The 72,089-nt window shown below is 39.3% G+C and overlaps 1 long non-coding RNA gene and 1 pseudogene across 2 annotated transcripts; one reads left to right on the top strand and one right to left on the bottom strand.

Annotated features, from left to right (window-relative positions):
• Positions 1–21,227: 21,227 nt before the first annotated feature.
• On the bottom strand, positions 21,228–48,684 carry LOC115506388. 2 transcript variants are annotated; one of them, XR_003966351.1, is made up of 3 exons: positions 48,635–48,684; positions 30,592–30,677; positions 21,228–24,560 (listed from the first exon to the last, which is right to left on the bottom strand). It is a non-coding gene; the product is annotated as an uncharacterized LOC115506388 (long non-coding RNA). The 2 variants fall into 2 exon arrangements; XR_003966350.1 differs by lacking the exon at positions 48,635–48,684 and adding an exon at positions 40,668–40,753.
• Positions 48,685–58,596: 9,912 nt separating this feature from the next.
• LOC115506052 lies at positions 58,597–65,132 on the top strand (annotated as a pseudogene).
• The last annotated feature ends 6,957 nt before the right edge of the window (positions 65,133–72,089 follow it).

Raw genomic sequence — 72,089 nt, 5'->3', positions numbered from 1 at the left:
CATTTACCAAAATAGAGGAAAAGGCTATTTTTATTCAGGACTTGGGTCTACCCCAGAATACAGCATGAAAGTTTTCTTAAATCTATTATTTATCTTTATTTGATTCAATGTTTGAATCTTAGTTTGATCTTTTATTAAAAGAAAGACTTAGGGAATTTCCTACTTTTATTTTTAAAATTTTACACACTGGTATTCTTTAAGTCTTCTCTTTTCTACTCTGTTTCTCTTAAATATTTTACCAACTGAGGAGTTAAAAATTAACTGGTTAGTTAGTATAGATCTTCAGTTCAGAAAAACAAGTAGCTAGCAAAGTCCTGAATTCTATAGGAAACTTCGCCTATGCTTTTGAGGTTTAGGAAACACCTTAATTATAGCTATTAACTCCAGAAAAGGTTTTAATTCAGCTTCTATAGATCTACATTCATTTTGTCAATCAATTTCACAATGTGAGTATTCTTTCCTTAGGAAACCCTGAAGAAAATATATCTCAAATAGAACATTAGGTAGAGCTGATAGAAAAAGAGAGGGATGCAAGGATGCAAGAAGGTTTCAAAGTGTTTGAGAAAAACTATACTGGAGTCAGGATTTTGTTCAGAAGGTTTACTGTGTCTATTGAAAAGCTAACTCTTGACTACTTAGTGTTCAGAAATCCTCTTAAACATTAATTTACTGATTTTTGACATTGCTATTTGAAGTCACTTCTTTTACATTAAAAAATTAAGTGCAACAGTTGGGTTTATAATACCCCTGTATGTGGAAAGTAGAAGTTCTTCTAGGAGAAGTTTGAAACTTTAGCATAAATAGATCCAACTAGCATAAATAGGACCAACTAGAAAGAGGAGCCATGATAGCTGGTCAACAATATGTGCTTATTCATGATAATTCAGGTCCACAGACCAAGCAGAGGTGAGGAAGGGGCTATAGGATTAATAAAGGATTACAAATTAAAGAAAATTACCATCTTTCAAAAATTCACAAGACAAGGACTACATGCATTACAGGTTTGTAGAAGAGCTGCATAGCTTGGACACTCTTTTCTGCAAATGTGTTGCCAGTTTAGTGAACCTCTAAACACAGGATCTACTTGGATTGGATTGGAGATTTATCAGACAGATGTCTCAATCCACTCTCTTACACATATGAAAACAAGACATTGCACAAAAAAAAAAAACCCTTGAGGGGCCCCTGGGTGGCTCAGTAGGTTAAGCATCTGACTTCAGCTCAGGTTATGATCTCACGGCTGGTGAGTTCGAGCCCTGCTGTCCGGCTCTGTGCTGACAGCTCAGAGCCTGTAGCCTGCTTTCGATTCTGTGTCTCCTTCTCTCTTTCTGCCCCTCCCCCAGCTCACACTCTGTCTCTCTCAAAAATAAATAAACATTAAAAAAATTAAAAGAAAAAAAAAACAAACCCTTTGAAAGAAACTTTGCATATGTGTATATATATATATATATATATATATGTAAAAGCAAAGAAGCAACAGAAGAACAGGGAAATGGAAAATAGATTTTTGAAACGGTATAACTCCACAATAAAAAGTCTAGTTACCTTGTTCCCAATGGTGCTCTTCAAATCAAAGAATTACTGAATAAAGAAAAAACTGAGACCCAATTACCTAACACAAAGAACTAAGTCTAATGGCCATATCCAAAGATCTATCTGGCTACAAGTCCTAGGATAACACAACTAATTCATCAGGAAGAGCTCAGTGAAACTAGTCAGATCATTGATGGATTCACATCCCTGGCAGCAGCTATGAAGGATGAGTGGAGTTTGGGCACAAGGGCCCCAGTAAGGTTTGCATAGAATGCTGCCATGCAGGGCTCTTCAAAATTATGTCAGTGCACTTTCTGAATTGTTAAAGAATGAGACCATCATTTAACTCCTAAAATAAACAAAGCTGAATTTATTGCTTACTGTAGTAAGGAAGAACAATGTTGGTCTGCACATTCTCTCTGAGCAGAATGCTAATCTTACTTGGGCTTTGGAGAAGCACAGAATTTAGGGACTGGTGGACTTTCAGAGGCATAAGTGGGTTGGAATTATCAGTAGAAGTGTGGTTACTCATGTATGGCAGTGGTTGACTGATTAGCACTCAGTGGTTTGTTTTGTAGGCTAAGACTATCTCTAACTAAATCACAGAAGCAAGAGATTGATACTGAATTGACTTGCAAAAGCATGTTCACTGAATTGAGTTATCACTGATTAATTGAATAGACTTAAAATACATTCCCATGGCTACTTATTAGCATGGCCACAGAGCAATCAGCTTTTTTTTCTAAGTTTTGGGGAACTTTTAAATCCTTGTTTTGAGGGAAGATTATACTGAGCATGATTCCTGGCTCTGTCATGTAACTTGCTCTGTATTTTGGAAGGTGACTAGATCACTCTAAACCCCCAAGAAAAATGAAATAATGAATTCTACCTTGTGTGATTAGAAAGCAGCATATTAAAGCACCTTATATTTAGTTCATATTCAAGAAATAATGAATTTTATTTTGTAATCTAAAATAGACAAAAATAAAAACATGTAATACTAGACAGAGCTTATTATGTGCTAGTCACTTTTTCCAAGGTTTTTACATATTTTACTCATTTGAACTATAAGCCACTCTTTGGTATAGGTACTATTATATCATTTTCCATATGAGAAAATAGAGACACAGTGACAGTAAGTAAAATGCTTTGTCACACAGTTAGTAGGTGGTGGCTGTGAGATTCAAACCTAGGCAATCTGGCTGCAGAAATTTTTGTGCACAACCACTAACCAAACTTTCAATGTAATGCACAATGAAGAAACATATGATAAATATATAGATTTTTATTAAAAAAATATACATACATATAGGGGTGCCTAGGTGGCTCAGTAGGTTAAGCGTCTGACTTCAGGTCATAATCTCACGGTTTGTGAGTTCAAGCCCCACATTAAGCTCTGTGCTGACAGCTCAGAGCCTGGAGCCTGCTTCAGATTCTGTGTCTCATTCTCTCTCTGCCCCTCCCCCACTTGTTCTCTTTCTTTCTCTGTCTCTCAAATATAAGTAAATGTAAATATATATAATATGATAATATAGGTAAATTTGGCTATTGTTGAAAGCGCTGCTATAAACAGTGGGGTGCATGTGCCCCTATGAATCAGTACTCCTGTATCCTTTGGATAAATTCCTGATAGAATTGTTGAGTCATGGGGTAGTTCTATTTTTAATTTTTTGAAGAATCTCCACACTGTGTTCCAGAGTGGCTGCACCAGTTTGCATTCCCACCAGCAGTGCAAGAGGCTTCCCACTTCTCTACATCGTCGCCAACATCTGTTGTTTCCTGAGTTATTAATTGGAGCCATTCTGACTGGTGTGAGGTGATATCTCAATGTGGTTCTGATTTCTATTTCCCTGATGATGAGTATCTTTTCATGTGTCTGTTGGCCATCTGGATGTCTTCTTTGGAAAAGTGTCCATTCATATCTTCTGCCCATTTTTTCACTGTATTATTTGTTTTTCAGGTGTTGAGTTTGGTAAGTTCTTTATAGATTTTGGATACTAACCTTTTATCTGATATGTCATTTGCAAATATCTTCTCCCATTCCATCAGTTGCCTTTTAGTTTTGTTGATTGTTTCCTTTGCAGTGCAGACGCTTTTTATCTTGATGAGGTCCCAATAGTTCTCTTGCCTCTGGAGACATATCTAGCAAGAAGCTGCTGTGGCTGAGGATAAAGAGGTTGTTGACTGTTTTCTTCTCTAGGGTTTTGTTGGTTTCCTGTCTCACATTTAGGTCTTTCATCCACTTTGAGTTTATTTTTGTGTATAGTGTAAGAAAGTGGCTTAGTTTCATTCTTCTGCATGTTGCTATCCAGGTCTCCCAGCACCATTTGCTAAAGAGACTGTCTTTTTTCCATTGGATACTATTTCCTGCTTTGTCAAAGATTACTTGGCCATGCATTTGTGGGTATAGTTCTGAGTTCTCTATTCTATTCCGATGGTCTAGGTGTCTGTTTTTGTGCCAATACCATATTGTCTTGATGGTTACAGTTTTGCAGTACATGCTAAAGTCCAGGATTGTGATGCCTCCGGATCACAATGCTATGAAACTTGAAATCAACCACAAGGAAAAATTTGGAAAGCCTCCAAATGCATGGAGGTTAAAGAATACCCTACTAAAGAATGAATGAGTCAACAAGGCAATTAAAAAAGAAATTTAAAAATATATGGAAGCAAATTAAAATGAAAACATGACTGTCCAAACCCTTTGGGATGCAGCAAAGGCAGTCCTAAGAGGAAAATACATTGCAATCCAGGCCTATTTCAAGAAACAAGAAAAACCCCAAATACAAAACCTAACCTTACACCTAGAAGAACTAGAAGCAGAGCAACAAAGAAACCCCAAAGCCAGTAGAAGAAGAGAAATAATTAAGGTTAGAGCAGAAATAAATAATATAAAGTAAAAAAAAAAGTAGAACAGATCAATGAATCTGAGAGCTGATTTTTTGAAAGATAATACCCCTAGCCAGACTTCTCAAAAAGAAGAGAGAACCCAAATAGATAAAATCACAAATGAAAGAGGAGAGATCACAACCATGGAAAACTTTTAAAAGTAGTGAAAAGCCACTGGGTTATTATCTAGGGCAAGACCGATTTTAGGGAATAGTCTTAACACTTAGGGTCATGTTTCCATGGGGCCACTTGCTAATAAGCAGAATAATATAATAAGTAATATATAATTATTTCAGCACTTATGAATTTACATCTGCTAGTATTTCAGTATCATTTCAATAACATAAAAAAGTGATGAAATGCCACTTATTGTATCATTTCGTTATTTAAGTGGGAAAATACTATAATTTGTCTCAGATGCAGTGTTGGTATAGCCTGAAAGCAAATACATTGGAAGCAGGTGGTCTTTATTTGTTAGCCACATAGGAAGAGAAAACATTTTATTAAGTGTAATGTACATTCCAGTCTCATGAGCAAGAAAAGAGTTCTACAAATGTATATATTTAGAGCTTAGGATACAATTTCTGATTTTAAGAACAAATTTTGTGAGAAAGTTTAAAGAAATTATTTGAAATTAAATTGCAACTTTTTATTGTATAGCTCTGAGTAAATATAGTTATGAATCCAAATAAATAAAATAAGCCCAATTTTACAGTGAAAAGCTATTAATGGGTAGCTTTTTGTCTGTATCAATTTAAACTTTTTTCCCAGCATTCAATTTAAATCTAAAAAATCCCCTATATCCTTTTGATGGACATGCCAAAAGGACATGATGAGCTCCTACCACTGAAGTATAAAACAAACCTAGCTACCTTTAAAAGTAAGAGATCAGATTATCTGAAGTCAGTGACAGTCATGAACTTAATCATAATTCTTAAATGAAGTAGTTCACTGTCCAGAAAATTGTTTCTATAGAAAAAAATGTAAGTAGAAAACTAAAGCATGTGATTAAGGAAAAGGAAAAAATAAATAAAAATATCCTCCTTTTCCCCAACTACTTGGGTTTTTTTTTCTTCTTCTTCTCCTGAATTGTTAACAAGATGGAATGTTCAACTCTGTCACTTTAATAAAGTAGAAGGTCGAGTCATTCCACAATTTTATTTAACCTACCAGAGATCAAATAATCCCATTTCCAAAATTTTCCAGTGAAAATTACAATAACTTCTCTTGGCTCTTGTGCCTTTTGAAAAAAGTGAAGTAAATAATGATATAAGATTTTTAAAGAGCTAGCATGTGGAAGAGCTCTTAGAGCAGATTTATCCTGTAAGCCATGCACACCCACCATGGGAGCATCCAGAGACATACTTTCATCATGACTGAGAAAGGGGGGGGGACCTTTCTCAGAGGGGGGAACCCAAGAATTCTTGAAGAGGTCCATGGTCACTCTCTTCTGTAGGACAGAAATTACAGTGGGGCCTTCTACTCTAAATGAGAACCCTAAATGCAGTGGAGATAATTGAGGTCCCAGGATGTCAGGGGCCATGTCGTGGCCCTTAATTATGACAGACAAGGTTGGCAGAATAGTCTGACTTGCAGAGACTTACAGTGTTGACTAGTTGATCAAGGTGTTCCCTAAAAAATATCGAGTTGACAGCCTACTAATTTCTAACTTGATCTATATAAACAGAAGAGTTCTGGGTTTAATGCACAAAAGTCTAACTTGAATCACCAAAACAGAGTCATGGCCCCTCAGTCAATTCTCAGACTTAAAACAGTTTACAAACCCAGTTTCAGAGCCAACAAAGTAGAAAAATGTTGCAGTTCCAGAGCAAGGTTCTCCAGGAGGCTGCATATGCTCTAAATCTGTATCCAATACATAGTGCTCTACCTCCCATAGCCAGGATTCATCGGTCTAGGAATCAAGGGGTGGAAATGGGAGTTTCCTCCTATCCATCCCATTGATCCACTAGCAAAATTTGTGCTTCGTGTCACTACAACTTCAGACTCTGGTTATCTAGAGGCCTTATTTCCCCAGGGAAGAGTGCTTCCCCTGGGAGATGCAACAATGATTCTACTAAACTGGGAACTGAGACTGCCGCCTGGCTACTTTGGGCTATTCATGCCTTTGAATGAATGGGTCAAGAAGGAGGTTACTGTACTGGTTTGAATGACAATCCTCCTTACCAAGGAGACATTGGGTTGCTACTACACAACAGAGGTAGGGAAGAGTATGTCTAAGAATATAGGAGATCCCTTAGGGTGTGGAAAACTACACCTTAGGGTGGAAAATGACAACAATTCAGGCAGAACTAATAATGACTCAGAGGATACAAGAATGAAGGTCTGAGTCACCTCACCAGGCAAAAAACCATGGCCAGCTGAGGTATTTCCTAAGGGCAAAGGGAATGGGTGATAGAAGGTAGTTGTAAATTCCAGCTACAACTGTATGTTCAGTTGCAGACATAAGAACTATAATAGTTATAAATATCTCTTCCTTACTTATTATAAATATATTTGTGCATATATATGTATATATACTAAATATTTTTGTTTTCTTCCCTCTCTTATACCCTTATCATCTAACATAAGCTGTATTAATAACAGTTAACTTTATATCACAGTGTTTAAGTTACGGGATATCAAAGAAGAGTAAAATACTTTACATCCTCTTCAGAGTAAAGGGTAACCACATTTTTGGTTTGACAGGTGATAGTTATATTATTTTAGGCAGAAGTATGACTTTTTATTGTCTTTATTTGTAGATTAAGTATGGCTTAAAGAGATGTGAATGGACAGCATGTTGACAAGGGATAAAATGCTTTAAATATCAACTTGGCTCGGTTACACTCCTCAAGTTATCCAATCAAATACCAATATGGGTGTTGCTATGAAAGTATTTTATAGATGCAACTAAAGTCCATAATCAGGGGCACCTGGGTGGCTCGGTCGTTTAAGGGTCTGACTTCGGCTCAGGTCATGATCTCACAGTTCATGAGTTTGAGCCCCGCATTGGGCTCTGTGCTGACAGCTCAGAGCCTGGAGCCTGCTTCAGATTCTGTGTCTCCCTCTCTCTCTGCCCCTCTCCTGCTCACACTCTGTGTGTCTGTCTCTCTCACACAAATAAACATTAAAAAAAATTTTTTTAAGTCCATAATCAGTTGACTTTAATAAGGAAAGCTACCCTAGAGAATCTGTATAGGCCTGACTCACTCAATTGAAAGGTCTTAAGAGCAGAGTTGAGGCTTCCCTGAAGAAGAAGAAATTCTGCCTGTAACAGCAACTATAGCCCATGCCTAAGGATTCCATCCTGCCTTTCTGACAGCCTGCTGTCTGGATTTTAGACTTGTTTAGCCAGACCCCACATTATGTGAGCCAACATTTCACAATAAATCTCTTAATGTACATCTCCTACAGGTCTGTTTCTCTGGTTAAACTCTGACTGATACACCTATTGTATTCTCAGTATCAAAGCACTAAGCCTAAGGCCCAACATGTATTAAGGGCAACCTCAAAAGCTACTTTATTTAAATAGCTTTATTTTATATTTAAGTAAAATAGTTTAACAAAAGTCCCTTCAATTATTTTTTCTTTGTAACCCACTACCTAGGTACAGTGCTTGGTGAATTAATGACTATTTAATAAATGTTTACCAAAAAACACAAATAAATGAGGGAATTAATTAATAAATTATGATTACAGCTGCAGGGATTTATAAACAGTACATCACGGCAGAGAATTTTTACGAATCACCGCATTTTGTAGATTTGAAACAATTAAACAGATGCTAGCATTTAGTTAACTGCAATTTCACTTTGTTTCTCTGAAAACGATGCTCTTAAGAACTATAATGAAATGACTTGGGGATAAGGATAATTTACTCCTTAATAAACATCTCTGTGAAAGGGTAGGCTATTACTTTTTTGACTATTACACAACCTCCCTACGACTCTTGACTCACAGGGCAGGAAAGCTCCTGGGAGGTCTTCAGTCCAGCCATTTGCTTCCCAAATGCCTCCCTGATTTCACTCTAATAAATGAGAGAAATCTTGGGGAGAACACACTGCTAAAAATTAGCACAGCCTTTCGGTGGCACATATTTTAATGGTGGTGAAGGATATATGATACAGAATCATTGTTTTACAATAAGAACAAGACAAGCAAAAATAGAAAGATGTAAGGAGAAGAGAAAGGAACATAAGAGGTGCTTTGAACTTTTAAAAGTAGGCTGGGGGGTGTTGATGATGGTACTGTCGATGATTATGTGTCTAAGATAATGAAAAAAAAGGAAATAAACGGGGAAAGGAGAAACCAAAGAAGGTAGAAGTTCTAGCAACTTCTTTCTCAGAAAAAAATGCTATCATTAGAATAGCCTTAATGCTATGACCAATATCAAGAGAGAAAATAGATTCATGCAGTACATTTGGGTGGGTAAACAATCAGGGTAGACGTTACTGAATTACATCTACTCGAATCAGGTTTGAGAAATGATAGAAAAACACTTAAAAGATTATCTTGAACTCTGAGGATTGTGAAATCTCCTTCTAAGGGTTACAGACTTGGAGGTTTCTATTTTCAAAGCAACTATAAAATGGTCCCAGTATTCCCATTTGGGTGGGAGAATGGTTGTTCTGGATATCCGCAGTCTAAGTTCTCATTTTTCCATCAAAAAGACCTGGCAGAATGGGGAATTTTTTTAACAGCTACAAATTCTTTTACATTTCTATCATTAAGAGATGGGTGTCTATCACTCTTTCCCTTGAACCTAAGCAGCGATGTGACTGCTTCGATCAATGGAATACCACAAACTGATGTTATGTGATGTTTGAGGTTAGATTGTAAATAACCACACAGTTCCCACCTGACTCCTTTGGGGTGCTTACTCCCCCTCAGGATGTTTCTGCCCAGAACTGGGCTGCTATGCCATGCTTTAAAGAAGCCCAAGCCACATGAAGGGGCCATGTGTAGGTACTCTGGTCAACCATCGCAGCTGAACCCTGCCTGTGAGTGACCCTAGACCAGACTCAAACATGAGATTGAACATTCCTCCAGGTGATTCCTGCCTCCAGCCATTCCTGTCCTCAGAACTGAGGTCTCAGACTTTGTGATTCTATGGAGCAGAAATAAGCCATCCCCTGACCAACAGAATCAGGGAGTGTAGTAAAATGGCTGTTTCATATCAGTAAGTTGAAGGGTAGTTTGCTACCCAACATAGGTAACTGAAATCCAGAAAAACCTCTACTCATTTTGCAGGTGCAAACTTTCTTCTGGGATGGTAACTCTCCCAGTTTGGGGATACTTTACCTTTTTTGAAAAGATAATACTATTGCCTTAGTACATATTTCCAACCTTAAAAAGATTTAGAAGAAAATAGTTGATGAAATTAAACCAACATATATATGACAATTCTGTTTTAAATTCAGCATTAATACATTCAAAATTGTTAAACATTCTGCACACTGAAATTCTGACAGATTTACCTTTCACTTCTATTTTAAAGTAGGTAATTGAATAATTGGTTTAAAATATGTAATCTTGAAGTAAAAGGTACATAGTTTAAATGTTTCAGGAAATTTAAGTAACTAAGTTATAAATTAGACTCTGTTTATGGGAGTTTAATCTCAAACTTTAGTTCATTGTTCACTGAATTTTTTTTTTTTAGAGAGAGAAAGTGTGAGCCAGGGAGAGAGGCAGAGGGAAAGAGAGAGAGTCCCAAGCAGGCTCCATAGTCAGCGCAGACCCTGACATGGGGCTTGATTCCATGAACCTGGGATATGGCCTTAGCTGAAATCAAGAGTTGGACCCTCACCTGACTGAGCCACCCAGGTGTCCCTTTTCAATTTTTTGTCTTAATTTATGTAATACAAAAATAATGACTTTTAAGGTGATAGGAAAACATACAACAGGAAGTTGCCTTACAATCCACTACAAGTAGGTCAATGTGATTGCCTCACTTTAAGACTGGGACAGAAAGGCAATGCAGAAAGAAGCTCAAGTTAGAACCCAAAACGTCTCAGCTGGGCTCGGTTTGTGTGGTCAACATAAATAGAGTGACCATATAAATTTGTCATGTAAAGTAGGACAGAATGACAAGGGAATTACTAAAATTTGAACAAGAATAAAAACACAATCTGGGACTTCCTGGCAAACAAGGACTTATATCAGAATCATTCACCTGCAGCCTTCATGAGTGGCACCTCATCTGGGAGAACCACGAAGCTTATGAACTATAAACTTCAGGTCCCTCCATTGCTTGGGTCCTTGTTGTCCATTGAATTTTAATCAGATAAAAAGTATGGGTGACTGCTCTCTGTTTATTATGAAAATCCAAATGTTAAGTTAATAAACACTGAATAGTAATTCAGAGCCTGAGTTGAGCATCAGACTCTTGATTTCAGCTCAAGTCATGATCTCATGGTCTAGGAATCAAGCCTCCACGTCAGGCTCCGTGCTAAGCATGGAGCCCGCTTAAGATTCTCTCTTCCTCTGCCCTGCTGCCCTCACTTGCACACAATCTCTATCCAATAAAAAAATACTATAAGATATAATCATTCTAGATAAAATAAATAATTCTAAATAATCTTTATGTGCACAAAAATATATCCTTCTCATGGACATTAAAAATTGATATGAGGAAAGAGCATAAAAAAGTAGAAAAAGAAATAGAATAAAGGACAGAAGCCTAACAATTTTATCTGTAAGACAAACACTTGAGTCAGAGCATCAGGGAAAGACCAGTTTTATGCCACATAGAAGAGGCCATTTGCAGCTTTGGAGAAACACCCTGAATGGCTCACACAGATTTCTTCCAGAAACATGATGACCCCATTCTAATACTGAACAAACATATCTATTAGTAATTCCACACTGTATAAAACCAAAATATTTTAGGCTGCAGTGTAGAGTAATTTCCTCTTATTTATTTATGAGTACAAACTAAAAACATCTGGTTATCAGCCTTTTCTCAATATAAAAACATTTGAGCCATTATTTATTCATTTGTTCATGTAAACTGCAAACTCCGTACCCAAGACAAATATAATATTGGACACATATGTTCTAGTGTTAACATAAATAAGGACAGAGTAATAACAGTTTCTAAAAGAGAGGTTCTGAGAATAGTTCTAACCAGAATTCTTAGGAAAAGTGTTCCAAATGCAGATACATTTCTTGAGAAATGGAGACCAAAATGCGAAGCACAATGGATTAAACAAATCTTTCGTGTGTATTTTACGAATATGATCTCACCCCCTAGACTCTTTCAGTAGAGTTCTTACTTCCTCACCCCATAATCATTTTTATATTTTTCTGGATGAAAAAAATTCATTTTAAGTTGGGGACCCCCGAACTGAATGCTATGGAGCAATCACCAGAGTTTGGAACTTTCACATAAAAATTAAATTAGGAAAACCCTCTGGGAGTAAAGGAAGAAACAGAACAAAGTGACATGCAGACAAACTGCGTTGTCCTTTTTTATTGCTTTTAATTTTATTTAAATCCACGTTAGTTAACATACAGTGTAATAATGGTTTCAGGAGTAGAATCTAGTGATTTCCCACTTCCACATAGCACCCAGTGCTCATCCCAACAATGCCCTCCTTACTGCCCATTGCCCATTTAGCCCATCCCCCCACCTCCCTCCCTTCCAGCAACCCTCAGTTTGTTCTCTGTATTTAAGAGTCTCTTATGGTTTGCCTCCCTCTCTGTTTTTATCTTAGTTTTCCTTCCCTTCCCCTATTCTGAAATTAGAACGAGTTACAAAACAAAATGTTCAATGAGGGGGTAAAAATTGGAACCATAGAAATCTTAAGGTGATACCAAAATTGTAAACACAATTTTAAGATACTATTACTCTTTTTTAAAAAAATTGATGCTGGAAGGTAAAACAGGGAAAAGTCCCCAAATGCCCAGAGATGAAGAGACAACATGTTAACAACTTTTTCTAAGCTCACTATAGGCACACGCAGCATGGAGGTGGATGTTACCTAGATGTGTACTTCCCTTCGCGGCTGCTTACTCACCCTCCCACTCTCAAGGCCATTACAGTGCAGACCTTGGTCCTGTCACTACAGTCCACAGAAATGTTATCTCAGGAAACATTTAATTTTTATTTCTCTGGGGGCACCTGGGTGGCACAGTCAGTTGAGCAAACGACTTTGGCTCAGGTCGTGATCTCACGGTTTAAGAGTTCGAGCCCCCACGTCCAGCTCTTTGCTGACAGCTCAGAGCCTAGAGCCTGCTTCAGATTCTGTCTCCCTCTCTCTCTGGCCCTCCCCTCTCGCACTCTGTCTCTCATCCTCAAAAATAAATAAACATTAAAAAATTTTTAATTGTTATTTCTCTGGACTAAAAGAAGATTTGGCAGTGTATAAGAAGAGATTACATCACACCCCATCCAGCACATGACCTCAGTCAAAGCCCAAATTCCCATGACATTTTTCCATATAGATGTCTTCCAGTCCGGCTATTTTCCAGCCTTCCTTACACTGTGCCCAGTTTTACTGTCACTCGTTTTCTTGCGTATCTATCCCTCACAACTCAGTTGTGAAGGCAATGCAGCCCTGTGTTTGTATCTACCTCCAATTACTATTAGAAAGTGAGCTCCATAATGGAGGACTTGAATATGTTTTGTTTTTGCTGCATCACCAGCACCTAGGAAAATACAAGGCATATAATAGACACTCAACAAGTGATTGTTGAATGAATGCATTATTGAGAAAGTGAATCAATGCCCATGTGCCCCCACACAACTAATTGTGCTTTTTAAATCAGCTACTTGGTCACCCCCCCTCAAACACACACACACACACACACACACACACACAGAGATCCAGAAAGCAGTAAGATTAAAAACACATTTCTCTCTGGTTCACCTGGCCTGAGAAAAGTATTCACAATCCCTTCTAATCTATTTTGCTGGTTCCTTCCCTCTTGAAGAGAAGACACACCGATTTTCTTCCAGGATTTATATTGACACTGGCAATACCCAAGTCCACTGTATTGCTGGGCTATAGGGATAGTTTCTTATTTTTTCTGTGGAAAACTTTTCTCAGACAGCCAAGTTAGCAGAATTCTCTAATAAAGTTGGTAGTAGGAGGGATGGGAGGTTCTCTCCAAGAAATTTGTAACTGGCAATGATTAGATGTGATAGCACATTATTAGGATTTAACGGTGACCCCCTCCCAAAAGGATGGACTTCCCAGACTGCCTTCTCCTATAGAGTTTCTTCTAGGCAGGAGCACCATCTATAGAGTGCTTGACAGCTTGCTCCAGCCCCTCTCCTCAAGAGGAGACAGAGGATTTGCATGCCTCTTTACTTTTCTCATAGTATGAAAATACCTCTCTGTTTTTTCAAAGCTAATTTTTGGAGGGCCAGGATTAGACTCTCCTCATGGCTAATGTCTATCACAAATGTCCATTTCTTCACAATGGTAACAACAAAATCTACAGGCATTTCTGTTCCACAGAGTCCTTGGAAAGATAACGTTGCTTTGTTAGATTTTACCTGAATCTTGCCTAAATATAACAAGTTAGATTCCAGAAGATGCACTCTCGCAGTAACTTCAAATCATATGTAAAGGTCTTTTCTCCTTTCTATGAGCAGAAGTGCTCCATCAAAGAACATAAGGTAAAAGCTTCAATATATTTTGCAAATTAACTTCTAAATAATTGCATCTGTTTTAAATCCCACCTACATTATATGAGTAAACATTTTTTCCACACCTTTACCTTTGAAAAAAAATAAAAATGGAAAAGACAAAGGTAACAATAACCATCATGTTTGAATAACATGTCAATTTTTCTTTGTTTTCAAAAGTGTCTGTACTGTTATGTTATTTCAGTAAAATTTGAAATAAATATAGGTATGTGTTTCACTTCAAGAGAACATGCTCCTAAGACACTGAGGTTACCTTCAGAAGAACAGATGGATTAATTCAGAGGAGAGAATAATGATGGTGGTGATGGAGGAGTGAGTTATGAGAAATGATTAAAGATAAAGATTATGTCTGGTGTTGCTAAGTAATGGCTGAGGGGGGACCAATAATTGACTACAAAAATCTGACAGGAGAAATACTGAACAGGCAGTAAGAATTATTTAATCAGGTTTAGGACAGGATAGCTAGAAGTGTAAGGAAGGAAAGAAAATTTTACCCTGAATAGGAGAGAAAACTTTCTGACAGTAAAAATTATTATTTAAGAAAAATGTTGCAAGAAAAGTGATGAAAACGCATCCCTAGGGATATTTAAAATAAGGTTGGATGGAAACCAAGAGAGTGTATATGACAGAGAACCACAGGGCTATGACTCGGGGCTAGTTTCCTTCTCTGATTTTATAGCAGCTTTGGGGAAAAAAATAGGTTAGTCAGTCATGGTGGAGGATTAAAACGTGGCTGAGGCACGTTTACACAGTTCTGTGTAACACTGTGATTACACAGTTCCGGGGTGTCCTGCTTCCATACTAGGCACTAAACTAAGCTGAGCCAATGTCTTTGTCTGGAACGTGACCTGCTGTGTGTGACTGGGAACTCTTACCAGTGCATGGCTACCACATATGTGGTGGGGGCAGGGTGTCAGCAGATTACCCGAGCCAAAATTTGGATGCCAGCAACCAGCTCCTGGATCACAGAATACTACCACTCATAGGGAACTGATCTAACCACTTCCTTTGAAAATAATGAAGAGCTGTACTTACTGGGTATGTGCTATGTAACAAGCACTGTGTTAGATGTTTTACCAATATAATCTCATTGGATTCTCCCAACCACTTTGGAGCATAGCTATTGACATCCACACTTAAAAGGTGAGGATGTCTCAAGGTCATGTGGCTAGTAAGAGCTGAAATGAGGATTTCAACCTAGATATATGTATTTCTCCAAGCCTGCGCTACTCAATAGACAAGGCTGCTGTCTCAATAGACAAAGAAGACAATGGCTCACACAAGACTGGACAGTCCAATTTAGAATTTAGAGCCCAGTCTAGAACTTACAATTCTTGCTCTTGGTCACTGTCCTTTACCAAAATTAGTTCTCATCTCTATCTTCTTCGGTCCCCACTCCACCCTCGTATCCTCTTCTTGTGATAAGGAGCAGAGGAAGAAAGAAAACTATATTTCTGATGTTATAAACTGGGGATTGGTGGAAAGAATGTTCATATGTAAATTTAGCCTTTTGATTCTTTAAGTTATTTTATATGCTTCCAAAATTCATTGTGTTATTCAAGTGGTTAATTTGATATTCTATATTTTTAAATTGTCTGAATCAGAAAAGTAATATAGTCCTTTCATAATAAAGTAAGATTCATGGGATGTATAGGTCAGATATGTACTTTTCAGTCTAATCATCTAAAATAAGTTGAGGGGTGCCTGGGCGGCTCAGTCAGTTAAGCATCCGACTTTGGCTCAGGTCATGATCTCACAATTCATGCGTTCAAGCCCCGTGTCGGTCTCTGTGCTGACAGTTCAAAGCCTGGAGCCTGCTTCAGATTCTGTGTCCCCTTCTTTCTCTGCCCCTCCCCTGCTCGTGCCCTGTCTCTCTCTCTGTCTCACAAAAATAAATAAAATGGTACTCGGCAATCAAAAAGAATGAAATCTTGCCATTTGCAACTACCAGTTCCAGTGGATGGAACTGGGGGGTATTATGCTAAGTGAAATTAGTCAGTCAGAGAAAGACAAAAATCATATGACTTCACTCATATGAGGACTTTAAGAGACAAAACAGATGAACATTAGGGAAGGGAAACAAAAATAATATAAAAACAGGGAGGGGGACAAAACAGAAGAGACTTTTAAATATGGAGAAGAAACTGAGGGTTACCGGAGGGGTTGTGGGAGGGGGATGGGCTAAATAGGTAAGGGGCACTAAGGAATCTACTCCTGAAATCATTGCTGCACTATATGCTAACTAATTTGAATGTAAATTTAAAAAAGTAAAAATAAAATGTTAAAAAAATTTTTTTAAATAATAAAATAAGTTGAATAATTAAAATAGGAATAATATGTATCAGTAAGATGCTTCATTCTTATATTTCCTTACTTATATCTATAATATTGCTTAATTATTGTTTGTAAGACAAAGGAAATCTATTAAGGACATAAAATGTGTGACATACTATATAAGCTATGAATTTATTAAGGCCATTATCTACTTTGTTTTAATATTTATCTTAATGCATTGCATTCTTTCTGGTGCATGTTCCTCATTCTAATAAAGTTAACCAGGAACAACCAGGAGCTAACCGCATAGCAGTAAGATTGAAGATTTGTACACCTAGAAACATCTGGGCTAGACTTAACTCACTAGAGATGACTCATCATGTATTATTCAAACTTTTCTTCTTTGTACCATCCTCCTGTATACGAAGTTAACTATGTCTGAAAAAGGAAAGCCAAATGCCTTACAGACTTCGGACATCCATTCCTCCAATCCTAAGAAACATTTTGAATAAAGTAAAATCTTATGAAACAAGTTAGTTGCTAATAGTGCTTAATGTGTTGAAAGAGGAAATGGAGTGACACTGGGGAGAATGGAGGTTGGAGAAAACAGTGTTTTTAATCCTCTTTATGCTGCTCTATTGCTTGGTTCACCCCTGGAGACAGACGGAAATGGCCATCTGGATGATGTGCTCACAAAAGGATGCTCTGCTGGAGAAAACGCCTTTTATTGCACAAAGGGGTATTTCTTCTCCGCCACACTGTGGCTGAGGTACGAATGACTCAACAGTCCCCACCTGCACTGGCCACTGGAAGAAACTGTAGAAACAGTGAAACCTTATTCAGAGGAGCTGAATATGCTATAGACCTAAATATTTTAAGTAGGGGCATGCTATTGTTGTTGTGGCTTTTCTGGCAGCCTTTACAAATTTTAGTTGTGCACCTTGAGTTGTCACATCTAGCCACAACCGACATAAGAAAAGTCTTCGGAGGCCAGGATGCCTGCAGTCCCTTGCCTAAGGCTCTGCGTCTGTAGGCAGAGAAAGCCTAACTGAGAAATCCCTTCTAAAAGTTGAGTCTGACCTATTGAATCTAGACCCACTGGCTTCTTCTCCTGTGTTTGTGTGTCTTCACACTTTTCTCGTTATTTGCAAAACAGACAAGAAGGCTACCTTTCCTTTGACAAGATAAAAATAAAAAGTAAATAATTTCCTCAGGAAACCCACAAATTTCCTTATTCTGTTACTCAACAGTCCGATGTAAAACCCAGTCATCAACTGAAAATACAAAACCAACTGTTCATATTCTTAAGCCCAACATTGGAGTTTTACTTTTATAAAATTTTAATAATTGATTCTATATCTAAGGTTTCTATAAATACCTCCCTATATCTCCTGACCACATAGCATATCTTCAGATAATGAAGTCTCCAAAGAATTATAGAAATTATAGCCTTCCAATAAAATACTTATTGACTATCATTTTGTTCCAACATAGCAATCAGAATAAATAAAATTTAAGTTGTATCTTGAAACTGTCTAGTCATCTGCAAAATAGAGTCTGGATCAGTAATTTTAATTTTTTTTTTGCAATTATAGTCAAATTTAAGAAGCATAAAACAAAAAACAAATGTGAGATAATGTAAAATAGCCAAAATACAGATCTCACTTTGTTCATCGAATTCAGCCCTTAATAACTGTTCCTGCATATTGTTCAGAGTTTCAAACCCTTTGTGTGCTTGACAGCTTCTTACTAGTGATGGATCATTTCAAAGTTGAATTGTCAGAATAATATGTAATGTAAAATCGTGCCCAACTACCACCCACACGCAAATCCATTATTCCAATAGTCTTGTGGGATAGTAATCCCTTACGTTAAATAATTTTCCAATCCTTTCATGGTAAAAATAATAGATAAGTAGGAAATGAATCCAAACCTGCATTCTGGATGTCTGATTCTTTATTAGCTTATAAGATGATAAATGTTGCAGTGTAGCTAACACTTCTTATATCATAGAACTGGCAATACTACTATTAACTGGGAAGGAAACCTAGAGCCCCAGAGAAGTTACTTGGCCAGAGAATTGGCTAGGAACGGTTCTGAAGGTGTACTTTCTTCATTTTTTGTGTGTGTGGTGAGTTTTTTAAAAAAAACAAATGCTGTTTAAACCAAATGCTGTTCTTAGGACTCAAAAAGATCATAGAACAACAACTTACTTCGTTTTAAGTATGTTTTCTCCTTTTCCCCAAAACCTGTTAATTAATTTGAACTAGTTTGAGTTTTTCTATTGTTCCCTGTTGCTAGCCAGGAAACGGGAGAGAACAGAGCAGGAGCCCTAGAAAACGGATAGCAAAGGTCTCCCTCCAGATTCTAGGTGTTCAGGGATGGATTACATTCACCATGTATGTAGTAGAAAACAGAGTGATTATGCTTTAAATGTTTCAAAGTGTTGCTTCTAAGTTTTTGAAGGAAAGAAAGAAAGAAAAGGATAGAAAAAAAGAAAACATTGACATAAGCACATCTTATTGATTCCAGTTTTAATCTTGGTAAAAACAAGCTGATTTGGTCACATACAGAGGTGAGCCAGTTAGACCACTTCCACGCTGGCCCAGATCTTGGCCGTGGGGGGAAGTGGAAGGAGGGGTCAAGGTGGATCCAGTGATGCAAATGAACCTTCCCTTGGGAATAGCTATTTGTGAATGCAAGTGATGTGTGCCTTATTTCGTGAAACAATGAATTCCCTCTAAATATTGTCTGTAGGAAAGTGCCAAACTGAAAATTTCCGATATTTCTGATATGGCTCAGTTTTCTTTAGCCAATGTTGACGCTCTGCAAAACGCATGAAAAACGACAACCAGATCAACAGAAATGATCACTGTGACATGCTGGCTCCACGGGAGTAATCTTTTCTACAGAAAGCTTTGTACCCATCTATGTGTTAGACGATGTTGTCCTAAAGCTTAGGCCAGTATGGTTACATTGACCACTCTTCAACAAATAACCCTGTTAACATATACTTGCCCCCTCTCTATTCACACATCACTAATTTGCCTGCTGTATCTTTTATTCAGGTCTTCTAAAGTAATTAATTATACATGTATAATGTGTTAAACATGTGATGTGAAAATATACACACAACAACTGCACACTTTAATAGCTAAGCCTGCATTTAGACTTTACTAGGTGCAGGCAGGTACTGTGCTAAGCACTTTACACGTGTTATTTTATTTGAATGCTCACTAATCCCATGTGATTGACAGATTAAAATTATCCCAAATTTATATATAAATAAGCTGAAGCTTAAGCAGGCTAAGTAAATTACAGAAGATCACATGGCCTGTAAGTAGCAAAGTCAGGAAAAGGTAGCGGGAGAAGCCAGGTACACAGGAATGCAAAGTTCATGGAAAGGGTACTCGGATGTTCATAAAGTGATGGAGGGGGGCAGGGGAGGGGCACCTGGGTGGCTTAGTTAAGCGTCTGACTTCGGCTCAGGTCATGATCTCGAGGTTCGTGAGTTCGAGCCCCACATCTGACTCTGGGCTGACAGCTCAGAGCCTGGAGCCTGCTTCAGACTCTGTGTCTCCCTTTCTGTTCCTCCCCTGCTCGCAGTCTGTCTCTCAAAAATAAAGATTTAAAAATTTTTTAAAAATAGTTTATAAAGTGATGGGAAGACAGAGGAGGTTTCTAAGCAAAAGAATGGCATGATCTGATCCGTGTGTGTGTGTGTGTGTGTGTGTGTATGGTAAAATATACATAATACAAAATACAGTTTTAATCTTTAAAAACAATTCAGTGGTATTAAGAACATTCATATTATTGTGCAACCATCACCCGCCATCCATCTCCAGAATTTTTCTTCTTCCCAAACTGAAACCCTGTACCCATTAAACACTAACTTCCCATTTCTCCTCCCCCCCATCCCCGTCTCTGGTTACTACATTTCTACTTTCTGTCTTGATTTTTGACAACTCTAGATACTTCATATGGGATCATACAATTTGTACTTTTGCATCTGGCCGATTTTATTCAGCATAATGTTTTCTAGGTCCATCCATGTTGTATCATGGATCAGAATTTCATTCCTTTATGACTAAAAAATATTCTACTGTATGGATACAATACATTTTGTTTATCTAATGGATTAAATAACATCTATTATCAAAATTAATTTAATTTTCTTTTTACTTTTTAAAAATATGGCTCTTAGAAAAGGAACGATTACTTACGTGACTCACATTTGTAGATGACATCCTACGTCTCTTGGACATTGCTGCTTTAGAGTCTTCATACACTTATGGAGAAGCATGGAAAAAATGACCTTAATAATTTTTTTTTTAATTTTTTTTCAACGTTTTTTATTTATTTTTGGGACAGAGAGAGACAGAGCATGAACGGGGGAGGGGCAGAGAGAGAGGGAGACACAGAATCTGAAACAGGCTCCAGGCTCCGAGCCATCAGCCCAGAGCCCGACGCGGGGCTCGAACTCCCGGACCGCGAGATCGTGACCTGGCTGAAGTCGGACGCTTAACCGACTGCGCCACCCAGGCGCCCCGACCTTAATAATTTTTTAAGTGTCACGGGGAAGAATGGAAAGTGGGCTGTTTCTGATTATAAGAACCCCCAAGAACAGAACTATGCCCTACACCAGCACAAAATGCCCCAGAAATAGCATTTCTGTATGGAGGATAAATGGTTTTATGGCCAAAGAAAGCATTTGTTATAGTGAATTGTTCACCAAAGAGAATTCATTGAAATCAAATCAACAGCTCATTCGTTATGGAGGGTGGAGGAATCTAATGGGAAACAGGAACCATTCGCTCACTGCTAGCCTGAGGAAGATTAAAATGAGTGTCAAGCAATCAGTAGAACGAAACATGAATGTGTTCTGTAAAACGTTTATTAACCTTTCTAAGCACGACATCATACTATAACAGAAATATTTTGCTGAGAGCTTTTTTTTTTTTAAGTCACAAACTGGTATAAAAAATCATGAAAGCTGAACCAAAACACACCAGCAGCTTGAGAAACATTTGAGGTACAGGGTGGCATCCTCATTCACCATCATTCTTGTTCAGAGAAGCATGGACAGAAAAATGCAGACATTGGCGGTTTGATTTGAAATCTGACCAAAAGATGTAGTAGCCTCCAAATACCCAATTTAGAGCTGGTGTGAGCTCATATGATGACATCCTACACACACAAAACCACATTCCATTTCTTTGTTCCCAAATCAGTAGAGCTATGTCTGAGCTGTTTTAGTGGTAGCAAGCCATCTACTCCCTCTTTTGAAAGAAGACAGCATTGTCCTCTTGAGAAGTCCAAACGGCTTGGTGCACGGAGAACTTGGGAAATGAACATTCATTTATTACTGTTACCCCAAGGCCATTTCAGGCCAATGGCATGCTTTCAAAATCTGAGTTTTTAATAGATTGCTTATCTTCTTGTGTGCACCTTTTAAAATTTCTGTGTAGCCTCTCCTTTCAGCATTGTGTCAATCTTTCAAAACATTAAAATAAAAAGCATTCTCCATGATTAAAAATTATTCAGTCCATGTTGCAGCTACTGTCCATATTCTGACCACAAGCCATCCTCCTTGTGAGTTTCAGAGCCTGTGGGATCTGAAGATCTGCATATCTTCTTACCTGCCGCACCCACGGGCCGAGAGAGCAAGGGTATATGTGCAGCATTATAAAGGAAAAGCTCTGCTTTCAGACTCACATTTGCAAATTACCACAAGAAACTTTCTCTAAGCAATTTATTATTTAGGAATGATAGGACATAAAAGAGAGTAATGATATATGGTTACACAATTTGCATACGATCAGGTGACACTGCATGCCAGAGAGAACTTGAACGTAATTATCTGAATTTAGGCTGAGCTCTGATTACTAAATTTCCTGCTGGTTGCCTCGCAACATTCGTGTTCCAGTGTAGGCTACTTCAGCCTTCTGGCCCCTGCTGAATTTCCCCATATGATTATGGGGCCTTTCCTTAAGGAAAGGATTAGACCCATTTGCCTTTCTGAAGCATAACTCCATGTGAGCAGCTGGAGTCTGGGGGGAAGAAACTGCTACCGATAGACAGAAATGACCCATCCTGCCACCCCTCCTTGTGGCCGTGTTGATGAACATGTCTATTACAGACCCTGTCATTCCAGAGAGCCAAAGGCCAGGATGGAGAATACACACAGCGTCTCCAGGGACAGGACAGCATGCTCCCACCAGCCCACACGTCTGGGTCCTGTGTTCCACAAGAGCTATTATTGATGAGAATGCAAACGGGCTCAGCAGAGAGCCAGCCCGAGGGGAGAATGCCCATAAAAGTGCTGTGTGATACCTACTTTTCTTTATGAAGTTTTATTTCTCAGCTCCTGACACAGCCTATACCTAGTAGGTGTTCAGCACTCCATAGATATTTCCTCCTGAATAAATTTAGTCCCTGGCTCCCAGGAGACCACATGGAACTGTGACACATAACAAGTCAGCTACACTTACATGTTCTGTGAAAAGACAGTCCTTATATGAAGTTCTTGCTATTTCTGTTACTCAAAATATGAGCCCCTTTTCATAGTTTCTCTCGCTTTGTGTACACCGATTAGAGCTGAAGTCCTTCAGTTGTTTATAAATCTCTACAGCAGGACATTAGCATTCAGAAGCAACTATGAGGGAAAAGAAAGCCATTATGAGAATCCAGGACCCAATAGTAAGATATTTCTCAGCTGTCAAGCAAATAATTTACAACATGGAGTATGGGGACAGGGGCAGGAGCAGGATTTGGATTTTAAATAAAGCAAGTATGCAAACTAGAAGATTATGGTCTCGAGTAGGAAAATCAATGGGATGTTGGAATTGTGAGATCTCCTCACAGGCTTAATAATATAAAACACCAGGATCAGAGAACAGATACAGGGTTCTGGGGAAACCACAAGGTTGGGAAAGTCGACTTTTGCTTGAAATGTACATTTCCTGGAGCTTGGGAGGAAGAACAACAGTGGAACTCTGCCAAGGGAGGAGGAGGGAGAGGGAGGGGGAGAGTCCTTTCATTAAGATCCATCATCTTTGACCTGAAATCAGTGCCCTTACCTCTCAAAAAGACAGTACAGTATTTTTCTCCCACTACAGGTAACTTTTACTCATCCCCTTCTAGTTTTATGAGCAGTTGGACCTTTCAAAAATGTTTCAGCTGTGGAAGGAAGGGGGTCAAAAACGGAAATTTGTCTGAACTCGTTGACCTCTACAAATTCTATACAATTTGTTTAGGACAAAATGTTACACCTGTATTTCACTGATCTTATGTCCCAGGCTTCAAGTTCACAGCAATCTATATTCGATAAACATGCACAGAAAAGGAAATGGAGAGCGAATCTATCATCAAGGCAGCCTGCTGTCAAAATACATGGAACCAACAACACGGAGACTTTGTCTCTTTCCTTCCTTCCTCCCTTCCTCCTTTTCCTTTCAAGCATGTGTTTATTCTACACACATTTATTGGACATCTAATACCCTTCACATATCCATTGCCAGCTGATCTTTTCAGGCCAGGCACATATTTGCATTTTATTTTCGTATCCAAAAATCTGCCTAAAGTTGAGCAAACTTGGGCTGAAGACACGGGGATCTACTCTCAGAGCTTGGGTGTCCCAGCACCTGCCAGTCGTGCGTCCCCGGAATTGAGGACATCGTGTTTTCAATTTTCTTCAATAAAGCAATGAGTCTGGCAATTTGCTGGCCTGCTTCAGCTAAACAGAAAGGACAATTTGAGAAAGATCATAGTTCAGGCCCAGTCAGACGGAAACGATTGAAAACAGAGAGCTGGCCGCTATGTTTCCCCAATGCAGCTTGCTGTCGCAGTTTGACTGACAAACTGACTTTTTTGAGGTGCTCATGCCCATTTCAGTCAGAGTTTATTGAAGGTGATTTTGATCTTCTCCATGAGGCCACAGCAGTGGCCATGCCATCTGTCACCTTGATTGCATCGTGGATTCTCTGGAGAGAGCGCCATGGCTCCTGATCATTTACAGATTGTGCTGCTTTCCCCTCCATAAGGACCACATGCACAGAGCCAGATGGTGAACATGCACGCTTATTATAAGTCTTTATCTCCGTGCAGGAAGGAGAGGAACCATTAGGTCTCCCTCAGGAGCTCTGCTCCTCTCTACCATCATGCTGCTCCTCAGCAAATACAGTCTTCTTCAGCTGTCATCAGCCTACCTCTGAAAATTAAAAAAATAAACAATAATTCCATCAGCCAAGGCCGGGAAACCAAGACTGTACAGCAAAGCAATCCCCTTGCCTGGCCTTCCCTTCTTTTCTCTAACCTCCCACTTGCCTGACTGTCAGCACAAGGTAAAAACAAGTTGTTTGCGAATGCATCATTAATGTGTTGCTTTTTTAAGAGGTCAGGAGGGCCAGCTGCTCAGAAATAAAGCGACATGATCCTATTTTCTGTTATTGGGATCATGGCTTCCATTGTATTGGCCTCATTCTTTTTCATTTAAGGATTTCTGGTTCGTTTTACATATTTTACAATTCTACATTGTTTTTCTACAATAATCGCAGGAAGGGGACCACCTGTGTGTCAAACATAAGGGACCGAGGCACTGTTTACCAAGAATGGAAAACCCCAAGTACGATGGAACTCTAGAAAAATTTCTTTTAGCAAACTCTCCATTGCGAAAGAGACATAATGTGGAAGGCTGGGGACACGTCTGAAGAGCTGAGCAAGCGCAGCTCAGAGATCCAACTGATGGCTGTTAAAAATGTGCATCTTCTCCCAAACCACCATTGTCACTTACTGTTAGGAATTCCGAGAGGGTCCAAAAGAAAACTAAGTGAAACTGTAACATGTGCAAAAATTAATACTGACAAAATAACACGTTATTTGTAAATGAAGTGATTCTCAACTTTTTGATTACATAGGTGTAACTTACATATAGTAGAGCACTTACATCTTAAATGTATATTTTGGTTTTTACATATAAATACTTACCCAGGGCCGGATATAGGACATTTCCAAAACTCCAGCAGCAGCAGGCTTATGATAAATAAATAAATAAATAAATACTTATAAGCAGATTCACTAAGAAGCCCACGTCCCCTGTCTTCACTGCTCTTTCCATAAACAGTACACCTGAGATGAGAAGTCTCTTCTCACATGGACACACACATTCTCTCTCTCTCTCTCTCTCTCTCTCTCTCTCACATACACACATGCACACACACACACACACACACACACACACAGAAGAGAGAGGAGCTTGGCCTTTGCCACCAGGAGACCCCAGCAATGTAGGAAAGCCCCGATCAGTGAGCAGCTGTATGCAGAATCTAGGGAAAGCTTTTCAGTGACCCATAACCTTGAAGGCTCACCTACATGAGTCATTCATTTCGAATAACTGCCATGTTAACCCAATTGTTGCAATTACTGAGATCCAATATCTTCGCTCACACACTAAATATAAGTGATCCCAGAGCCCACTAAGTCACATAATCTCTTTGGTCTATGTTAAAACGGCACAGGATTTCTCTCTCCATGAAATGCTAAGTCCACAATCTCGTACACACCATTTCTCAAGGATCTGGCTCTTCCAGAAGTATTAGCCTTTATTGGGAGTGCAGAATAAGCTACAACAGAGTAGTTGTAAAAAAAAGTGACTATGAGAAATCACACACACACACACACACACACACACACACACACACACAAGCTGCTTACATCTCCTCAAAAAGCAATTGCATCCAAATAACTTCCTACACCAAGCCCAAAGTTATTCCACTGTTATTCCATTCCATGTTAGTTGACATATTAGGGACCTTTCCAGTGGATAGTTGAATAAAGACAATAATGTATCAAACAGACCAACTTCATTTTTGTAAGTTCATTTATAAAACCCATCAACTCCCATGATGGTATGGCTTTATTTACATTTTCTGTGAAATAAAACAACTGCTCTTAACAGAATAAAGTCACTACCAAATATTTTTAGAGGAAGAAATTTAGTGTGGTTTTAATCCAATGCAAATGTTTTTTCAGAGAAGAGGTTTATTCTTAAACCAGCTTTTTTTTTTCACTTTGGGGCATTAAGGAAATGTGTGCCCATAACACTGTGTGAAGGTGTGGATATGTGCAGGAAATGTGTGTATTTGAGAGGCTCTTGTGCTCACTATACTTGAGATATTTTGCAAATGATAGTTAAACACAAGAAAAAATTAGTCATGCCTGTCTAAAATAATTCCTGGTCCCTGAACATAGCACATGGATTTTTAAAAATACCAGCATTCTCCCCAATGTTTATCCTTTTTCTACCCAGCACAGATAGGAATAAGTTTGGGATTAGCTCTACCCTAGTTAAACAGATGATCTTGATCTTTGTAACATCACATTGTTCTGTGCTTTTGGAGCAAAAACCATTTACAGGGATGCAAATTGAAAACCAAATACGGTTCACCCTCTCCAAAAGGAAAGAAGAGAATCAGAAATAATATAGTGCATTTGATTAAAAATAAAAATGTAGTTTTATAAAGTGAAAAAGATTACTAGGGCCCAGGAAAAGGAAAGGGAAACTGGGCTTGATTACTTAGTGTTAATGAAACATGCTAAGAGAGAGGAGACTTCCTGGCCCCCATGTGGGGAGAAGGTAATCCTGCAAATCTGGAATGTTTTTATTTTGTGTGCTGGTTCTGTCCCTTCTAGCAAGGCTAGGCTGAAAAGCTCACTGCGCTGCCCCCACCCCCCTCCCTGCCCCCAACTGCGGCCTCATGTTCAGGTGCAGGGAGAGGCCAAGAGGGCATGGAATCAGGCTGGGGTTGAATTGCAGCCTTTTTACTTGGCCTTGTACTTCGGCAGGTTGCTTACTTTCTCCCAGTTTCACATTCTCTATCTGCCAATGAGCAAAACAATTCCAATCTCCCAAGTGAGGATTAACTGAGATGAATGAGAAAACATCTCACATGTATCTGGTGCGGACTAAGCCCTTAAAGCATGCTATGACTGAAATGAAACCAGAACAGGCGTCACCATTTCTGGTAAAAGGACTACAAATACATACACAGCGCAACAATGAAGATTACTAGGTGTCAGTGTAGAAATCATATTTTGTAAAGCAGCCAGAACTGTAAATGCATATTTGATGGCAGGGAAGTGGGCACGGTGATGAAGAACAGACATCCTGTGTCCAGCTGTAGGCTCCACCTGCCACTTGGTAACCCTGAGACCTTGTGCACGTTGCTTAAATTCTCTGTGTTCCTGTTTCTCCACTTGAAAAGGGATGACAATGAGGAACGTACCTCAGGATTAGATGAGATAATATAGGTTATGTGCATCGCAAATCGTAAACACTGTAAAAGTTAGCCAGCGTTCCGACTGCTCCGATGAGCAGTGAAATAGTGGCTCGTGATTTCATCCTTTGCTAACTTTTGGCTGTGGCGTAGCCATAAAATCTCATTGCAGCTCAAAAGCCCAGGAAACTGACCAAAATTCATTGTTCACTTTTATTGGCTGTTTTTGGTTTCCAGTGTTTGCTAAGTTGGAACTATTGTTTATTTTATTTCATTGCTGCAAACCATACCTATAAACTTACTAAGCTGTGTCCCATCACACACACACACACACACACACACACACACATACACACACATATTCTTTGGGCAGGGTAGGTGTTGCTGGAGCCATCCAAACCCACAGCCATTACTGAGACAACACCTCCGCAACAGGAGAAAGAGTGGCATTATTTTGGACTCAAAACTAAAAGACTTGGATATTGGCCCTAATTCTATTGCTTAACCTTGGATAAAGCACTTTTTCTCTCTGTAGCTATAAAATAGGTATTGCAATGCTTTGTTATTTCATGGGGTTGCTGTAATCTGTGAAAGGACTTCAAAACATCGGAGACACAATACAAGCTTAAATATCAGGTATTCGTATTCTATATTGAGACAGCATCACCAGCAAACATTAATGAGCATTATACAGATTAATGAAGATTTCATAATAATTGTATAACCGTCAGAGATAAGATTCTAGTTGGGAAGCAAGAACATCAAACTCCACAGCCTTCTGAACCACTATGCCAATATAGACCAATAACTAAATTCTGTTCCCAGGGTCTCACAGGAGTTCCTAGATCAGGTGATTTTGATTAATAGAGTGGACGCATAGGGCTCACATTTTAATTTTGCTTCTTCCTATCTTTGAGAATACTTCCAATATTACATTTTCTATCCTCCAAATAGCATAAGACCCAAATGAAAGTAAATCCAACAAAATCTGCTTAACTCAGGCTGCTTTCAAATAAGAGTTCCTACAATGGGACAGTTGGTCCCATCCTGGTTTAATATGTCTGCAGTACAAAGGGTCTTTGCTGCCTCCTGTTCCCGCCGAAAAAGGAGCTTATTAAAATAAATGTAGAATAGAATTTAAGCTCCTGATAGGAATGGAAAAACAATAATTATTATTGTTTATTAATAACAAATAAATCTATTTTTCAGGTTATCTTTTATTCTCACACTGTAACTTAATTCAGTAATATTCAGATTTCAAGGGTTACTTCCTATGGATGTAAAAAATGGAAATAATTATTTTTCCTTAAAAAGTTCCAGAGATTCTTTTAAAGAATGATATGACAATAAATAGGCAGTTATAAAAATAAATTCAACCCATAATGAACAAAGTAATTCAAATCTAAATAGCATTAGAAAATATAGAGGCACATAACCTTTTTTTTTCTTTCTCTCATTAGATAAAGTAAGCATTAGAAGCTAATTGATTATGATTAAAAAACAAGTATTTTGGGGGGCGCCTGGGTGGCGCAGACGGTTAAGCGTCCGACTTCAGCCAGGTCACGATCTCGCGGTCCGTGAGTTCGAGCCCCGCGTCAGGCTCTGGGCTGATGGCTCAGAGCCTGGAGCCTGTTTCCGATTCTGTGTCTCCCTCTCTCTCTGCCCCTCCCCCGTTCATGCTCTGTCTCTCTCTGTCCCAAAAAAAATAAATAAAAACGTTGAAAAAAAAAATTAAAAAAACAAAACAAACAAACAAAAAAAAAACCAAGTATTTTGGGGGCACCTGGCTGGCTCAGTTGGTTAAGCCTCCAACTTTGGCTCAGGTCATGTTCTCACAGTTGGTGGGTTCGAGCCCTGCCTCCGGCTCTGTGCTGACAGCTCAGAGCCTGGAGCCTGCTTCAAATTCTGTGTCTCCCTCTCTCTGCCTCTCCCCCACTCATGCTCTGTCTCTCTCTCTCTCAAAAATAAACATTGAAAAAAAACTTTTTTAAAAACAAATATTTTTAAATAATAATATCATAGTGTGTAAAATGTCAATGTATGTGTTTGCGTGTACATGAGTGTATGCGTGTGCGTGCGTGTGTGTGTGTGTGTGTGTGTGCCTGCTCAAGCCAAGTTCAACTAGCAGGCAGTGATCACGCGTCTCATCTTGTGAATGGCATTAGATATCTTGTTCAAAATCTCTGATTAATCTGATTAAGCTAGTGAGTGAATAATCCTTTAATCCTCTCAAGAATACAGTTTATGTCTGCTGAGTGTCAAATTTAAGACTGGTAAGCTGTAAATACTGAAATTTAAGTGAAAGAAAAGGAGGGAAAAAAAAGGCAGCCACCCAAAGTCAAACTGTGTCGCCTCTTTTCTGGATTCTGTCTTTTGTGGGTGACCTTCTCGGCTGAAACGAGAATGAGGAACATTAGGAAAAATAATAAATCATCCTCCAGCAGTGGCTCTGTGGCAGGGAGCGTATCAGTCACCGAGGACCAATCTGCTAGCATGTGCTTCCCTTTCCCAACCAGTTTAATTATAAATTAATGGATACTGCCTTTCGCTTCTCATTTCATTCTGAAGCAGAAATGCTTGACACCGGATATTTATTTTATAGTTGGAAAACTATCTCAGAAGCTGAAAATGGCTAAATATTTTCACAGAATCACACAAACAAACAAATAAAAAAAAAAACAGGAAAAGAACATCCTTTCATTAAAATCCCAGTCAGAGGACTACATGTTGGAAACTGCTACTGCACTTAGAATACCAGGGAGTTTTAAGTCAAATGAATTGAGGTGCCTTGATGATGCTTTATCGTTATGTATCAAATTTAAATAACAACAAGACGGTGTGGCAAGGTGGTCAGAGGAGGACGGTGGTCATTCTTTTGCTGCCCAAGGAAAATGAAAAGTAAAAATAATAATAATAATAATATTTTGAACTAATGGGCTTATTTGCTTAGGGCATTTGATCACTTACCTTTTATTATTATTATTCTTAAATATGGTTTAATACTCTTCTCCACTTCTGTATGGAACAACACCAAGATTCTGCTTAGGATCTCTCTGTAGAGGGTACAGAGAAGGCAAAGGCTATGGTTTTCACTCCCTCTTATTTATGTATCTGTATGTGTAAGGGTAATACATATCGGCATATACTGATACACACATTAACATATAATGCAATATATTGACGACATACTTTTTTTAAAGAAAAGTTTATTTATTTTAAGAGAGACAGAGAGAGTGAGTGGGGGAGGGACAGAGAGAGAGGGGAAAGAGGATCTGAAGTTGGCTCTGTGCTGACAGCAGAGAGCCCTATGCAGGGCTCTTACTCAAGTACTTTGAGATCATAACCTGAGCCAAAGTCAGCCACTCAGGAGCCCCTTGACCACATACTTTTAACTGGAGAACAGACATTATCCCGATCATAAGTTTATAATGTCTGTAGCCCAAAATTTGCTGTGAATTTGTTTGCCGGAAACATTTTTTGGGTCAGTTGCTTATGAAAATCACCCCCAGCAGGCTAGAGCCTGCTTTGGATTCTGTGTCTCCCTCTCTCTCTGCCTCTCTCCCATTCATACTCTGTCTCTCTCTCAAAAATAAATAAATATTAAAAGAAAAAAAAATTTTAAAGAAAATCATCCGTTGCCCCTAAAACCCTTAACTAATATCTGCTAGAAGGGCAAAACTGCTACAAGAGATTAATTTGCCCCTCAACTACTTTTTCATTTACTAATTTAACAAGAGTCAAAGGGATCTGATCTCATTAAAGTATTGGCCAACCCATAAAAGTGGAAAGTCCATATTATCCCTTAATTCCTCACGATGTGAGGAAATGAGGCAAAGGAAGAATATCCCTCCCGGCCTGAGTGCAGCTCCAGGATCAGTGCCACAGTCTGGGAAGGGATAAAAAGACCAGATCAGCTCATTCTGCTCTTTGCTGTTTGGGCTCTACTGTAGCCTCTACTTGTTGACTTTTCCAATGAAAATTGGAAAACCTGGAGAAACTGGGTGCTCAGCAATCAGATAATGGAAGGGAAGCATGCAAAACAACCTTCTGGCCTTCTCTATTTTTGCCTGAATGGAGGTGGGATGGTTCTAGGTTTGCCCAAAATATCTGGAGGTAAGACACGTGGCCAAGAGCTTCTAGCCCCAGCACAACTAGCCACACCCTCAGCCATCTGGATCTCTCATCCCAGAATCTGCCAACCTTTGTGAGCAAAGCGTGTTGTGGTGCTAACTTCAGCATCTTTCTGATGTAATGTCAAACATCTGGCAGAATCTAGTATTGTTGGTCCTTTATTTTTACTAAGGTAGGCAAATGTCTCACATCCCTGGTCCATGTGCTTAGCTCTACCTCTTTCTTCCTGAATACTCAGTGGTAACGACTTCTGCAATTTTGACTTGCTACATTATCTATTGTCTTCATAGGTTTTTAGACTCTTATTAGCTTTAACCAATCTACCTTTGACTGTGGAATTTCTCTCAGCACCCTAAGCTGGAGATGAGCTAATGCCTGATTTTGAAGGGCAGGACCAAAGCTTAGGCCTTGAGAAGCACACACCCCATTACAGCTTCTGAACTGAGAGTGATCCAAAGTCGGAAGGGAAGGTTTAGAATTTTTTGCAAGGTCTCTTGTAAGGTGTTAAAGAATGGACTGGAAAACTGACAGTAGTTCTCAGTCAGTAAGTTGTGCAGTTGGGAAGTGAGTGCATGAAGATGAATCTCATACTGGTAACAAATTATGGAATGACCTTGTACTTTCGTTCAAATGGTAAGGACTTTCTTAAAACTCCAAAGAGTAGTGTTTACCAACTGTGTAAGATAATTTCTGAAATTATTTTACAATGAACCTAATTATGAATAAATATCTAAGAGAATATGTGTATAAATTGTGCTATTTGTAATTTTTTCATTTTGTACATATCCTCTAATTTACTGTCTTTAGATCCTGTTCTCACCTTCCCATAATCACTGTCACTCATATTACAGAGTAACAGACACACTCTTTTGCCTTTACATGGCATGCAAGTTAATAGCCCTCTATTTTGCCATTCATTTACTCATTTATTCACTCAACAAATGTTTACTGAAAGTTTGTTAAGTGCATGGACATAAGGAAGCTATTTAAAATGATGAATGAGAAGTGGGATTCAAGATGGCAACATGAGAAGATTCTGAACTCATTTCCTCCCATGGACATATCAAATCTACAGCTACATACTGATAATTTCCCTCTGAAAGCTAATTCAACTGCTTCTCCACAAGAGGATAAAAGGACTACTACATCGAGATGAGTAGGAGAGGTAGAGACACAGTTCCACCAAAAACCCTACCCCTGTGCCTCGATGCAGAGTAAAGAGGGATCTCACATGTCTGGCACTTCTCCCAGCGGAGTGAGGGATTGGTCCCCCAAATCAGACACCAGAACCCTTGGGATCTACATCAGAGATAGAAGCCCCCAAAAATGTCTGGCTTAGAAAATCAATGGGGCTAATGTCCAAGGGATGCAAAATGCTATAAAAACAGATTCTCTTGTTAAATAGCTTGTGGGCAGTCTCTCTCACCCTAGGATCTGGTGAAAAAGCACTGATTTGAAAAGTGCCTCAACTGTATATAAAGAAGATTCATTTTCTGGCCTGGGGGAATCTGCTGGAGGGGCAGGGGGCAGTTGGGAGTGCTCTCCAGAGATGGAAGTACTGGTGGATTCCATTTGTGTGCTCTCCACCTATCCCACTAGTGCTGGTGGTATATTCGGGCACAGCATCCTCCCGCTGCCTCGCTGAGTCAGGAAGGGGTAAGTGGTCATGACACTGTCTCGCTGCCTGGCCAAGGCCACAGAGTGGAGGCAGCTGCAGTGATGCCCTGCTCCCTGGCTGGGGCAAGTGAGCACCAATTATTGTAATAGCATTCTTCCAGTCCCTTGCTAACATTGGTGAGCATGGGCAGTTGCAACACTCACCCTGCACCCTGGCTGGGGCTGGCAAATAGGAGCAGTCATGGCATTCTTCAACCTCTATCCTGGGGCAAGCATATACCCATAGTCAAGGCATTCTCCTCCAGCATTGCTGAAGCCAAACAGTCAAGACATTTTCCCACTGCCTTTTCTGAAGCCGGTGAATGTGCCCCAGCCCCTATATTTCCAGCTGCCCTACTGAAGATGGCTGGTCCACATAAACCACACAGGGGATGCCATGTTTGCCTGGCCCTTGTGGCCAAGGGGGCTGGAGTTCCTGAGCTCCAAGAGATTGTAACAATCAGGATAGTCTTGGCAGCCCCTCCCCCCTGCCCAGGGCTCTGCACAGACAGCAAACTGAAACACGACCCCAGTCTTCCCTTGAAAAAGGCCTATTCTTTTATCCTGTACCTTCACCCTAAGGAGCAAGGATTCCGTTTTCTCACACATCTAGAGGTTATGGAGGTACTCCTAGGAATGTGAGCAGAGTGACACCATCATGGCACACTCCCTTGGCGAATACCTCTCAGAAAGGAGCTTACCCACACATCTGGAGTTCCAATTTTTGCAACCATCACCCAGGGGCAACCTCCAGATCTCCTGGTCTGGAGGCCAACAGGGTTTACAATTGTGGTCCCACAGGACTGTGTATATTTGCATATTTTAAAAGCTGCTGCCTGAGGCTCTGGCTTCTCATCAGCCTGAAACTAGGTGCTAAATGAGATTCCTCCCCTAGGAACACAGACAGGTCTTGGCATACCCTCAACAACAGGGACACATCAAGAACAAACCAGGCTGTTGATTAAGAGGTAAAATGTGACATCAAAAATATAAAATATGAGGATGGGGTGAGTAAAAACGTAGAGTTTGGAATGTGTTCAAATTTAAGCTGCTATCAATTTAAATAGACTGTTATATACATAGGATGTTACATGTGAACCTCACAGTAGCCACAAATCAAAAACATATAGTAAATGCACAAAAGAAATTGAGAAAGGAATCTTAACAAAACACTGAACAAACTCATCATACCACAAGGGAAGAGAGAGAAGAAGAAAGGAACAGAGAGGAACTACAAAAACAGCCATAAAACAATTTTTAAAAATGTCAATAAGTACAGGGCACCTGGGTGGCTCAGTCAGTTAAGCATCCAACTTTGGCTCAGGTCATGATCTCATGGCTCATGAGTTTGAGCCCTGCATCAGAATCTGTGCTGACAGCTCAGAGCCTGGAGCCTGCTTCAGATTCTGTGTGTGTGTCTCTCTCTACCCCTTGCCTGATTTCTCTCTCTCTCTCTCAAAAATAAATAAACATTAAAAAAAATTTGTAATGTCAATAAGTTAATGTTAAGTTAATAAGTTAAGTTAAATGACATACCTACAACTAACTACTAACGACTTTAAATGTAAATGGACTAAATTTTCCAGTCAAAGGCTGTGACTGAATGGATAAAAAAAGAGACTGCTGCCTACAAGAGACTCACTTCAGATTTAAAGACACACAGAGACTGAAAGTTAAGGGATGAAAAAAATATATTCCATGCAAAGAAAATTAAAAGAAAGCTGATGTAGCCATACTTATATCAGACAAAATAAACTTTAAAACAAAGACTGTAATAAAAGACAATGGATGGCATTAAATAATGATAAAGAGGCCAATCTAGCAAGAAGATACACATTTATAAATATATATTCACCCAACATAGAACCATCAAAATTAGAAAGCAAATATTAACAGACCTAAATGGGGACAGAAGAAAACTGGAAAAAACAAAAAACCTGAATATTAAACAACATGCAACTGCACAGCCACTCGATCATCAAGTAAATAAAAGGAGAAATTTAAAAATATTTAGAAACAGAAATATGACATACCAAAATCTATGGGATACAGCAAAGGCCATTCTAAGAGGGACGTTCAGAGCAATAAATAAGAGAAATCTAAATAGCTCAATAAATAAGAGAAATCCAAAACAAATAATCTAAATTTATACCTAAAGGAACTAGAAAAGGAATAAATGAAGCCCAAAGTTAGTAGAAGGAAGGAAACAATACAGATCAGAATAGAAATAAGAGACTAAAAAGACATCAATGAAACTAAAAGCTGGTTCTTTGAATAGATCAACTAAAATGACAAACTTTTAGGTAGACTCACCAAGGGGGAAAAAAAAAGAGAGAGAGAGAAGGCTCAAATAAAATCAAAATGAAAGCGGAGAAGTTACAGTTGATATCATAGACATACAAAGGATCATAAGCAAACAATTTTATGCCAACAAACTGAACAGCCTAGAAAAAATGGATAAATTCCTAGAAATATACAATATTCCAGGACTGAGTCAGGAAGAAATAGAAAATTTAAATAGACTGATTACTAGTAAGAGATCGAATTAGTCATAAAAAACCTCCCAAGAAACAAAGTCCAGGATCAGACTAGTGAATTCTACCAAACATTCAAAGATTTAACACCTACCCTTTTCTTTTTTTTTTTTTTTTGAAAATAAATGACAATTTTATTATTTTTTTTTTATATATGAAATTTATTGACAAATTGGTTTCCATTCAACACCCAGTGCTCATCCCAAAAGGTGCCCTCCTCAACACCCATCACCCACCCTCCCCTCCCTCCCACCCCCCATCAACCCTCAGTTTGTTCTCAGTTTTTAACAGTCTCTTATGCTTTGGCTCTCTCCCACTCTAACGTCCTTTTTTTTTTTTTTTTTTTTTTTTTTTTCCTTCTCCTCCCCCATGGGTTCCTGTTAAGTTTCTCAGGATCCACATAAGAGTGAAACCATATGGTATCTGTCTTTCTCTGTATGGCTTATTTCACTTAGCATCACACTCTCCAGTTCCATCCACGTTGCTACAAAAGGCCATATTTCATTTTTTCTCATTGCCACGTAGTATTCCATTGTGTATATAAACCACAATTTCTTTATCCATTCATCAGTTGATGGACATTTAGGCTCTTTCCATAATTTGGCTATTGTTGAGAGTGCTGCTATGAACATTGGGGTACAAGTGCCCCTATGCATCAGTACTCCTGTATCCCTTGGGTAAATTCCTAGCAGTGCTATTGCTGGGTCATAGGGTAGGTCTATTTTTAATTTTCTGAGGAACCTCCACACTGTTGGTGCAGCCGCTCTGGAAAACACCTACCCTTTTCAAAATCTGCCAAAAAATTAAAGAGGAGGGAACACTTCCAAATTCATTTTATAAGGCCAGAATTACCCTGATACCAAAACCAGACAAAACACCACAAAAAATTACAGGCCAATATCCCTGATGAACACAGATGCAAAAATCCTCAACAAAATATTAGCAAACTGAATTCAATAATACATTAAATTAAAACGATCATACAGTATGATCAAGTGGAACTTAATTCAGAGATACAAGGATGGTTTAACATCTGCAAATCAATCCACACAATACACCAAATTAACAAAATGAAAGATAAAAATCATATGATCATCTCAGTAGATGCAGAAAAAGCATTAGACAATATTCAGTATCTATTTGTGATCAAAAATTCTCAACAAAGTGGGTATGAACAGAATGTACCACAGCATAATAAAGCCCATTTATGACATACCCACAGCTAATACCATAGTTAACGGTGAAAAGCTTCAAGCTTTTCCTCTAAGATCAGAAACAAAACAAGGATTCCCACTCTCACTACTTTTATTAAGCATAGTGACTTATCTCTAGGCCTGTATCAACCAGCACATGGTCAAATGTTTTTCAAAAAGAATAGAAAACTGGATTTTATCACCTTGGTTTGCTTCCCAATTTTATGTTTTACCATACACTTTGACATGATAGCATAAAAAAGTTTAAGAAACTCATTAGGTTGATTGAAATTGAAAAGCTGAATAATGCCATTATTGTTGAGCATATGGCTACATGAAAACCTTCATATGCCTGATGATTTAAGCATAGACCAGTGCAGACATTCTGGAAGCAACTTGGTAGTACTTAGTTAAATTAATTATTCCCTATGACAAATAGTACTCTTCCTGGATACAATTCTCAAAAATATTCTCATACAGTGGGGGGGGGGGGGGATAGGGCGGGGAAGGGGGGCATCCTCCATGATATTTATCACAGTGCTGTTTGTCATGGTGTGAGGCAATCATGGAGTCTATTGCTGGTGGACAGGTAAAACATGGTAGATACCAACTATGAAGTATTCTGCAGTAATTAGAAACAAATAGCTGAATGTTTACATAGCTATATGGATAGGTCTTAGAATCAATAGGCTATAATGATAAAAAGAAAATAGAATGATCTGTGTAACATAATGACACTTGTATAAACTAGAATGCACGAACAAATGTCTTATAAAAACATGAAAACAAAAAGATATCATTAAACATATTAATATGACTGTTTGTGATAAGAGAAAGAACCAGAATGACAGAAGTTGAAAAATGGGAATCAAATGAGATGGACTGATAAAAACATGGATGGACAGTTGATAGAGAGATAGGTGACATATAAGTGAATCAGTCAGTTGGTTGACAGAAACCTGTGCAAACCAATGATGTGGTGTCATGAATTATATGATATATAATTATCAACTTTCTGAACTTGAAATCCAGAAATGAATGAAAACAGTTCAAGAAAGCTGGTATGTTTCTAAGTCAATAATATATTATTGATGTGTAACACTCCAGATTGAGATTAAGTCTAAACACTGAGTCACGGTATTGCTCAACCTTCACTCTGCCTATGAGACTCACATTTGCCATGAACACCACGTCTGGCTCCTTGAGATCTCTGTCCAGTTACTAGCCAATAGTGAAAGCCTAGAATGAGACCAGTCCACTGGCTCAGCATCTTTGGCAGAGGAGGCATAAGCAGTTGCTAGATAGCAAGCTGCAGTGAGACAGCCACTAGCAGAGAGTAAAGACATCTTAAAGTATCATCCAACGGTCCAACAGTCCAGCACAGCCATAGCACATTGCAATTTGCAGTGTCTGTCTGACAGCCCAACCTAGTAAATGCAGCAACTGAACAAGTAACAGTGCTGGAAAAGGTCAGCCTCTGCAGCCTGGGAAAACCCAAGGGTAACTTTCAAATACATCAACAGAAAGCACATTTCCCACTGTCACTCCTGGTCATTCACTGACACATACTCATCTTAAGATCACATGGAAATGACAACATTTTACAGCCTTTGAAATAATTCATCCTTCAAAAGAGTCCCTCTTAGAGAACTAATACATGGATGCAAGATTAACAGTCCAGGGCTCACTTGTCCAATATGGCAGCCACTACCCACATGTGGCCATTGAACACTTGAAATTTGGCTAATTCAAAGTGACATGTGAAGACCTAGTATGATGAAAGAATGTCAAATATCTCATTAACGATCTTTATAGTCATTAAATGTTAAAATGATATTCTGGAAATAATGGGTTAAATAAAATATTAAATTACTCTCACCTGTCTCTCTCTACTTTTTTTGAAGTAGCTAGCAGTACATTTTAAATTGTATCTGTGGCTCACCTTCTATTTCTATTACACATTGTTGATCTGGTGACTTACATGTTGATTTACAGCTTGTCTTTCAGTTTAGTAATGTGAAATTGAAACCTGACTGTTTTCCTACAAAGGTGTTAGTCTCTCTCCAAGATGTTATTGTTCAATAGAAGACTCAAAATCATGTTTGGTCCTCTAACATTTCTTATTGGTGGTGATTCCCAATAGAAGTTTCTGGCCTTTTCTGTGTTTTTGATTCTACCTTGTAGTCTAAATAGAGCATGATCAAATCACAATAGAACAAGAAGTCCACATAGGTTGGGGACCACCTGCAAACACCCCGATGATAGTTGCTCAGGTCTTTTGTGCCAAGACATCTTATAGCACCCAGAAAGTCTCTTCTGGGCTCTTACCTGCAACCCTGGCATGAAATCTCACTGAAAATCTAGGATGGAAAAGAAATGAAAACAATTCATACCCAAATATGTCTCTCTCCACCATAAGGGAAAGTCAGGAAACGTAATTCATTCACCTCGTATTCCCAAGAGTCAATGCAATAGGAATTCAAGATTTTTAAAAACAAGATACTCCTTTGAAGTTAGGGGGTGGGGGAAGAAGCTTTACCTAGTGAAAATATAGCTTGTGTAACTGAAAAACCGAAATGTCGCTAAAGGCCTTTATTAACTTGGGAATAGGGCACATTTTCTACTTTGATTATTACCACATAAGTATATCACCGCTCTTTTATTATTATTATTATTATTATTATTATTATTATTATTTCCTTCATTTGAGCCTGATCCCTGGAGTCAACCCTTGGTTGTCAGGGGACTTGTTGTAAGTAATGGTCATTTGTGTTTCATAATTATCTTGAATCAACACAATTAGTTCCACATTCTGCTGTTTTCTTCCTAAGGCATCTGTAAACATTTTTATATAATTCCAGCAAATAGCTTTTGGCAATAATTAAATTTTTCTAATTAAAAAAATAGTAAAGTGATCCAGGATAGTTATTTTAAATGTGCTTTACAGACCCCTCTAAGAGTATTAGAAAATATTCTTCAAGATGCCAAGAGATTTTCTCTTTCAATTATCAACCACAGTTCCACAATTTAGAATGTCTTTGGTCACAGTTTTAACATGGTTAAATCAACATAAAGCCTGAAGGACATTTAATTCTTTTTTAAACAGTACTATATTTGAATAATTTTTTAAATTTCCTTGGAATATTTTTATTCCCTTCACACACACACACACACACACACACACACACATATTGAACACCAGCTATGTACAGGGCAATGGATGTGATGCTCTCAAATTTTTCATATGTATCAGAATTACCCCAATACTACCTTAGTGGCTCTGATTCAGTGAGTTAGAAGTGAATCCCAGCAATGTGCACTTGTAACTTCCACCCAGGATGATTCTGAAGTCAGTAAAACTCCAACCCCCCACTTTTAAGAAATACTAAGACAGAGATTCAGATTCTGTCTCTTACCCTTGAGAGAGGTGTGGAATATAAATGTTCACCTCTGAAAATCAAAGGTGAGTCTATGTCTCACATAATTTCAGTAAAACTAAAATGATCTAAATGCAGTGGTCCTTACTCACCTGCAGCTGGGAAAGCATGTTTAAAAGGTGGAGGGGCACCTGGTGGCTCAGTCGGTTAAGCATCCAACTTGGACTCAGGTCATGATCTCACAGTTAGTGAGTTTGAGCCCTGTGTTGGGCTCTCTACTGTCACGTGGAGCCTGCTTCCGATCCTCTGCTCCCCTTTCTCTCTGCCCCTCCCCTACTTACTCTCTCTCTCTCTCAAAAATAAATAAACATTTAAAAAAAAGAAGAAGAAGGTGGAAAATTATGTGTCATTTTGCTAAAAAGTCCACTTTGGATTTCTAAGAAGGCTTTCTTCAAGAATTGTTCCAGCAATGATATTTTCTAATAAATTTGTCATAAACAGGCAAATACTCTGCTGAGTGATAAAATCTGAAGACAGGGAGTAAGCATGGAAAATGCATTCTCTTCAGGCAACTTCCTGAAAGCACTTAGGGCCATCTGGAGGGTGTGGCCACCAAAACAGGGTTACTGAACACAAAGCTGTGGGTCCCTTCACCGATGCCACATTCAGATATGTGCTTTGTTTTGTCTTGTTTTGTTGTGCGGTTTCCCCCCAGGAAAAGGTTTGGTACATTGTAAATAGTGTAATTACAGGCTGACAAGGAGTTTTTCTGGTGTTCTGAGGCCTGAAGACATACGTGCTGCCTGACTATGTTCTATAGACATAGGGAGGGAGAGAACCTGGCCTCCTCTCACAGAGGTGAGGGCAAAGGGCTGTGGCATTGAAGGCTCATCCTTGTGACATTAAATTATGGATTGAAAGTCCTTCTATATTTGTCACTCCTAGTTCTAACAGGATCCTAACCAGCGAGAGCTGAAAATCAGAGCATACCAATAAAATCCCAAAGTGTATCAGTCTCAATAATGGTGTATCTTAGGGGTGCCTGAGTGTCTCAGTTGGTTGAGTGTCTGACTCTTGACTTTGGCTCAGGTTGTGATCCCAGGGTCGTGGGATCAAGCCCTGTATCAGGCTCTGCACTGAGCATGGAGCCTGTTTAAGATTTTCCCTCTATCTCTCTCTCTCTACTCTCTTTCTCTCTCTCTCTCTCTCTCTGTGCCCCTCTCCTCCACTCGCCCTCTCTTTCTCCAAAACAAGGGGGGGGGGGTATTACTAAGTACTGTATACCACTAAAGGATATCAACAAAACTTGAAAAATTAAAATTAGTGAGCCCCACCCTTGCCATAAAGAAGAACAACACCAATCCCACCTAAGGAATAGAAAGCAGTGGCCCCAGCCATTCAGGATGCATTTCCCACAGTGTATTTAGCATCCTGTTTTAAATTATTGTGTTATTTTCTTTAATTTCTCCCCAGATTAACATCCAGTAATAAAAGGTAATTTCCCTATCCACATTTGGCAATTGGGAGAACATTTAGCCACTTTAAAGTCAGGTGTCGGCACTGTAAGGAAAAGACACGAGGTAGTTAAAAATTTGAAGAATATGTCAATTGGTAAAATTAGATAAAAAGTTACGCTGTGTTCTGCCCTACATTTGGACTATCGCAAGTGAGGCAAACTTTTCTAGGCAAACTGCTGAGGACTGCCAATTTAACAAGCTGTTCCATGCTGCAAGGGACATATTTATGGACATACTTTCAACAAGACGTACCTAGTGCTACCAAGCTGTGCTGTACTAAAGAGCAGAAAGAATCAGAACGATAGATGAAAAAAAAAATAAAGGATTTCACACATGGATCCTATTAAAATCAGATCAAGTATTCTGAAATTTACAGGCAAAAATATTTAAAATAATGACAGGGTTGTTGCAGAATCTCAGAAGAAAACACCCAGGAAATGTAAAAGAGAAGATTGACACAGCATGTTTAGCTCAGGCTGTTGGACAACAAGGCTCATGAAGCAAGAGAGGAAAAGCCAACTACATTGTGAATCTTCTCATTTTTAATTAGTTGGGTCAACATGACTCTAGTGCTTTTCTCGTGAATGTTTTTCAATATGAAGATTACCGTTCACAAAATCTTCCAAAAAAGTTTGATTTCATGTCTCTTTATCTTTTAGTAGTCCAAAAGGCACCTGACGTGACTACTACTACTCTGAGTACGAGCACTTATTTATTTTGAGAAGCCATTGGCTGTTCCCTATGATAGCATTTCCTATCCCTGGGCGTGTGTTTGGGATACTGATGAGTCAGGCTGTTCTCTATTTAAAACTTGGTACCTATTTCTATTTCTGGAAGTGGAGATCTCAAATCAACTTAGAGCTCATCTTCTTTGTTCTGGGGGAAAAATCATTGCGGCTGGGGACAGAGTATAAAAGAATTGCCGATGGTGGTTTGACAAGAACCTGGAGTGTAGCTGCTTTGATGATTGGCGCTATCCCTCACATATGCACTCATTTACATCCTTCCATTTATTTGACTACAGAACCTTGTAGAAGAACATTTTACTGCCATAATCAATGTCACTATGACACTTTTGATGGTCACGGGTGTCTGAACACATTTTTTCCACAAAGGGCCAGGTGGTGGACATTTTAGGCTTTGTAGGCCACAGCGTGTCACCATAGGTCCTCCACTCCTCGGTATGAAAGCAGCCATAGAAGATATGTAAGCAAATGAGCATAGCTGTGTTCCAATAAAACTTTATTTACAAAAACAGCAGCAGGCTGATGTGGCCCACAGGCTGTAGTTTGACAACCCTTGCACTAGGCTGCAGGAGAAACAAAAGGACCTTGAGGAGGAAAGTCATTAGAAGGAAAGGAGAGTCCCAAAGCAGTGACTAAACCCTGGTACCAGGATTGCTGGAGAGGAGGACTGGTCCTAGGCCCCCCAAAGTGGCCAAGGCTCAACTCCCTTCTGATGGTGGCTCTGGAACTATTGCAGCCCCAGGGCAGTGCTGTGGGCGTGAGGACTGAGATTGCTGCTCACGTGGGGCTCTCACCCCGGAGGCTCAGGAATCCTGGGGCAGGAAGGGGCTCTCCTCCCTTCCCGGATCCTCATGCTGACAAACCACCAGTGACCCCATTACAATCCTGACAGAGCAGCTTGTCAATAGGCAGGATATCAGCTCCTCAACTTGCAGGGTTTGCTGTGGATGGCAACAACAGCAGCAGAGAAAGGGGCTCTTCTGCCATTAGACCAGATGTTCTAGTTTCTTCCTTTGTCAAGTGATGTATCTATGGAGACTAAGCTCTTTGGACTGAGTAAATTTCTAAGGGTCTTGGTTTTTTCATGGAACCCCATGGGGAAAGAGGAAACTGGATGGAACACAGCTACTATAATTTGAATAACAAAATGAATGTGACCTTATCCTATATCCTATACCCTGGTGAGAGGGCCACATTGACTAAAGTTATCAGTTAATGTTACAAACCAGGAAAGTGTCCCCTCTTTTTTCTTTGGACAAAGGTGTTAAGCTGATGAGACCTGTGGGTTCAGATTCTCTCCTAAAATGAGGAATGTGATGCAATCATTAAAAGACGTGGAAGTGAAAATAATTCCATGGATTCAAAAATCAAGGTGCGTTAATAGAAGGGTGGTGTCCAGAGATCTAATCTGGGTTCAGTTACAGAAACAAATTATTTCCACTCGTCATTCTAGACAACTAGACAAATCAGGATTTTATTTGATATTAAAAATGGTTGGAGGCCTTTGGTGCTTCCTATTTATATACAATGTAGAGTCTTCACATTGCATATTCATACACTGCTTTATTTTATCCTGAGAACAATGTGTGAGGCAGGTGGGAAAATGCTCATATTACTCCCAGTTTTTTTCAGACATAGCAATTCAGACATAGCATAGACCCCCCTCAAAATGTCAATGATTTGCTTAGGGTTCCAGAAGAGCAAGTGCCCATGGCTGCACTGGTCTTCATCCCAGCTCTATTTACTTCAAATCCCATGATCTCCCCACCCCAGCTGCCCCAGCACCTTCACTTGTGCGGCCTCTCTGCTAAGCCATGTCTCTCCTGGTCACAGGGAGCCTGGAAAGTGTGCAACAGAGCAATTCAAATACTCGCGGCTGTTGTCTCCTTGCGAGGTAGCTGCCCAGTGTCGCAGACACCTATTGACGACCTGTTCACCTCAGGCTGGTTCTTATTCGGTTTGGAACAAGGTGGAAGGAATCATAGAAGAGAAACTGGAGGTCACGGAGCATGCAACCAGGGGATGCATAATTTCATGGGAACAGTGCCAAGCAGAGGTCCAGCACATGCTAAGAAACCTTGGGCAAGTCACTTGCCTTCCCTGTCCCCACCCGCTTACCTGTAGGTTAACAAAAGTACCAACTTCAAGGAAATGCAGTACAGGTTAGTTGACTTAAAATGTATAATGTACTTGAAGCAATGCCTAGTATACTGAAAATGTTAGGCAAAAGAGACATAGAATAGTTTCAAGGAAAGAAGTCGTGAACAAGAATCAGAAAAAGGAAGGAATCTGGTCCGGCTACTAAAAGTGTGACCGGAAACAAGTTATTTTTCTTCTTGGGCTTCTATTTTCTCCTCTATTAATAGGAGACAACAATATCTATTGAAACTGTTGTAGAGAAGAGGTAATAGTGCTTTGTAATGTACTGGTCAAATTGTAAACTATCTTGGTAATTACCTTCTTTGCAAGCGACTTGTACCACACAGTGCAATTTTAGGACTATGAAGCAGAAAATGTCAGAAAGTGATTTATATAAAATGTAAATACAACCTGCTTACCCCTTCTTAAAATTCTTTCCATCACACTTGGAAGAAAAAAAAAGGAAAAGAAAAGAAAAGAAAGACAGAAATGTCATCATCTGCCCCATCTCTAGCTGTCAAAATCCCAAGCATGCAGAGTATTCCAACAATTGCCACCATTTTTTGAGTCCTCACTCTATCTAGTCCCCATGAGTTACATGGATTATCTCATTTAATCCCCATGGAAATGCAGTAAGTATAACAAACTTAGTTTTACAGATGAGGAATCTAAAACTTAGATTAAGTTTTAATTATTAACTTAGGTTAAATAATTTGTCCAATATCAACAGCCACCAAATAATGAAGCTGATTCAGCTCAAGTCCCTGTGATACCAAGGACCATGACTTTGACCAACCACTCTATATGTTCCTTCCATTAAAAGGAATCTCTCCCTACTCTGAAATGATACAGTACTTAGCTCATATTCTTTTCAGAGGACTACAATTCTACCTTGAATTATGATTCTGGGGGTACATACCACAGCTTAACTGCTGGCTTACAGGCTTCCCCCAAATAGACGATAAGCTTTGTACATCTGTGAACATGCCCTAGTTGCCAGGCAAGTAGCAGCATGACAACAGGGGGAAGAGAAAATTCGTAACTTTCTTGAGCTTTAGCTGCCTCATCTGATAAGGATGTTGAAAATCCCTACTTCACAGGATTGCTATGAAGGTTGTCAAATAACAAAAGTAATACAATTTAATAACAAGTCTGATACTCGTTATCCAAGGGGAAATAATTAATGAATTGGAGTAGTACATTGCCTCATAAACAGTGGGCCACTCTTCTCGAGGGATTTTGGGCAAGAGCAAGTTTCAAAGAGCATCAGAAGCAGAACACGGATACAAGGCGGAATTGGCTAGGCGGCCGGGGATTTCCTTATAGAGCCAGCAGGGCCTACTTTCTTTTTCTTTTTTATTTATTTTTTTAAAGGTTTATTTATTTTTTGAGAGAGAGACAGAATGTGAGTGGGGGAGGGGCAGAGAGAGAGGGAGATACAGAATCCGAAGCAGGCTCCAGGCTCTGAGCTATCAGCACAGAGCTCGACTCAGGGCTTGAACCCACTGAGTGATCATGACCTCAGTCATCAGTCATGGATACCCAACCAACTGAGACACCCAGGCACCCCATGAGGGCCTACTTTCTAGGGTAAGTTAAACTAGCTAGAGCTGAGTTGGAGAATTGTGATTGGTGGGTGGTAGGTTTCCCCAAGAGCAAAATATTTCCCATAAGTGCAGGCTGACTTAGGTTTAGATGTGTGACATGGGCCGGGCTACTGGGGTGGCCTCCGTTTTGTGGGTCCAGATATACAAATTACTGCTGTCAGACAACAAAGTTAAAACCACTGTGTAAACATAAACAGAGTCCTACCAATGCGGTCACAATTCAAGTTCATTAAGTCCTACTGAAATCACAGGGGTTCGTGGGACCGATTGACTCTTAACCAAGAAGAGATAGAATCAATAGGGATATGAACACAGCAAGGAGAATGACCCAGAATACCTGCCTCATTTCCCTGGAAAGTAGCATTTTAAGGAAAGTAATTAACAAATACGTAATGGTGAATAAAGAGAAAAATGTGTCAAAGGAAGATGGAAACATATAGAGAAGGGGTTACATGCTACCATTACTTGCAACCCTAAGGGGGCAGCAAGTTGGAGGTCTCCCTGTCACTTCCTTGTGGCCCACCTGATCGGCATGTTCTACCTTCCCGCCGGGTTACAGGGGAGCAAAGTTGATAGTTCCTTTGAAAGGGCTCTTGAACCAGGAAACGCTACACAGGTGTGAGGGGCTAGTGCTCTTGTTCCTATTCCAGAGCAGCACAAGGGCATCCACCACGTGAAAGCCCCACCTGGGTCAGCCCCCTTCCACCAGGCCTTTCAGAAAACCAGGGTCATTCATCCAGCAGGGATTCACTTTCAGGGATTCATCAAGCTCTCCGTAGAGTGGAGATGTAGAAACAGCTCCAGGTGACTTCTGTGAGAGACTGACTATATTCATCAATTCTTAATAAAGTTTCTAACCAGGTTTACCAAGGGAGCCTTAAATGGGGAGAACAGCTTGTTTCCTTGACAGCAAAAATCGACAGTTTTTTTTTTTAATCTTTTGTTGTCTGTCAAGAATTCCATAGAAATAATAGATGCCTAAAAACACAAGGAAACAGCATGCATTTTTTTTTCCCAACTTCAGGGTTTGCTTCCAAGGAGACTGACAAGAGAGGAGGAGGGCTTCTGAAATACGAGCAGTGGGCAACAAAGACCCTCAGAGCCAATGGGGGACAAGTTACCACTCAAAATTTGCCTTTCCCCAAGTCAAGGAAGTCTTTGCAGTCTTAGGACCGGCAGGCTGCTGGGGAAGCAGGAAGGCAGCATTTGGAAACAAAAACAAACAACAAACACTGCGGAAAGGGACGACTCGGTTTGCATCGCTAAGCTCGGTCCAGGCAGGCAGCCCCGGACCTGGCCTGCTTTCCGTGGATCTGCGGGTCTAGGCGCAGCCTCCAGATCAGCGGCCCCGCCGCGCCAGCCTCGGCCCGGGGGCTTCCTCCAGGCCGGGGTCTCCCACGTGGCGCGGGGTCTGTGGCTGCCTCGCCCCGGAGCTGTGAACCCCTGTGTTCGCCAGGCCCATCGATTATTAATGAGCCGTCGTTAAAAGACTTGCTGAGGGAGGGTCCGATTTACTTGCCTACTCTATAGAGAAAACAAAGAGGATAAAGGTGGAGGGGGGAGAGGGGGGCACTGGGGAACTAAGCGAAAATGCAGCTTTCAAGTTCAAAAAGCTTATTTTGCATGAGAAAACACATGGGGACGTGAGGATTGGTGGTAGCCATCCCCCCTCCCCCATCTTTAATATCTGCTCAGCAAAAAGTCTGGATTAAAACCATCGGCCTCTGGGACACCTTAAAAAATCCCTTTCTTCTGTGTCCTTATGTACAAGGGTAAAGACCAGCTTTCTCTGTCCAAGTCGGGAGTGCTGAAGGGAGAGGTAGCAGTGGGAGGCCCAGCCGGAGCCTCTGTCCTCTGCCTGTTCCCGATTCCATGGCCTGAGGCGATGGTTTGCATTTTTAGGACAACAGCCGGCTATCGGCAAGCAGGAGACCTCTCGTCAGGCTTCATTACTGCGTACAAAATGACACGAGCGAGCCTGTGGCCACAACTGCGCTTATGAAGTGCTGCGAAGCCATTGCCTGTCCCTGCAAACCCAACCCTCTTCTTCTGCCCACTCACTCACCGATTGCCCCAAACCTGAGCTCAGTTTCTGTGTGCAGTGTCTTACCTCGGGACACATTGCTCCCACTGGAAATCCGGCTTTGCCACCTTGCTTGCTAGCTGGCTTATAAATTACCAGAGAGACAGAGAAGAGCTGTGTTTGCCAACTGAACTTTGTAGTTCAAACCACCCTTTCCCTTCCTTCCCCTCTGATATGCTTTCCAAGGCTGGGGTGTTGCACCATCTCCGGATCTAGACAGGATGCTTAGCCGGCATTGGGAGCACAGCTGGGAATAGAGACCCCTCTCCCTACAAGGTCATTTAAACCTTTTTAGTTACCTCCCTAATTGCAATAGTCTTATGTGTCTGGCCTAAATCATAACTGCGCTCTTAAAAAGAAATCCCACAGCCGACAGCTGCAGATACTACCATTAAATCCTATCTATTAAGAGCTAATGCCACTCAGTGTATTTTTTTACAAGGGTGAATCTGTTTGCATCAGCCAGAAAACAGGTCATGACGGTTTGTTCAGCCGCTGATACACCAACCATTCTAAACCAATATATCAGAATAAGGATATGTAAAGACAAGATTACTGATTATGAGATTACTGATTATTCTGAAGAAATTATCGTAATAGAAAACATTTGTATCATCAGCCAGGTAGACTGAATTTGACCTTGAACTTTTCTGAAGCCTCTGGGGCTCAAGTTACGTGGAAGATTGTTAGGTGAACCTAACATCTGAATCTTTAAACAGCCACTAGGAAAGACGTAATGTGGAAGACTAAAAACAAATTGCAGACCACTGGCTAACAGGTGTGGAAAGGGAGATCAGCGTATTACCTAGCAGCTTCTTACCTGTTAGGGTAAAAACAAATGGTAAAATAACCATTAGTTAGGGTACGGGCTTGGCTGCTGTAACAATGAGACCCCACATACATGTGGGTCACTTAGGACACAGCTAATTCTTCCTTTGCCTAGCAGTCCTGAGATAAACTGGCCATACTGACGAGCAAGTCTACTCCACAAAATTATTTGAATCTAAGTTCCTCCCATCTCATTGATTTAGCAGCTCCTCCGACAGTAGTTCTGACACTTCCATGTAGAGGTTGGTAACATTTTTCTGTAAAGGACCACAGAGTAAATATCATAGTTTTTGCAGCCCACATGTAGTTCAATTAAAGATTCCTTGTTTTTATTTGTCGCTCTTCTTGTGGCAACTCTTCAAAAATATGGAAACCATTCTTAGCTCACCAGCTGTACCAAATCAGGCTGCCCCAGTGATTTTGGCCCACAGGCCATAGTTTGTCAGTCCCTGCTTTAGGACATCAGAATCACCTGGAGGGCTTTCTGAGCCCACCTGAGTTTCTGATTCATTAGGTAAAGGTTTGACCCAAGAATCTGCACTTCTGGGGCTCCTGGGTGGCTCAGTCAGTTAAGTGTCCAACTTCGGCTCAGGTCATGATTTCTCGGTTCATGAGTTCCAGCCCCACATCGGGCTCTGTGCTGAGAGCTCAGAGCCTGGAGCCTGCTTCAGATTCTGTGTTTTCCTGTCTTTCTGCCCCTCCCCCGCTCACACTCTGTCTCTCAAAAATAAACATTAAAAAAACATGCATTTCTAACAAGTTCTCATGGGATGTTTATGCTGATGGTTTGGAGACAGCACAATGAGATCCAAAGCCCTACAGTGTTGCCTTTGCCTTTACGGGCAAAGCGAATCTCTTGCACATGCATGTTCCGGCACAAAAGAAAATGAAAAAAGCATCAAGAAAAAGTCTCCTTAAGTATGTAAGCAGGAAATTGTACACATAACTTTCACTCACATCCCTTGGCCTAATCTTAGTCATATGGCCATGAATGGCTGCAAGGGAAGTTGGGAAATGTAGACTATAAATGGTTGTTCATGAATTCTGCTACAACTCAAGAGGTTTTGTTGTTAAGAGGAAGGAGGGGAGAGGGGCGCCTGGGTGCTCAGTCGGTTAAACATTCAACTTTGGTTAAACATGGTTTAAACATTCAACTTTGGTTAAACATGGTTAAAAATCCCAAGGTCCTTTGGGATTTTTAGTCTTTTATAAGCTTCTAGAAATTTACCAACCATTTGTGATAAATAATAATAATAATGAATTTATTTCATATATCAGATAGATTAAATGTAAATGAAAAAATAATCATGAGATTACCTTACAATTTTGTTTTTAATATTTTAGAATATTTCTGTAATCCTGGGGCAGGAAAACACTCTATGTGGTGGTAATGAAATACCAAGAAGGTAAAGAATGTCTGATTTAACTACAATGCAATAAGTCATATTCCTAAATATTCCCTCCCCAAAAAACAAAGATCAACAGACATATGGGAGAAAAATACTTGCAACAGGTATAACAATAAACAATGTTAATATTCTACCCAGGGGACATGGAAGGCGATTCTCAAAACAGAAATGTACACATAACCAAAGAACGTAGGACTATACATTTATTTTCAATTATAAACAAATATATTCAAATAAAAATGTATCACAATTTCTATCAAATTGGTAATTTCTTTTTTTTTAATGATGCTATAGAAATTAACCAATGTGATAGAAAAAAGGTCACACTAATTCTGTGCTAATACAGATATATTTCAGTTTGGTTATATTCAACAAAAGTTTTAAACATGTACTATAGTGGACAAATAGATAGGATGACCCCCATGACCCTGCTTCTGGGTGTTCATGCCCTTATGTCATGCCCTCCCCCGGAGGATCATGGGACCTGTAATTTATGTCCAGCCAATAGAATGAATACAGAAAAAAAAAGAGGGGGAGGATACATGTGATTACATGATTATGTTACATAAGATTTTAACATGTGTCTTGCTGGAGTATGTTTCTCTTGTTGGCTTGAAGAAGCAAACTGCCATGCTGGGGGCTGCCTCTGTTAGGAGGCCAAACGGCAGTGAACTTTCAGCTATCTCTAGGAGCTGAAGGCATCCTCTAGCCTATAGCCAACAGGGGCTTTTGGTCCTAAAACAGTAAGGAAATGGATTCTTTCAACAATCTGAGTGAGTTTGGAAGTGGATACTTCCAAGCACAGCCTCTGGTGAGACCACAACCCGCACTGATGACTGACACCTTCACTGGTGCCTTGAAGATACACTAGCTAAGTCACATCCAAACTGTTGACCCATAGCAACTGAGCTCATCAAAGTGTGTTGTTTTGAGCTAAGTCTGAGATAATTTGTTATGCAGCAATTGATACTAATATGTGTATATTAACCTAAAAATTCTACATTTAAAATTTTATCTAGGGGCGCCTGGGTGGCTCAGTCGGTTGGGCGTCCGACTCCAGCTCAGGTCATGATCTCGCGGTTTGTGAGTTCGAGCCCTGCGTCAGGCTGTGTGCTGACAGCTCGGAGCCTGAAGGCTGCTTCAGATTCTGTGTCTCCCTCTCTCTCTGCCCTCCCCCGCTCATGCTCTGTCTCTGTCTCAAAAATAAATAAAACATTAAAAAATTTTTTTTAATTTTATCTAAAGAAACTTAGCCACAAGGATATTACTCATTACAGTATCTTATAGTTATGAAAAATTAGAAACAAACAATATATGCAAAAATAGAAAATCTGTTAAATTATGGAAAAGCCACACAAAGAAATATTCAGCTAACAAAAACTGCAATGGAAATAAAAACATATTTTTAAAGAAAAATGTTTTAAATACAGCTATAAATGAAAATATAGCTTTTAAACCAGCTTGCATAATCAATTCCCACTTTAATTTTTTAAATGTTTATGCATGTATAGAATATAGTGCTTAAAGTAACATACCCAGGTGTTAATAACAGTTATCCTCGAGAGGCAGGATTATAGATTTTTAATTATAAGACATAAATTTTTACAGTTTTCTACATTATACATTTCATGTCTTTGCAAAACAACCAGAACCTAAAACTGAATTTTAAATGCAAAATGAAGGGAAGAAAAGAGTCCCAGCTTCATGAAAAAGAAAAGGCTAACGTCCAATGCAAATGTTAGTTATTTTTATGGTTATTAAATGTAAGATGCAAATGTCCCCAGAGGCTAATAAACTGCTAACAATAATGGCTACCATTTCTTGAGCATTTACAATGAGCCAGGCACATGCTAAAAATTTGGAGTGCGTTCGTTTGTTTAACCATGGATAAAAAGTTAGATTTATGCCCTGTGTTCACAGAGAAGGGCAGCCCATATGCCTGGACATCCTGCTATTCATACCTTCACTTTCCCCCTCGATGTAAGGCAGATAACTAGTGAGACACATCACTAGGGGGCAAGGAGATCCTGGTCACCCAGGACCTGGATCAACTCCCTTAAATGTGGTCTGGGCACTGGTCCCAAACCAATCAACTAGTTTTGCCATTGCACAGCAGTTCTCAAAACCTTGCAGTTTTGGTTCCAAGGAGCCAGAGAGACGTTCTTTATTTGTTGTGGAGTCTACCACAAAAATAGAAGAGGCCCTTACCGCACACTTTCCCGTTGAATGACTGAAAACAACAGTTGCTCTTACAGATGCATGGAAAGAGCAAAGATATTTCAGTAGGCTTGAGGACAAGCTAAAAATTACCAGTTCCTCAGGAATTACTCATTCTGCTAGAGAACAATTGAAGGTTAGCTCTTCCCAAATATCTACCTCACTCTGCAAACTGAGGTTAATCTTGGTTTAATGGACTCAGGCAAGTCATGTAATGTCTAGCACCTCAGTTTTCCTCCCTGTAAAATGAATTTCTGTTACTTTCCCTAATCAGAGGCTAGTCAGGGTGATCCCTTGGTTCTTATCAAACTGATGGTATGTGATTCTGAGACAGATTCCCTCATCCAGGTGTTTTATTAGTCAAAACTTTTTTAAAAAGAAGTCTACAAGATATATCTATAACACTGACTCAATGAATGAGTAAAGCCTTCAGAAAGATCAATATATAGAAACTTTGGGCTTACTGAAAACACCTTTAGGGGATTTTCTCTTAATGAACTCTACATGCTTCTAGTATAGTGCCTTCAAATGACATTCCAGTAGAGTTCCACAGTCCTGTGAAGGCAAGTTCCTCACTCTTCCACGGGGGGGGCAAGAAAACCAATAACACGTACTCTTTGATAGACTGACCACAGAGAATCGCTTCTTGGAAGGTCACTTTTATTGCTTTAAGTAGGTCTAAAGATTTTCTGTCTGAGAAAGTACAGCAATGACATCTGTTCATTCTTCAACACAGACCAGCCCTTTACCCATGATTTTTCAATATTTAAACAAACAGCCAAAACAAAGCTGTGCATCAGTGTTAACCTTGTAAACTTAAAAGTCTGCACCTGTACAATTACTAATTAACATGTTCAGTAACAAAGCTGGTAGGTAACGGGTGACATTCACACCTCTTAATTGGTGCGATTAGCGGTCCTTTTGTTGTCAACTGTTAGCAGCTCTCCTCAAGTGTAAAATGCCACAGGTAAAGGGACATTGGCCATGGGTGGAGTGAAGGGGGAAGGTGGGAGTGAACAAAAGTTTGTAAAACAGATTAGGCTGAGTTACAGGGAAGCAAAAATATGGTCACTGCAAGAAACTGGCTAAAACTGCCAAATGATTAGGAGCATCAGAGACTGTATCTTTTTTTGTTCTTTACTGGTGGTGTAAATCTTGACTGTTTAAAAAATCTACTCCCCCATTACATTGCAAAATGGAAAGACCCCACTTTCAGTAAATTTAACCGTGAATGGGAAAATCCAAATCAATTTTGTTTTTAAATGAAGGAAGGCTGGGGCGCCTGGGTGGCGCAGTCGGTTAAGCGTCCGACTTCAGCCAGGTCACGATCTCGCGGTCCGTGAGTTCGAGCCCCGCGTCAGGCTCTGGGCTGATGGCTCGGAGCCTGGAGCCTGTTTCCGATTCTGTGTCTCCCTCTCTCTCTGCCCCTCGCCCGTTCATGCTCTGTCTCTCTCTGTCCCAAAAATAAATAAACGTTGAAAAAAAAAAATAAATGAAGGAAGGTATGTCTGGGTAGCTTTTGCGCTCCTAGCAATACACTATAATATTTACTATGAGATTCTTGACAAGAGATATCCTAAGGTTTTAAAGATAGAGCCCAGGATATACAGAGGATATATACAGGATATACAGAGCCCTGTATTCCTTCAGAAATACAGGAATCAAGACACATTTCTGTATTTCTTATTTAATCCTCTCTTCTCTTTTTTAAAAAAAGTAATACCAGGCTCCCCTTCAGCTCATTGAGTAACTTCCTTATGATAGTATCCAATGTTGAATTCTCATCATCAATTACCAATAAACTTTAACTTAGGTTTCCTAAAAGGCATGACCCTGTATTAGGATCATTCCAATTGTCAGGATTTAGCTTCCAGGCTTGGCTTTTCTACAGCTCCCTCATAGGTCAGTCTTCTTAAGGATATGGCTTCATATTAACCATGCAGAAATGTTACTATTCTCTACCAACTAGAGGTTCCAATATTTCTTCATAATGGGAGGGGTTACTGTGTTGTCATTTAGGACAAAAATTTGATGTAATATGTTTGTGAGCTCTATGAAGGCAAGAATTATGTCTCTTCCACCTATAAACCCCCAACTTCTAGCACATATGCACCTTCAATAGATAGACGTTACTTATCGAATGTGAACGTTGGTGTCAATGAGATTTTTCTTTCTCCTAGCTTCCCTTTCATATTACACATTTTTGGTTTTTACACAATTCTTCTGGGGTGAGTATGACCAGATTTTTTGCAATGCAAGTCGAATTCTCCCTCTTCCTGAGACTCTTATTTTCCTTTTGGGAGTGTCTTTCTTTATGTTAACGTACTTTTCTTAGACAGTTCTTCTACTTTGTCTTTGTGGATCCGGCTCTCTATCACCTGGCCTTCTCGTTTATTGAAATTCAGCTTCATACCAAAGACTTCACAGCTTTCTACATTCTTTTGAATCCTTCAACCTTATTTTACCTCTTGCTTATCTTCCACCCCCCTTTCCCCGTATTATATTCTTTCTTTAACCTACTTTTTCAGTTATCTATTTATGCCACTTAGGGATTTAAGGATTAATTTAAGGGATTAAGACACTAATTTTATTTTACTCAACAATTTTGTGGGTTAGGAATGTGAGAAGGGTGTGGCTGGATGGTTTATCATGATCCATGTGGTCTCAGCTGGGGTGGGTGGTCTGGAGGAGCCATTTCTAAGAAGGCTTCCTCATGCACATAGTCAGTCCCTCATTCCCCACCCAGAATCTCCTCCTCCAGGACCTCTGCACATAGCTTGGGCTTTTCACAGCATGGTGGTCACAGGACAGTCACACTTTTTACATCTGTTCTCCTCCTAATAAGCCTTTCAAAAGCAAGCATTCCCAAGGCCCAGGTAGAACCTGCCAGGTTTCATTCAGTGATCAAGCAGGTCCCTAAGTCCAGCCTAGATCCAATGGGGAGGGAGGAACAGACTCCACCCCTCCATGAAGGGATGGTTTGATCCTACAGGGAGGGAAGGAATTGATGGCAGCAGCCATCTGGAAGACAAACTGCCACACCTACAATTCTCATTTTAATGTTTTACTTTTCTTCCCCATTTGAAAATTCTAATAGCGCTTACCTAATCTGTAGGGTGTTACATATGTGCCAGCGCTATGTTCAAGCAGGAAAGTGACCCCCACCTTACCTCATGAAAAACTATTTAAGGGCACTATGAGGCCCTGACACTCCAAAGTCATGTCCCATAACCAGCCTCCCCAGTCTCTGATTTGAGTCACTAACACCTTTCTGGTGGGCACAAGCCTAGGCACAAGCTTACACATGACCTGAGAGAGAGAGATATAACCAATCAAACATGAGTACTTCTTTATCCAGAATTGCCAATTTATTTATAAGATGTTTGGTTTTTCCCCAGGGGGGAAACAGAGAGTATGAAGTGGAAGAAAATGGTGTTGGAACAGCAATTGTCCTTTGAAGTGAGCAGAGCTTGGTGACACCAGGCACCTGGGATAGCATCAGGGCATGATGTTCATCGGTCTAGAAGAAGGAGGGGTGCCACGGAGGGTGGTGGTTGGTGAGTGAGTGTTGGCAAGGGTGTTAGGTGATGTAATAATATAAAATATTTAACACCAAAAGAATATAAATCACCAATCATCTCTCTTTTCCCCAAAGAACACAAATAATTTAAGAGTTCTCCATCTGTATATATATATAGAAGGAAGGAATTTATGGCAGCCATCTTGGAGACAAACTGCCATACCAACCCACTGTCATTTTTTTCAGAAAAATATATGCCATATATATAAGCAAGATGAGAAAGTTGGAACAGTTAAACCATTCAGTTCCCAATCTCCCAGCTGATGTATCTCCTAGGCAGTTTGTATCCAAACTACCAAGAATTTTTTTTTTTTTGTAATTATGGAACTGGTCACCAAATGATCATTTGGATTACTAAAGCAATTAATTTTGACCCTGCTTTCTTTTCACACTCGGTCCTATGTCCCTTTCCAGCAGAGACTGCTAGTTACCTTTTAATACATATTGTCTCATCTCCCTTACAGACTCTCCAATTTTTAGTCAAAACGATGCAATCTAGAATAATGATTATATTTTTCACCAACCTTGCTACACGCATGAGATCTGAGAAGTCCTTCAAGAGGTCCATTTGTCTACATTCTTTCCTCCTTCCTACTGGTAAAGGAGAAAATGATAGTTGGAGCACTAGCAGCTATCTTGAATCATGTAGTGGTCATCATGGACTAAGGATGACAGAGCAGCAAGACACAAGGAGCCTCAGTTTCTGATGACCGCTCTATCTACTCCCAGCTTTGTGTTAGCGTACCATATTTATTTATGTAGGAGACGAAATTCCATCCGCTTTAGCCATTGTTACTTGAATTTTCTGTCACTCGTAGTGAAACCTGATTCTAATACACCCCTTTGCCAGTAAGGTCGGTTGGACAATCTAGTCAGGTTAAAGCAACAGCTTAATTTAAAATATTTTTCCAACAGACACAGTGTATAAACTTGCAAAGGCTGATTAAATTTCGCTAGGGCATATCTTTATAAAAAGAATAAGTAACATATGTAAATACCATATCCGAATTTAAATACAGTATTTAACTGCCCTAGATTTCACAATGTATTCATAGCCTTGAGAGGGAATAAGAAACCACTTTATAATCCATTGATCCTTGTAAATTCTGTTTACATGTGTTTTTAAAATACATGTGTTTTGTGTTATCGGTGTTGATGGTCAGGAGCTCTGTATTGTAAAATAGTCTTCAGGTACCGTTCTGGAGAATAAACTAAGACTTGGTCTGTGACCTGAAAGCCCTTGCTGGGGTAGGGGGCAGTGCTTTGGGAAAGAATACCCGTTTATAAAAGCCAATGGCTTCTTTTTCTGAAATGGCTGCTAGCATTGCTTTAATTCAATGTTCACTATCTCTTAAAGCTTCCTCTCCCCTTTCCTTCTACAAAGCCTCCCGCACTGAGTCTGCACCTGCCCAATACCTGCTAGAATTATCCCTTTATTTTTTTTAAATTGTTTAATGTTTACTATTTATTTTTGAGACAGAGAGAGACAGAGTGTGAGCAGGGGAGGGGCAGAGAGAGAGGGAGACACAGAACCTGAAGCAGGCTCCAGGCTCTGAGCTGTCAGCACAGAGCCTGACGCAGGGCTCGAACTCATGAACGGTGAGATCATGATCTGAGCCAAAGTCAGACACTTAACCGACCGAGACACCAGGCGTCCCTAGAGTTATCCCTTTATAAATAACACCTGATCATGTCATTTCACCAGGAAGACACTTGCTGATTTCTTGTCACCTCTAGCTTGGTAGAAAACAGCTTGCACTTTTTCTGTCTTATCTTCTATGCACTTTCCCAGTCCTTTATCACACTTGCTCTCTATTTAAACATGATGAAATTTTCACCTTTTTTTCCAATTATGCCATGACTTTCACACCCCTGCATTTGGAACAGGCTATTTTCTATTACTGAAATACTCTCCCAACCCCCAAGCTTGCTTTTTATTTTTTAGAACCTTCAGGATGCATCTTGTGGGTCAAAAAGCCTTTGTTCAAAAAGGTGCAAAAACCTTTTTTGTCACTACTACAGACGAGATTAACCACTTCTTCTCTTGCCCATATTCTGCATTTTGTACTACCTTCTGTGACAGCACTTACCAGGTAATACTAGAATGGATCTGTCTTGAAGTCTGATTCCTCCTATGTGACATGTTGGAGCTTTTCTAGTACTGAGCTCAATGTCCATAACCGAGTGGGAACTTGCTGTGTCTTGCAGCATGTATCCATGGCTAAGGCAAGGTCATTCCAACAAAAAGGCATTTGTGTCTAAATGTAGTTTTTAGGTTTGTATGATAAGGGGGGGGGGAATTAGGTAAATTACAGAATGTAAATACATGTTTTCAACTTCTTGGAAAAGATATTCATAGGAATATACAGGAACATGCATGCATATCCTACAAACCGTAATATTTTTCTTCCCACCTTGATGACAAATTTAGCATTTCTTACAGCTGAATTTTTCTAGAATTAAATTATGGAGTCATAGAATTGTAAAGCTAAAAAAGACTTTAAAAATTATTGACTCCAACTTCATAATTTATAAATGAGAAAACTAAGGCCCAGAGAGATTAAAAGATTTGTCAAAGGACACCCAGCTAGTTAGTGTCAATCAGATCTGAAATCCTGGTCTCTTGACTCCACTGTTCTTCAAACATTTCAGTTGTAAGTCCCTGGTTAAGGGCAGCCAGCAGCTGTGAAGCACACGGACTTTAATTTCAAGTTAAATCAGAGCTAAAGCACAGATAAACCCAAGGGTTTCAGCTACAAATTAAACAGGTGAGAGAAGATAAGTGAGATTATTTGATGAAAGTTTTTAAATCATACACTGTTTGAGTGTAAAAGTCCAAGCCCCCAGTTTTCATAAATGAAAATAAGAAGAAAATTAAATGACTTCCTCCACCCCAATCAGAAAGCCAGAGACAAAGACAAAACTAGAACTTTGAAAGCAATTGTGATATGGACTTCACAAAACTGTGGATAAAATGAGTTACCACATAGAATAATAGTCCTGTCACTCAAAAAAAAAAAAAAATTGGAGCCTGTGGTTGGTCAATTAACCAAAAAGTTGGGTAAATTGGAAATTGTTAAAAAGTGATACGTACACACTATAATGATTTAATTTTAATTTCAAACATGAATGTACACTTATTATACATATGTGGATAAACAATTATCAAAAAATTATGTGAATTAATTTCTTATTGCTGCTGTAACAAGTTACCACAAGCACAGTGGCTTAAAAGGATAAAAAATTGTTCTTCTAATTCCGGAGGTCAGAAGTCCAAAATGGATCTCACTGGGCTAAAAGCAAGGTGTCTGTAGGGCTGCAGGGCTACAGGGAAGCCTCCCATGGGGGCTGCAGGGAAGAATCTGTTCCTTGCCTTCTCCAGCTTCTAGAGGTCCCTCACATTCCTTGGCTCATGGTACCTTCCCAGCTTCAAAGCCAGCAATCACCCCTCCAGCCTCTGTTTCCCTCATTACATCTCCTTCTCGGACTGTGACTCTACTATCTCTCTTCCACTTACAAGGACCATTGGGATTACATTGGATTAAACTGGATAAACCAGGATAATCTCTCCATCTCAAGATCCTTAATTTAATCACATCTGGAAGACCCCCTTTGGCCATATGAGGTAACATACTCACAGGGTTGGAGGATTAGGATGTGGATAACTTTGATGATAGGGGTGGGAATATTACTCTGCCAACCATAGCCTGGCTGTGTCATTGAAGATGAATCTTCTTTCCTTGGTGAAACATTCATAAAGTGTATTGTCTGTGATTTCTATTGTGTGTCTTTAAAGTTAAAGTAACAATTTAAAGCATTTGAAAAGCGACCTGGGAAGAATTCTTCCAGATTTGTCTCTCAATTTTTTTTATGATGTCTGTTCCACAACCAATTTCAAGTTGATTTTTAAAAAAATTTTTAATGTTTTTTATTTATTATTGAGAGAGAGTGTGTGTGTGTGAGCAGGGGAGGGGCAAAGAGAGCAGGAGTCACAGAATCTGAAAGCAAGCTCCAGGCTCTGAGCTGTCAGCACAGAGCCTGATGCAGGGCTCGAACTCATGACCTGTGAGACCATGACCTGAACTGAAGTCGGATGCTTAACCAACTGAGCCACCCGGGCACACCTCAGATTGATTTTTGATGTGATTTGTCTTTTGTGGTCCTTCTGAAGATTTAGATTTTATAGACACAATTCTCTTTTTTGCACTCCTATGTCACTGATTTATAAAACATTTATCTAAATCATACAATTACAATAACAAGTACTCCTCACTTAAACAGTTTTGAGGGCACGAGAACTTGGTACAAATTCCTCCACTGTGGGGCACAAAGGTGACCAGGTTGCTGACAAGGGGCCTACTAGTCCCTGGTCCTCAGTGTGCCCAGAAATAAATGAAAAGTTTTCTTCATCTAGTAGACTGTATATGTGAAAGTGGTTTAGGAAAGCTTCTGTTATATAAAGTGCCTTGTGTACGGGAAGGCATTCTATAGATATAAACAATCACCATTATTTTTGCTTTTAATTCAAGATCTGGTATTGATGCATGCAAGGTGGAAAAAAGCAGTCTAGAAGTTAGCCTGATGACTAGGGAAAGTCAGAACAATTTGAGAAAACATTCTGCTCAAGCCACAATAAAATCTATAATTAAGTTAACAATATAAGTCAAGTTTCAATCAATAAAGTCTTTAATTATAATGAATGGTTTATTTGCTTTATTAATCTGCTTTTAAGCTTACTCACTATTTCTCTGAAAATTTAGGTTAAACTGCCTAACTGAAGAGCTATTTTCAAAAATATTTAATTGGCTGGAAAGAGTGTATTGAACTCTTCTTTCAGTTGACCTACCTTTAGAAAACAAAGCTATTTGGCTCACTAAACTATAAATGTATCCAGGCATCTTTGTGAAAGCGTATTTTAGACTGAGTAGTGAAGGGGAAAGAGTCACTCACCAATGCCCTGAGTTTGTAAACACAGATATGTAAAATATAACAGTACATAGAACAGAAAATCAGTGCTAAATCTAGAGTTTAACAGAAAATCAGTGCTAAATCATAGAGTTGGGAACTCTATGCTGCCCTTGAACTCTATTGTTTTTGACCACTGAGTCAAGAACTGTCTCCATCTACCAGGTGGTTGAGGAGCACTAGAGAGATTCTAAATGACCCTGTGAGGACCAGCTCCTAAGCCTAAGGTATACTCATCAGCCAAAGGCATGGGTTTCTTTATCCCCACCCAGAGTGCAAGCAGTACACTTTCTTATCCTGAAGCTGCCACAATGAGGTCAAACTAGCTGCCACAAACTAGGTGACTTAAACAATAGAAACTTGCTGTCTCACACTTTGTGAAGCCAGAGTTCTGAGATCAAGGTGTTGACAGAGTCATGCTCTCTGTGAAAGTTCTAGGGAAGACCTCTCTCCTAGCTTCTGGTACTTCCTTGATTGTGATAACATAACTCCACTCGTTTCATGACATTCCCCCTATGTGCATATCTATATCCAAATTTCTCTTTTAAGGGCATCAGTCACATTGTATTAGGGGTCCATCCTATTCCAGATGACCTCATCTTAACTAATGACATCTGCAATAACCCTATTTCCAAGTAAGTTAACATTCTGAAGTATGGAGGGTTAGAATTTCAGCATGTTAACTTTTGGTGGACATAGTTCTACCCATGACACTCTCAGTGGAGGAAACCATCATCACCATATGGTTCATACTAATTCTCCAAATAATTTTAACTTTAATAACCAGTATATGGTCAAATTTAACCACATACTTCAGTAATAATCATAATCATAAAAATTATAGTATGTGCCAGTAGAAATAATAAACACATAAACAGATGAACAAAACAAAAATTGATAAAAAATTGGTGAGGTTTGTTGTTAGCTATGAGTAGGAACACTACCAGTAAGAAAGAAGAAACTGAGGACATGCGAATATGAGAAGCAGAGAAAAGATTTTAAAAGCAAAAAGCAGGGGTGCCTGTATGGCTCAGTCAGTTAAGCGTCCAACTCTTGATTTGGGCTCAAGTCATGATCTTAGTTTCTTGAGTTTGAGCCCCACATCGCACTCTGCATGCTCATCATGCAGAGTCTGCTTGGGATTCTCTGTCTCCCTCTTTCTCTGCCCCTCTCCCCCCTCAAAATAAATAAATAATTAAAAAAAAAAGAAAAATCAGAGGAAATAGATCAACTATAAGAGAGATCAGGAACCAGACAAGGATGTCTACTCTCACTACTGTTACTCAACATAGTACTAGAAGTTCTACCCACAGCAGACAAGAAAAAGAAATAAAAGACATCCTAACTGGTAAGAGAGAAGTAAAACTGTCACTATCTGCAGATGACATGATGCTATATATAGAAAACCCTAAAGACCCCACCAAAAAACTGGTAGAACTGATAAATGAATTCAGTAAGGTTGCAGGATACAAAATCAATACACAAAAATTGTTGCATTTCTATATACTAATACTGAAGTAGCAAAAAGAGAAATTAAGAAAATAACCCTGGGGTGCCTGGGTGACTCAGGTGGTTAAGCGTCCAACTCTTGATTTTGGCTCAGGTCATGATCTCATTGTTTGTAAGATAAAGCCCTGTGTTGGGATATGCACTGATAGCATGGAGCCTGCTTGGGATTCCCTTTCCCTCCCCTTCTGCCTCTTCTCTCTCTCTCTCTCTCAAAATAAACAAATAAACTTAAAAAAAAAGAAAATAATCCCATTTACAATTGCACTGAAAATACCCGGAAATAAACTTAACCAAGGAGATGAAAAACCCAAACTTTAAAAACCATAAAACGTTAATGAAAGAAATTGAAGAGGACCCAAATAAATGGAAAGATACCCCATGCTCATGAATTGAGAGAACAAATATTGTTAAAATGTCCCTACTACCCAAAGAAATCTACAGATTTAATGCGATCCCTGTCAAAATACCAACAGCAGCTTTCATAGAGCTAGAACAAATAATCCTAAAATTTGTGTGGAACCACAAAGACCCCAAATAATCAAAGCAACCTTGAAAAAGAAGAACAAGGGGCACCTGGGTGGCTCAGTAGTTTAAGTGTCTGACTTCAGCTTGGGTCGTGATCTCACAGTTTGTTGAGTTCAAGCCCGGTGCCAGGCTCTGTGCTGACAGCTTGGAGCCTGAGCCTGCTTCGGATTCTGTGTCTCCCTCTCTCTCTACGCCTCCCCCACTTGTGAGCATGCACTCTTTCTCTCTCTCAAAAATAAATAAACAGTTTTTTTTAAAAAAGAATGTGACAAGCTGAAGCACTTAATAAGTACACGTGTCTTAAAAAAAAAAAAGGAAAAGAAAAAGAAGAACAGAACTGGAGTTATCATAATCTCAGATCTCAAGATATACTTCAAAGTTGTAGTAATCAAAATAGAATGATACTGGCACAAAAACAGGTATCATAGATCAACGGGACAGAATTGGGAGCCCAGAAATAAACCCATGATTTTATGGTCAATCTTTGATAAAGGAGGCAAGAATACGTAATGGGAAAAAGGCAGTCTCTTCAACAAATGGTGTTGGGAAAACTGGACAGCTACATGCAAAAGAATTAAAGTGGACTACTTTCTTATACTATACACAAAAATAAACTCAAAATGGATCAAATACCTAAATGTGAGACCTAAGACCATAAAAATCCTAGAAGAGAGCACAGGCAGTAATTTCTCTGACATTGGCAGTGGCAACATTTTTCTAGACATGTCTCCTGAAGCAAGGGAAGCGAAAGCAAAAATAAACTATCAGGACTACACCAAAATAAAAAAGCTTCTGCACAGCAGAGGAAACCATCAACAAAACAAAAAGGCAACTTACTGAATGGGAGAAGGCATTTGCCTTCAAATGATATGTCCAATACAGGGTTAGTATTTAAAATATGTAAAATTTCTCCTGTGTCTCATCCCAACCATGCCTGGGTCCATGACCGCCTACCCTTGCTGTCCTTCCGTCCCGCCCTGCCAGAGGTGTAGTGCTGACAGATCAGAGCTTTCCCAGAGGGTTCCCAGAGGGTTGACAAAGATAGGAGCCAACTGATACTGGACAATGAACTTCAGCAAGCACTATCCAATGGCACATGGACTCCACTGAATTCACTGACTGTCAGGTCAATGATATCTCTGTTTGACCAGAGAACAAGGCTGGTGTGACCTTCAGCGAGTTCACTGTTATCTGGAAATACATCACAGACTGGCAGAATGTCTTCCACACTTACGGCCAGGGACCACTCCAGGATGGTTGACAAGAAAGAGCTCAAGCAAGCACTTTCAGTGTATGGGCCCTCTGACCAGTTTCACGACATCTTCATCCACAAGCGTGACATACAAGTATGGGGGCCCTTGATGACTTCATCAAGGGCTGCATCATCTTGCAGGGGTTGACAGATATATTCAGGTGTTATGCTATGGATCAGGATGGCTGGATTCAGGTGCCGTATGAGCAGTATCCATCCATGGTCTTCAGCACTGTATAACATTGGCCTTTGCAAGTAGCAACATGACTCATGGAAGGAGGACTAAAAATGCCAAGTCTCCCTTTAAAGAAATGGAACACAGATGCAGGTAGATACTCTTCTCCCTTTAGATTTTATATAATTAACATTTGGGGACCTGACTGTACATATGTGGATAAGCTGATTAAGGTTTTGCAAATAACAACAATAGTTATAATCGTTATTCACATACAAACATTTGATTTGAGACTGTTCAATTGTGTCATGAGGTAAGATATAATAATATTTCAGGTATCCTGCATGCAAAAAGTTTATCATGTGCATTTCTAGATAGCTCCAGTTCTGTAGCGGGAATATCTTTATTAGCCAACAGGAATTTAAAAAATAATATAGACCTTGGACAGAGACTTTTATGTGCCTTACGTTTTTAAAATGAGGTTTATTGTATTTGTTTGAATATGCAACATAAGCAATGAATAAAATGCAAATGAAAAAAAGAACTTATACAACTCAACCCCCCCAAAAAAAATTTAAAACAGGCAGAAGAGATAAACAGACATTTCTCCAAAGACATCCAAAGATGACCAACAGACACATGAAAAGATGCTCAACATCACTCATCATCAGGGAAATGCAAATTGAAACCAAAGTGAAATATTACCTCACACCTGTCAGAAGGGCTAAAATAAAAAAAAAAAAAAAACACAAGAAACAACAAGTGTTGGCAAAGATGTGGAGGAAAAGGAACGCCTGTGCTCTTTTGGTGGGAATGCAAACTGGTACAGTCACTGTGGGAAACAGTATGGAGGTTCTTCAAAAAATTAAAAATAGAACTACCCTATGGTCCAGTAATTCTACCACTGGGTATTTACTCAAAGAATACAGAAACACTAATTCGAAGGGATACATGTATGCCTATGCTTATTGCGGCATTATTTACAATAGCCAAATTATGGTAGCAACCCAAATATCCATCAATAGATGAGTGGATAAAGAAGATGTGGTATGTATATACAATAAAATGTTACTCAGCCATGAAAAGAATGAAATCTTGCCATTTGCAATAACATGGATGGATCTAAAGGGTATAATGCTAAATAATATGTGGAACTTAAAAAACAAAACAAACAAACAAAGAAAAAAAGGACAAACCAAAAAGTTCTTAGCTATGGAGAACAAACTGATGGTTACTAGAAGGGAAGTGGGGAGCGAGGATGTTAAGAGAGGTGACAAGATTAAGAGGATACTTATCCTGATGAGCTCTGAATAATATATAGAATCACTATATTGTACACCTGAGACTAATGTAACATTGTATGTTAAACTGGCATGTAAAAAGAAAAAGAAAAAAAAAATCAGAAAAAAGAAAATGCAGTCTCCTGTAGGAAAGCATGCTTATCAGGTAAGAAGAAATTGTCCAACGACTGAGTACTGGAATCTGTAAATGGCTCCCTATCATATCTCAAATATCTGAGCACCTTTTATCTTATCTTTGGTGCCAGAGATTAACCTATGGTGGCGATGGTTTAGAAGTGAATGCTTAGAGGTAAAGTTTGGTATGGAAAACAAAGTCCATTTATCAGTAAGGTACAAAGTAGAAGTATGTCTCATTTATAGTAAGCATTTAAATAAAGTACAAGTACAAACTTTCACTCAATGACACAGGTGTCAGGAAACAATGGGCTAAAATGTTGACTGCGTTTGCCTCAGGTATGCAATAGACAATAAACCAGAAAGAAACATGTCTTTAAACTCCAGGGATTCTACAATCTTTCCCACGTATCAAATGTCTTTTTCTTGCTTAAGGATCATTAAAATTTGTCATCTTTCTGCAAGGCCTCAGTTATCTAGAATTATTCAATAATTTTATGGATAGTTTAGTGCTCCAATTTTTTTCAAAAAATGTTTATGTTTATTAATTTTTGAGAGTGAGAAAGAGTGTGAGCAGAGCAGGAGCAGAGAGAGAGAGAGAGAGGGAAACACAGAGTCCGAAGCAGGCTCCAGGCTCTGAGCTGTCAGTACAGAGCCCAACACGGGACTTGAACTCACGAACCGTGAGATCATGACCTGAGCCGCAGTTGGACCCTCAACTGACTGAGCCACCCAGGCGCCCCTAGTGCTCCAAATCTTTAAATTTCCTTTTTTTATAGCAACATTCCCCAGACGTATAATATACAGTTCTATGTGTTAGTTAACAGAACTTACTGAACTTATGGTCATCTGTGTTATAAAGGCAGAAGGTTTGGGACATCAGGTTGACTCTATTAAACACAATAAACCACCATAATACATTTTACAGTGAATTCTCCTCATTTGTCTTTTTCTTCTAAAGAGGGTTTGCAGAATGTGCTATGGCAGAGCCTCCTATACCATATAATTACAAAAGTAGTTATTAAATTAAAGGCATAAAAACTTTATTTTAGTTTGTTATTTTGCCTTCAGTAAAACTGTTATCAGCCCTAACCCACTTTCTAATTGAACCCACCTTCAATTCATAAGAAATATCATTTTATCAAAACTTATAATATTGCTACTAAAGATCATGAATAATAGATAACATTGCGTTATATTTTTATTCTCTCATAACCACAAATAGAACTTTGCACTGTTTTTTTTCAACACCTGATATATAAGTTGGGACTTTTGGCTACAATTGCCAGAAATAAAACACAATGTAACATAAGTTTTAAAAAAAGAAATTTATTGGTTAATAAATATGGAAAGTCTAAAGTTGCATGTAGCATGGCTGGATCTAAGAATTCAAATGATGTTATCAGGTCTCCGTCTCTCCATTCTGTAATTATGTCTTCTTTTGCTCATTGCCTATCCTCTCTTGCCTGACAAACAGCACACCATCTGAATCCCCCAAAATACCCAGTATCATAAGTGGACAATCATTTTGTTTTCCTGTTTTTGTTTTTGACTTCCCCCCAAGGATTTCCCTCAAGAATTCTATCTCATTATGCTGATACTGTAGCCTCTAAGCCAGGTATAACTCAAACAAAAGATTATTATGTAGTTGCCAACAAGTATACTGATTACAGTCATCTTTATCTCCTCTATATAATAAGGAAGAGAAACGTGTCCATTTACTTAAGAATGGATTTTCTATGGCTATCTTTATGTTGTAAAACATCTGGAAGGAAACCAAAAAATCAACCAAACAGCAACAGCAACAATAGCATCATCAACAAAAGTCCCAGCAGTCTGTATTTCCAAGTGCCTAGGCTATAAAATTAAAATACTGATTTATTAATTGAGTTTTTAATTTTCCTGAAGATATTTCAGCTTCATGTAGGCAAAATTCAAAACATACTTATGAAAAACAAGCAACTAATTGTGTGTACAGAAGAGTTGGTTTTATGGCCATTGGGCTCTTACTCCAAAGACACAAACTTAGTCTTAGTAACAAGTATTTTATAATGAATCTTGAGTTATATTTCCAAGATGCCAGGAAATCATGGCAATATTGACCAGTGCAATTCAGTCTCAAAGCAGCATTTTATAAATTTGATACTTTTAAAAAATCCTGTCTAAGCCAAACAATACATTATGTTTACACAATAAACTACTTTGGAGGAAAACAAGAAGCTGGTTTTCAATAAAAGTAACACAATCTTAAAATCCTGGGTATTAGTAAGACAAGAATTTTCCATATTGGACTATCAACTTGAAATTAACACACCATAGATTTTCATCTGTGTGTTATAAAGAATCACATGATATTTTTACTCCTTTGCCTTACATATAGCATTTTTACTAGACAACATTTAAATATCAACATAATAGAATTAATAGAATTGCAGTGTCTATACCAGATTCAGAGCTGAAAGTATATTCAGAAAGTCAAAATATTCATTACTACTCTGTGATTTGAATCAACAATCTTCAGAAATAAAAATTTGGTATTTAAACTGAAAACTTGGGGAACCCCTGGGTGGCTCAGCTGGTTAAGCTTCCACTCTGGATTTCAGCTCAGGTCATGATTTCATGGTTGTGATAAGGAACCCCAATCGGGCTCCACACTGGGAATGGCACCTGCTTAAGATTCTTCCCCTCCCTCTCCCTCTGCCCCTCTCCCCGCCCCCCCCATGAAAATTTGTGATACATCCCAACAGTAATTCTCATTTACAAAAGAAGCATTGTAATACCACTGTTTCACATGTTACTGAATGGCCACACTGAAACAGTAATAGAAAAGTGGATAGAAAGTCTATTCTTGGGAATGCAAGTGACAGAACATCTTCTGATTTCATCTTTTCTGATATTCAAATTGCATGTGAGAGAAACGACAAAGGCAAGTTTTATCTATTTGATTAAATTGACTAAATTGCAAAGCTCTTTACAAGCACACAGCACCAACATCTAACTCTATATGCATGAGCTTGACTTCGCCATTGTTAAGTGCTGAAGGTAGTAAAATCAGCAATCCCTTGGTTCTAGGAATTCAGTTTTTGAGATCAGGAAACAGCTTCACCTCTCAGTTTAAGTAAACATTCGGGAGATGTATGAAGATAGAATAAACACCAGTGATGGGGGTGTTTCCTCAAGATCTCTTTCCATTATGTTCTTATACTTACATGATCTGGCCAGTTTGCTTCCCTGGTCATCAGTGGAGTGTGGTCTATCTTGGACTCGTTCTCACGTTTGTCATCTCCTACTGGACATTCAGTTGTATCTCACATGCGTGAAAACACCAATGGGTAAGTAGTTAAGGCTCTCTTGATGACACTAGCTCTCCTAATCATTCCTCAAGCAGTCTATAATTCCCCTTTGTAGTAATCATGTGTCTATGTAATTCTAATTTATTAATTGTGTTCCCTATAACACCATAAAGTCCATGAATCCAGAGGCTTTATCTGACTATACTTCTCTGTATATTTACTGCCTAGAAGCATGGTATCTAGAACAGAATAAATGTGAAATAAATATTTGCTGAATGAATAAATGAGGCAATTGCAAGCAGTATCCTCCCTGTTCTAATACAAATTTATGTGATTTTCACAGATGAGTGGGAGATGTAGAGTAAATTGATGTTTCCCAATTTGCTTGCTTTTGAAAATACAGATTATTAGGCCCTTCCCCTGGAGCTACTGATTCAGAAAGTTTGGGGTGGAACTCGAACACCTGTGTTTTAAACAAGTTCCCCCAGATAATTCTTATAGTGGAGTAAGTTTAGGAGACAGCATATTCAGGATTTCACCTTAGCTTCATAATTCTAGGATGTTCTTCTTTGTTCCATGATCTGAGGGCCTCTGGAATCCTCATAATTCCCATGCTTTTTAAGAGAAATACTGATATTATTATATTTCTTTGTTCTGCCGACCTGGAGTTTCTTGATCTATTTGTAATTCTGACTAAATATGAGTAAACCTGCCCATCTCCTGGGTGCAACACTCTGTGTCAGGCATGAAATTTCACCTTATGAACTATGTGCCTCATCTTCAGAAAAAAAAAAACCAACAACCTTTCAGCCAGTGTGTGAGTCTGGCTGACCACTCAACATGTACAGATAATATGATTTGACTGCTTTGCATTGCAAATTGCTCTTTTACTCTAGGAAATTGTGTTTTAACGGTATGCACAAACACAGAGACTTATAGTAGACATTTGATATTTCATTCTTTCCAGCATCCTTCCCCTCCCTATTTTGTTTTGGAGGAACCATTTTTAATCACATGGCATGGCATAGATATGATTGACCTCACCCAAATTTTAAAGTGGGACCTAATTGGTTGATGACAAGACACAGAACCCAAGCAGAACCAATGAAGCAGAAGAAAGGTTTTCTAGGGTTTCTGGTACTGAAATTACTTCTTTCATGGATGCTACCAAAAGAAATCTTTCTTTTCCTTGCCAGTGAGGAGTAAAGATGAAAGGTCTAGAATTGCTAGGGCCATTTTGAGACGCTGAAGGTAACTGAGGGCTATCCACGGCCCTGTGTGGAATCTGAGGATGAAGTCAACACAAAGGACAGGGAAACTTGAGACAAAACCAGTCCTGGACAACATTATATGAGTTTCCAAGTTAAGCCTCAATTACAGCCAGCCCTGAGTTACCTTTTCAAGTATATGACCTAATAAATCTCCCGTATTTTTATGTCAGTTTAAGCTGGTGTCTCTATTACTTGAAACCTAAAATTTCTTAACAGATGTTAAGATCCATGGCTATATCAGAATACAGCCTTTAATGTTCCTTGAAGGGGAAACAGAAGAGCTGGGAAGTCATCAGTGGAGCCAAAGGTTTACATAGGTGCTAGAACACCCTCCTGAAAGAGCATGGTTTTTGTTCAAGAAGTAAAAATAAGGATCACCATGACCTACCCAGTAACCACATTTTCCAAAGAAATCCATACATGTAATCTAGCAAAATATTTTTTTCCTGATATGCCAATTCATTATATGAAGTCTCAGAATAATATAAAAATTGAAATCACATTTCATTATGTATTTCACTAATTGCCTTTATTGTAATGAAAATAAAATTACATGAAATCAAGATTAGCCCAGAAAATTCGGGGCATATGGTGTCCATATCTAGGGAACATCCACCTTGTTTTATTGGAATAAATTATTGTTAAAATGAACACACTGCTAGAAATGCTGTTACCAGTCTGCAGGTCATAAAGATAAAAAGGGCTAAACCAACCTCTCAGTGCTGAATTGGCAAGTGAAACGCTACGTTCTGCACACAATAGGTATGCAGTGAATATATCTGACTGACAAGAACCCTGCTAGGACTAGCAGTGAGCTATTTAAGCCCTGCTGTTTCTTGTGGACTTTGCCAGGCTTGGCTGCAGAGTGAGGATGCGGGAGTCATTAACAAGAGCCCCAAGCTACAGCTCCTCTTCCTCCACTTCAAACTTCATAAGCCCTATCGTCAGGTGCTGGGCTCTTATCAGTGACTGATAGGCACACAGGGTCTGAAGAAAACACTTTGTACTGGATTATTTGTTGAGGATAATAATTTCACTGTGCC

Source organism: Lynx canadensis, chromosome F2 (genome assembly GCF_007474595.2).
Source record: "Lynx canadensis isolate LIC74 chromosome F2, mLynCan4.pri.v2, whole genome shotgun sequence".
Classification (NCBI taxonomy): domain Eukaryota; kingdom Metazoa; phylum Chordata; class Mammalia; order Carnivora; family Felidae; genus Lynx; species Lynx canadensis.
Note: the sequence above shows the minus strand (reverse complement) of the source record. Positions and strands in the feature narration are given on the sequence as shown.